The 72,089-nt window shown below is 45.3% G+C and overlaps 3 protein-coding genes across 3 annotated transcripts in view; 2 read left to right on the top strand and 1 right to left on the bottom strand.

The window, feature by feature from the left end:
- The window catches only part of LOC142558467 (uncharacterized), an 8,077-nt gene extending 4,496 nt beyond the window's left edge, over positions 1-3,581 (top strand). The window contains exons 4-5 of the mRNA XM_075670598.1: positions 1,823-1,992; positions 3,052-3,581. Of these exons, the coding sequence (XP_075526713.1) occupies positions 1,823-1,992; positions 3,052-3,488 (607 nt within the window). The 3' untranslated portion in view covers positions 3,489-3,581. The remainder of the gene's footprint in view (positions 1-1,822; positions 1,993-3,051) is intronic.
- Positions 3,582-17,617: 14,036 nt separating this feature from the next.
- Positions 17,618-27,065, top strand: LOC142558465 (uncharacterized). Its single transcript, XM_075670597.1, has 5 exons — positions 17,618-17,803; positions 17,936-18,035; positions 21,539-21,731; positions 25,059-25,228; positions 26,534-27,065. Exons 1-5 carry the CDS (start codon positions 17,618-17,620, stop codon positions 26,968-26,970), a joined length of 1,086 nt encoding a protein of 361 aa, XP_075526712.1. The 3' UTR covers positions 26,971-27,065.
- Positions 27,066-30,560: 3,495 nt separating this feature from the next.
- On the bottom strand, positions 30,561-37,335 carry LOC142558108 (glutathione S-transferase Mu 4-like). The gene is made up of 3 exons (XM_075670268.1): positions 37,005-37,335; positions 33,361-33,628; positions 30,561-31,163 (listed from the first exon to the last, which is right to left on the bottom strand). The coding sequence occupies exons 2-3, from the start codon at positions 33,624-33,626 to the stop codon at positions 30,767-30,769; spliced, it is 663 nt and encodes a 220-aa protein (XP_075526383.1). The 5' UTR covers positions 33,627-33,628; positions 37,005-37,335; the 3' UTR covers positions 30,561-30,766.
- Between the last annotated feature and the right edge of the window lie 34,754 nt (positions 37,336-72,089).

Raw genomic sequence — 72,089 nt, 5'->3', positions numbered from 1 at the left:
TCGCAGAAAGACAGGCTGAATAAATCCAGAATAAAACAGTCGCATATCAGAAATATTGTGTTCCATAAGGATCGACCAACATTAAAGCAATTAATACAAGTATGCATTAGAGCACTTGTAATATCATATTAGACACATGACACGACATGTTTTTCACGTGCCTATAATTAGTTTGATCTCGAATGAGGAGCCGGGCATGCATCGTGCTTGACTCTTTAATTCCTTAGACAGTTCGAAACGTGTCGAAACACGCCAAGCTCACATTATTTGCTGCAACTGCATGTCACCATGTGATTCATGATGAACAGTTGAACACTGCATGCTTCAATAGGTCACTACAAACCCACAAGGCCAACCGCACGTCTTTGACCCAGCCAGTGCGTAAATAACGAAGAAATTTGTGCCATACAGAAGACTCTTTGACGTTTACAGGAGGTTTGCACGAATTACTTAATACCGTGCTTAGGCGAACAGCGTAAACGGCGCCAGTTACACCACGTGGTACAATAAACTTGGCGAAGTTGACAAATTGCTGCGGTGGAAAAACTATCGCCACCAAAGCTTTAGCATAATTAAGGGAAATGCAACGCTCGCTTACGCTGCTTCTTCATGCGAACCAACAACTCTCACTACTCGGTTCGCCGATAAAGCAGTAAACTCCGGCAGCACATAACGTTATGAAGTTTAGCAAATCGTAACAGCCCGAGACACCGAGAAACAACATACTAAGGAACGAACAAACAAAAAAGAACGGCGAAAAGGAAGCAATGCCAGGAGCAAGGAATGCTATTACCTTTCCCGCATTTAATTTGCTTCTCGGTAACTTTACATTCAGATAAAGTTAGAAGGACCAACGCAACTGTAATATCAAAAGACCGAACTCATATCCTTCACAAATACCGCAGGATGATCTGTCCGATGACTTCAAGAAATCCGCTAGCAGCGCCACTTGCGAAAACTCTGCATTACCCTGCAAATGAGCACGCTTTCCCAAAAACATGCCATTGTACTCCGAGTACAGGCACCGCTGATGACTGAGCTAGTCAGGTAACGGGCGCTTGCAAGTTCAATCGTGGAAACCTAATGTTGCTCATGGACACAAGCGTTCTTCTTCTATGCAAACCCCGTACGCGCGGACTCGGTCGCGCAGGCGTCACCACGCTTATATAGATGCATACCTTGAAATGTTGGCACTTGTTTATGCCACTGCTCCAATAAAGTAGTTTCGCAGGTGAAGCAAGGCTCCATGAGAAGGTCAAAGAGTCTGACGGTCTCGTACTGTTGGCTCAGCTGGAACGTTAAACATGTCAGCCTGGACGAGGCCCATGATGCTGTGAATTTTCAGCTGTCCTACGTAAATATGTATATACCTACAAAAAGAGAAACTACTCTTTCACATATTTTGCTTCAAAGCAGTTCGATTCACGTAAATATCATCTTCGGTCCAGATAGAATATAGGCAAAGCAGTTATATCTGGAACCTATGTGAAAGAAGACTAGGAGTGCAACACCGGCAAGAAGGTCGAACGAAGGAAGATCCCATGCATAATCTGTCCACATAGGTTAAACTGCGTAACTTGAGCATTTTTGTAACTATGTTTCACTTACTCAATAGAATGTATGTGCAACAAAACTAATAAGTCAATCACTCAATCAACCTATCCATCCGTAGATTTCGTCAACACATAATACCGACAGAGGACCCCTCTGTAGGCCAGCTGAACCTAAGAGTGTACTGTTTAGATAATATATTGAGTGTTACATTTAAGCAATGTTTTATTACTTGCGTTGCTTGTTCAAGCGAATGAAAAAATTGGCCCAGGTGGTGTTGTAAAGGTGGCTCAAAGAAAACCACAAGCAATGCCGACACATTGCCAGCGAACCCCATTCATGGCAAGGCTGTCGACTGGAAATCCAACTTCAGCATATCCGATATGGCTCGTCTAAACATCCACGGCCATCGACATGAAGGCGGCTACATCTACCCGAGAGGTGAGCACTATAACGGTCACTACGAAAGTTAATTAACTCCCCAGAATCCACTCACTCAATATTTACCTTGACGTAAAAGGTTTTTCGGAATGGCCTTCGTCTGGGAGACTGTTTCATAATAGCGATGAACGTTTTAACTGGGCAATCGTGGCTCAACCGCGGTACTTACCTAAAATATTCAAACAAAAGAGAAACCTTTAGCAAGAACTGAGTCGTTTACAAAGATAAAACAGTAAATGTCTATACTTCTGTAACCTCAGAATCCAGCCTCATTTTCTAGAGGAGGCATCGATTCCTACACACGCTGAATCTCGTTCCACAGAACTGCCACTATGTAAATGAAATAGTTCGGTGAAATTGGGTTAGATTTTAGAGGTGAAAATGATGTGGCACAAATGTTCCTGAGCGCCGCCTCTGCCTTCGGTTGAGCTGCTGTGTCGACATTATTTCGTCTCGTTTTTCTAACCACGCTATTCTTAGTCAGTAAGGGATACCAACTCCCCCTGCATTTTGTACTTCTTGCCAATGTTGCCGTATATTACTGATAAGAGCTTTCCACGAAATTTTAGTAAGCGAGACATCCCAATCTCACTCCTCACAAGTTTAACCAAGTGTCACTTTTGTATAGACGGAACGTCCATCATCGTAGGCTCTTCGGTGGAGCAGCTTGTTTCCGCCGCGGCGCAGCGCATTTATTAATTATTCAAAAGACTAGCGCAAAACAGCAGGGACAAAGACAGAGAAGACGACAGGACGTTAGCGCTCGGCCTGTCGTCTTCTCTGTCTTTGTCCCTGCTATTTTGCGCTAGTCTTTTAAATAATGATGACACGCCACCTAGCCCAGCTTTCTGCCTTGATCGCATTCATTCGCGTCCCAGATCGGTTCCATCGCGCAAGTCGAACATATTAGCAAAAATGCTACATTTAATATATTGAAGCTATGTGGAGCGAGATGAAGAGAGTAGTTCGACCGCTGTTCAACACTCCACAGGAAATAGTTGCAACATGAATAAAGTCCTCATATCTTTTTTTTCTCCTCTCTCTTCCATTTGACCCCAGGAATAGCAGCCGCCCAGTTGTCGAAGGAAGATGCGGCGGCCGCGGTGATTCAGCGCTGGGCGCGCACGGAGTTCAAGCGCTGGCTTCTAGACCGTCCGTCGTCTCGGTCCAGCACCGACACTCCGCCGCCGAACAGCCAGCGCTGGATCGACGAAGACTACGGCGCCGTTGTCAGCACGCTGCTCGAAGATTCCAGTGTGAGCGTCGACGCACTGGGGCCTCCAGAAGGCGAGCATTGCCCCGCCAACGAGCGTCCCCCCGAGAAACGCCTCTCGGAAAGGAAATACGAAGGTGGCGATGACGCAGACTCGCGTCCAGATATTCGGTGCCGCAGGGGGCTCTCGCTTTCCTCGGCGAAGCTCTCCAAGGCTGTACTGAGGCTGAAGTCACCCGCAGTCCAGCACACTGCAAAGGGCCCGGCATCCACGCCACCTTGAACTTAGTGGCCGCGTGGTAGAAATTTTAAGGTCTTTCTACTGGTCGATTAAGGGGCCACAGAGGAACAAAATTCTGACAACTAAAATATGACCTATTAGTTAAAACGGAACACTTCTCCTCTTTTTGTGCGTATGTGTGAGCGTATGTGTGCGTGCGTGCATGCGCGCGTATAAGGAGGTTCGCAGGGGGTGGTTACTTTGCCTCATACACTGAAGTACATTCTGATTTTCTACCCTTGTTTGAAGAAAGTTCAACACGCTGCAAAATGGAAACTGGTTCCTGGTGCATCGAGAAAAGAATGGTCGTGAAGAAATGCTGCCAAAGAGTGCAATTGTTGTCCTGACGGTGGCAAACCCTCTTGTCGATATGGCTTCAGCCTGAGGTTTTCCTTGTTGAGCCCGTGTTTATCGTGCAGCCTCATTCCTCGTGTGCGCTGGCATCCTTTCTTGCATAATTCGAGATGTCTGCTCTAGTGTCTATTAACTCATTCATGCCTGATGCGACTGTGTAGCGTACGAGCCAGCTTGTAGAAGGTATTCCGGTTTTGTTTTTCAGGCTGAATAAGTTTATATGTGGCGGGCACACCTCTTGGACACGGGAACTGATAGCTGGTTCGTTATATGCGCTAATGATATTGTTGCAGGAAGAAAGGCCCTTGAGTGTAAAATGTAATATATTTACAACTGGTGCATATGGCGTTTTGGCAACCTCCAGACTCAGTCTTCCTCTAGTCTAAATCAACTTCTTCCTTCCCTTCACCGTAACATCACCCTCCCGGCGGGGTAGCTCCGTCCCAGTGCGAGTTATAGAGCCTCACTTAATGGGGGGACATAGGGCTTGAGGCTGGCGAGGTGGAAGGAAGGAAGGAAATCAACTTTATTCAGGTCCTGCAGGCCACGAGAGCTTTGGGCTCTCATGCAGTGGGCGTAGAGGCATTGACGTCTTTAGACAACATCGCTGGTGACGTTGGGAGGCACTAAAGGCTGAACGACTGGGGCGATCTCATATGTTACGTCGGACAGCTGGCGTAAGATCTGGTACGGACCAGAATAACGGGAAAGTAGCTTTTCCGACAAGCCGACGCGACGTGAAGCCGTTCAGAGAAGGACAAGGGAACCAGGTAAAAAATTGTGGTCTCGCTGCCGAAGGTCGTAGCGCCGCTTTTGAGAAGCTTGCGAGACTGTGAGGCGATGACGGGCGACATCTCGGGCCTGCGCGGCTAAGTCAATAGCATCGCGAGCGTAACCAGTGCTGGGTGATTGTACTGAGGAAGGTAGCAACGTGTCAGAGGGCAAGGTGGGGTCGCGGCCATACAAAAGGTAAAATGGTGAAAATCCGGCAGTGTCGTGACGGGACGAGTTGTAGGTGGTGGTGGTGGTGGTGGTGATGTTGAAGCAGGCGGGGTTAGCCTGGCATACATAGCCGGATGTAGGGATGTAGGGATGTAGGGTAAAGCGACATCCCAGTCGCGGTGATCGTCGGAAACCTACATGGCCAGCTTTCCAGTTAGTGTGCGGTTGAGTCGCTCGGTGAGGCCGTTCGTTTGAGGGTGGTACGCGGTAGCAATCTGGTGTTCTGTAGAACAGGAGCGGAGCAGATCATCGACGACCTTCGATAGAAAGTAGCGGCCGCGATCGGTCAGCAACAGGAGGGGCGCCATGGTGCAGGATGACGCCGTATAGTAAGAAGTCGGCGACATCTGTAGTGCAGCTGGTTGGCAGCGCTTGTGCGATGGCATATCTCGTGGCATAATCGGTCACTACAGCAATCCATTTGTTTCCTTTGATAGAAATTGGAAAGGGGCCAAGGAGGTCGAGGCCCACACGGAAGAAGGGCTCTGTAGGGATGTAAGTTGGTTGAAGCAAACCAGCGGGAGGCATCGCAGGTGTCTCCCGTCGCTGACACAGGTCGCAAGAAGCGACATAACGGCGCACAGAGCGATGAATGCCGGGCCAGAAGAAGCGGCGCCGCAGGCGGTCGTAAGTACGAGTGATGCCCAGATGTCCAGCAGCAGGAGTTACGTGAAGTTGCTGGAGCACGGCGAGTCGAAGGTGCTTGCGAACGACTAGGAGGAGCTCCGGGCTATCAGGATGAACTGTACGACGGTATGTATCGCGTAAGGTGAACATCTGGAGGGACGTGTCATTGGGCGAGGAGCTTAGGCGTTCCATAAGTGTTCGAAGAACAGGATCTTTGCGCTGCTCGTCGCCAATATGGAGGAAGCCGTAACAATATATTATAAACTCTGGCTCTTAGAAACGGGTTTGTCGCAACTGGGTCTCAATCAAGTGAGAGGGCACCTGTGTATATATCGTGTGCTGGGATCCTCGTGGTTAGAGTGGATCCTCGTGGTTCCTCAAGCGAGGCGTTCGAAACACCATGCAGCACCTGCCACCGCGCCTTATAACAGGCATGACATCACCCCTGTCGCGATTAACTCAGCTTGCCTGCTTATCGGAGACAGCAAGGGCGCGTGAACACGGGCTCGTCTGAGGATCTGGAACAAAACTCAAAGCCCCTTTCTGAAGGAAAGATGATCAAACAAGGTTATGGGGTTTTACGTGCCAAAACCACTTTCTGATTATGAGGCTTGCGTAGTGGAGGACACCGGAAATTTTGACCACCTGGGTTTTTCAACGTGCACCTGAATCTAAGTACACGGGTGTTTTCGCATCCATAAGTACTTCGTTTAGCGCAAAACAACGGACACAAGAAAAGGCTACAGGACAAGGCGTGTCCGTTGTTTTGCGCTAAACGAAGTATTTATGGATCCGCACCAACTAGCCCGCCAACACATTATGGTGTTTTCGCATTTCGATCCCATCGAAATGCGGTCACTGTGACCGGGATTCGATCCCGCGACCTCGTGCTCAGCAGCCCAACACCATAAGAAAGATGGTTTAACTCCCCGCTACCCAGACGAACTGTACATATCTGTATTGCATTAACGCGCGTCTCGCGATGCATTCCCGGCCCTCATCATGAGTAGGCCGCGGGTGCAGCGCACGGCAGAAGAAACTGCCGTTGGCGAACGAAAGTGCAGAGTCGTCCGAGAAAGCGTCAGGGAGGCGTGCAATCAACGGCTACACGATCTCAAATAAAGGCTATGCAAGTTAACGAAATGTGTGTTCATTCAACTTCAACGTTAAAAAATACAATCCTAAACAAGCAATCAAATCACATATGCATAGTATCGTGTCGCTCAGCAGTTCTTGGGTTCGTTGCGTGGTCGATGGCTTTTGAGTTTGACTTTGACTCAGTTTGCATTGGGGAAAAGCTTCACGTTCAACCATCTTTCTTTAAGAAATGGGCTTCGATTTTTTAAAGATGTATACCTTGAAGTTGTCACACGATTTTTTGCGACTGCTCCAATACAATGTTTTGTAGGCAAAGCAAACTTCCATGGGCAGTTTGCAGATATCAAAATGTCTAAAGGACTCGTACCGTAGCTTTCAAGCAATTCAATCAATCAGTCAACCAACCAGTCTTTAATGTATGTCTACAGATGACTACACTAAGGAGGGGCTGTGAAAAAAAAATCTTACTATGCAGCTGATTCACTGGCCTAAGAATGTACTCTTCAAATAATATATCGAGCGTTACATGAAGGTATTGCTTTATGACTCGGATTGGCTGACTCAGCAAAATCAAAACTCTCTTGTCCAGGTGTTGTAAAAGGGGCGCTAAGAGCGACATTTCGCCAGCGAACTGTGGCCAAGCCACGGCTGTCGACTCGAAATCCAAATTCAGCATGTCCGATGTGGCTCGTCTAAACATCCACGGTTTCATTTCATTTCATTTCATTTATTTTACCCTCAAGGTACATAGTACATTATAGAGGGGAGGGGCTAACAAAATACAAAGTAAACATCGGTAAAAGTAACTCAAAAAAAGATAAATAACGGCAGTAACAATTCCAAATTTTGAGTTGACATCCGATGATAATAAGCAGAGGTACAAAAGATAAATACAAATGTGATGTACACAATGGTAAAGGGATTAAAAAAAAACATAATATGTACAGTAGATTTACAAAATGCATTGTTAACTTTTTGATCATGATGCTGATGAAAACTGATGAAAACGCTGCAATAAAGAAAGGTACATACACATAGGCAAGACAAATGGTAAGTATATTACAAAAGTTCGTTTTCAAGTGCGTTTCTAAACATAAGTGGATTAATTATACCTGTTAATGAAGGGGATAAGCTGTTCCAGTCTTTGCTAGTCTTTGGCAAGAATGAATTTGCGCCCATGATAGTATTGAAATGAGATATGCTAACTTTCTGATTATGATCACGGCGAGAAGAAATGAAGGGTGCTGGCCTGATCCAAAGAGTGTGTAAAAAGGTGTTATGATAATAGATTTTGTGAAAAAGAGAAATGCGTGAGTGTTTTCGGCGGTCGGATAAGAGAGGCAGGTTTAATAAACATTTCATGTGTGTTACGCTTGCTGTCCGATTGAAGTTATTTAAAATGAAACGGGCTGAACGGTTTTGTATAGCTTCCAGCGTATGTATTAGTGTTGAATGCCAGAGATCACATATTGATGAAGCATACTCAAGTTGCGTGCGAACGTAAGTGGTATATAGTAACTGTTTTAATGAGGATGGTGCACGAGAAAAATTTCGGCGCAGGTATCCTAAAGTACGGTTAGCTTTGGACACTATGATATCAATATGCGTTTTCCAAGACAAATTGTTAGTTATGGTCACTCCTAAATAACGATACGAGGTGACACATTCAAGTGATATATTAGTGAGAGAATCATTTGGAGAACTAGAGTTAGTACGAGAAAACCTCATAGTTTTGCACTTTTTAATGTTAAGTTGCATTTTCCACGTGCTGCACCAATCAGTTATTTTATTTAAGTCGGTTTGTAGAGCTGTTACATCGCAGTTATTGGAAATTTTGCGGTATATCACACAATCGTCTGCAAATAAACATATCTTTGATGAAATATTAATAGGTAAGTCATTAATGTATATAAGAAACAAAAGTGGGCCTAGGACAGATCCTTGAGGGACGCCTGAGCCGACAGGGACTAGAGAGGAAGTACATTCATTAGCAGAAACAAACTGAACGCGCGATGTAAGAAAGCTACAAATCCACTTAAGTAGTGTAGGGTCCATGTTTAAAATGCTTATTTTGTGTAAGAGTAGAGCGTGACACACCTTGTCAAATGCCTTAGCGAAGTCCAAAAAAATACAGTCCGTCGTGAAGCCTGCGTCAAGGTTAGAGCGTAAATCGTTTGTAAATGTGACAAGCTGTGTTTCGCAAGAGAAGTGTTTTCTAAACCCATGTTGGTGAGGAGTAAAGAAATTATTGTCGTCAAGGAAGTTAATGAGATGCGTGTAGATTACATGCTCCATAATTTTACAAGGTACTGAGGTAAGAGAAATTGGTCTATAATTAAATGGATTATGAGTGTCACCCGATTTGTGTATGGGAATGATTTTTCCTGTTTTCCAATCTAGCGGAAGCATGCCAGAGTCATATGATTGCGAGAATAGATATTGCAATATGATAGACGAATATTCAACTGTGCTAATTAAGAATTTGGTGGTGATTTCATCGACACCGCAGGAGGAAGTAATTTTCAAATTTTCGATTATTTTCTTAATTCCTGTTGCATCAAATATAATAGGGTCCATAGGAGGAAAGTTACAGTCCTGTAGGACGGGACATTCGTTGTTAGGTGCGGGAGAGGAAAATGATTGCACAAACGCGCTGTTCAAGACGTCTGCGCAAAGATAGCTGGACACCTGACTACCAGATTGTGTTAATGCAATCTTATTTCCACGTTTGCATTTTACTATGCTCCAAAAGCGCTTTGGATTGGTTTTTAGTAATAATGGCAGGGTTTTGCTAAAAAATGTGTGCTTAGTATTTTTAGCTGTAATTGAGTAGTTAGAGGCAGCGTTTTTATATGCAAGCCAATGTGCAGGCTTTTTCGTCCGTTTAGCGGTGCGAAAAAGGCGTCTCTTCCTATTTGAGAGCATATTAAGAAACCTGTTAAACCAGGGGGCTTGATTATGAGAATAAACGCGCTGGAGTGGAACATGCTGATGGACTAATTCTAAAATTTTATTCTTGAACATACACCAATTTCTTTCAACTGATCGTTCAAAAAACTGCGGTAAGAAGTCGTCAAGAAATGAACATAGGCTTGAGTTTATGGCAGAAAAATTGGCTCTTTTGAAGTTTCTAATTGTCTTTAGTTGTTTGCATTGATACTGCTGGGGGAATGTAAGCGTGAAGTGCAAAATGTCGTGATCACTGAGACCAGGCAAGTGAGTTATCAATGAGACGTTGTCGGGTGAATATGTGAGCACCAGATCAAGTAGTGAGGATGAGTGCCGAGTTATTCGCGTTGGTGAGGTGACCATTTGTGAAAAACCGAAGTCAGAGCAAAGTGTAATGAACTCATTACGTTCAGTAGATGAGGGCTCAGAAAACGGACTGTGGGACCATACGATGTTTGGAAAATTAAAATCGCCCATTAGATATATTGGCACTCCAGGATAGCGTATTGTTATCTGGTTCAAGTTGTCATACAAGTCATTGCAAAAGGACAAAGGACTTGAGGGTGATCGGTAACAAACCCCTATTAGTAGTTTTTTAAATTTTATTGTAAGGCAGCACCGGACGATTTCTAAATCTGAAACAATCGGCACACAAAAGCCCTCAAATCGGTCACTGATTGCAAGAAGTACACCACCGCCTACTTTCCCAGTGCGATCGCTCCGAAAAACTGCGTATTTATTTCTGCAAAAAAACAACTCAGAGTTGGCTACCCTAGATGACAGCCAGGTTTCAGTTAACGCAATGATGTCAGCGTCACAGTCATCAATAATGGCACACAGTTCGTCCCTCTTGGGCAGAAGACTACGCATGTTCGAAAAAAGCACTGAGCAAGAACACAGCTGAGAACCGCCTCCCCGTTCGTTCCCCTATGTTTCTTTTAATGGGAATTCGCGTCCAGAGCGAAGAGTACGAGGGCTGATGTCGTTCTGTGTGCTATCGAAAGCTGCTATTTCAGTTACAGTATTATGAGCTTCATTGTAAACATACGTTTTTCCACCGATAATCAATTTATTGTAGTGCAACTTGAATGACATTTTTGTGTTTTTTTCCAAATTCGATCAGCTTCTTGCGGCAGTGTCTTGTTGCTGGGCAGTAATCTTCGCTTACGGATATTCTTTTTATCCTTCAAAACTTGGCGCTTGGAAAGGACTAAGTCCTTACATTTGTATGTTTCAAATTTTACTATTAGTGGCCGTGCTTTCCCTGTGGCAAATCGCCCGATTCTGTGCGCTCTGGCTATGTTGTTACTTGAAATATCCACATTTAATGTATCAGCGAAAATTTTCAGTATTTTTTCTTCAGACTTGGGATAGGTTTCATCAGCGGAGTCAGGCACATCGTAGAACAGCAAGTTATTCCGGCGAGCGCGGTCTTCGGCGTCGTTTAGTCTTGAGTGGAGTGTGCGCGTGTGCTTTTCGACGCGGACTAAGGAATCCCGCACATCGTCGAGATCTGTCTGCTTTTGCTCAATTGCAAAAGTTTGCTGTTCAACTTTTTCTAATCTGGCTTTTATATCTGATACCACCTGACAAACTGATTCCTGCTTTTCCTTTAGGTCTGATATTGACGTAGCCATAGATTTCTGTAGGGTTTCCATTCTTATAGATCGCTCGTCTAGGTCCTTAAGAGTTTTCAAAATTTCTTCCACAGCATTCGAAGATAGCACTTTTTGCAAACCTGTAGTGGGACCGGGATTACTCTCAACGTCACCACATAACAACAAAAGCAAAGCATAAAAAGGATCAACCAAGGCTTTTGGGCATGGAAGCACGACAAGGCACAGGTCATCAGATCGACATGAAGGCGGTTACATCTACCCGGGAGGTGAGCACTATAATGGTCACTACGAAAGTTGATTACCTCCCCAGAAGCCACTCAAGCAAGATTTATTTTGACGCAGAAGGTTTCACGGAATGGCCTTCGTCTGGGAGACCGTGATTCGTTATAACGATCAGCCCATTCATTGGGCAACCGTTGCTCCGATGGTCAAGCTCAAACGAAGCGCTCATGCAAATTTCTCTAAGCAAAACAAATCTTTAAGCAAGATAAAAACTCAGTCATTTACGATGATAGAACAAGAACACCCTAGGGCTATAGCCTCAAACACCAGCCTCATGTTCCTGTCTGAGGCTTGCACCCCCCCCCCCTACTTTGAAGCTCGTTGTACATAACTGCCACGCAGCATATGAAAAAAACTTTGGTTGAGGTGGCGCCACTGTGCATGGGTTAAATAGCTGGGTGTTTCCTGTATATCAAGTTGTTGAAGTTAGCGCATTGTGGTGTCGTCTCCCTTCGGTCCTTGTTCGCTGGCGCTAAATGTGCTTTCCAAGTTAGTTTACCAACACGCCTAACAAATTGCAATCCTGAAAAACTTAGGTTAATAAGTTACACTTAATAGATGGAAACGATGTAGAGCAAATGTTCTAAAGCCCTGTCACTATCTTCGGTTGAGCTATTTCCCACCGTGGTGTCCACATTCTTTCGTCTGTCTTTTGAATGGCGCTATTCTTCGTCAGGGTTGAATACCAACTCGCCCTGCATTTGGTACTTCATGCCACTGTTACCGGATATCGCTGATAAGACCGTTCCACATAAATTTCATCAAGCGGGACACCCTAATCTCGTTATACTCAGATTCAACCAAGTAGAGCTTTCGTGAGTGCAGTGTCCACCAGCGCCGGCTTTTCGGTGGAGCAGCTTGTTTCTGCTCCTGTGTAGCGCGTTTAATCGCGATCCAGATAGGTTCCACCGCGTGAATGGAACATACTTGCAAAAAATGTTGCACTTAAAATATGGATGCTATGTGGAGCGAGATTAAGAGTCTAGTTCGCCCACCAGTGCTCCCCGCTAACACTGCGGAGCCGGGCTAAAATGCTCGTACTTTCAACAAAGCGGATCGGCAACTGGATGCCGCACGCCAAGCAAACCTGCCACGTGGTCATCGACCCACAAAACGAGAGTCTTTCGCTGCTGCGAACCGCAAGTTCACGAAGCGATTTACTAACAACCCATTCGGTTTGGCTTGAGCGGTTCGCGAATGCTTGTGATTTATGGCGGCATTGCGCATTGCCCCGGCGCGTGCAATGCAGTGTCTCCGGGGTATGTTTTCCCGGTCGCGATTGTGTGGCGATTGTCCAGGATTCCTGGGCAGTGGTAGGGTGCCGCAGACAGCTACTTCCAACTTAATTCTTCAAGTACAGTAAACATGCAACAGCTTCTGTGAAGACGCGTTTCACTTTCGTGTTCTACCGATTCCTTTGAAAGAGTGATCAACCATAATTTTTCATCACAGGAATAGAAGCTACCAAGTTGTCGAGGCATGATGCGGCGGCCGCGGTGATTCAGCGCTGGGCCCGCACCGAGCTCAAGCGTTGGCGTCTACACCGCACGTCGTCTCGGTCCAGCATCGACACTCCGCCGCCGAACCGCCAGCGCTGGATCGACCATGACTACGGCGCCGTATTCAGCACGGTGCTCGAAGATTCCAATGTGAGCGCCGACGCACTGGGAGGCGAGCGTTCCTCTGGCAACGAGCGTCCCTCCGAGAAATGCCCCTCGGAAACGAAATCCGAAAGCGCCGATGACGCAGAATCGCGTCCAACTATACGATGCCGAAAGAGGCCCTCGCTTTCCTCTGCGAAGCTTTCCAAGGCTGTCCTGAGGCTGAAGTCACCCGAAGTCCAGCGTACTGCAATGGAGTTCAGTAACGTGGAAAGTTGGGCTAGTTGGTGAGTGATCATAGTACCTTGCTGGTGAAGCAGCGCACAAACACGGACACAGTGGAGACAAGCAGGAATAGACGACACTCGCTGCTAGCGAGTGTCGTCTATTCCTGCTTGTCTCCACTGTGTCCGTGTTTGTGGGCTACTTCACCAGCAAGGTACTATGAGTACTGCAATGGGCCCGCCATCCACGCCACCTTGAACTCAGTGGCCGTATATAGTAGAGCTTTTCGGTCTTATGACTGGGTCGGTAAAGGGGCCTCAGAAGACCAATATTCTAACAACTAGAATGTGCCTTGTCAGTTAAAACGGAACGCTTGTCCTCGTTTTGTGCTGTATGTGTGCATGCGTGTGTGCGCGTGCGTGCGTGCGTCAGTGCTGTGCGTATAAGAAGGTTAGCAGGAGATGATTACTTTGCCTTATGCACTGAAGTACATTCTGATTTTCTACCGTTGCTTTGAAGAAAGTACACGCTGCAAAATCGAAACCAAAGAATGGTTTCACCGGAGGATTGGGAAAAGAATGGGCAAGAATAAATGCTGCCAAAGAGTGCAGTTCTTGTCCTGACGGAGGCAAGCCCCCTTGTCGATATGCCTTCAGCCTGAAGCTTCGCTTGTTCAGCCAACGTTGATCATGCTGCCTCTAGGGTGCCTCGATGCGCGCGCCCTCTCGAAGGGTGGAGTCATTCGGTGAAGGGGTCAGTGCCGCCTTCCGACCGCCGGCCGCCATTGCGCTCCCCACATTTCGTTCTGGTCGGTCGAGAGAGACACGTCAACGGCGTCTTCTGGTCCGAAATGCCCGGGTGTTGCGTGCTCCAGTGCATGAACCACTCATGGAATGACTGGAAGAAGCACTGACTTCAGTGAGTACAGCATTTTGCACCATATTGGTGGCTTTCTTGTGAAAGGAATTTTGAAAAAAAAATGCGAGCAGTGCAGGGCTGCAGTGTTGGGCTCGACGAGCCATGAGCATGCATATTTAACTGCCCTAAAGAGTATGTTCATGATGGTAAGAACTTATGTTATCCGAGCGGTGAAGTTATGAGCTTGCTCACATCCTGCGAACAGCACTTTAAAGGAATTACGTCCTGGACTGACAACCTGTTCACCCTGAAATCTACCCGCCGTGGTTGCTCAGTGGCTATGGTGTTGGGCTGCTGAGCATGGAGGTCGCGGGATCGAATGCCGGCCACGGCGGCCGCATTTCGATGGGGGCCAAATGCGAAAACACCCGTGTACTTAGATTTCGGTGCACGTTAAAGAACCCCAGGTGGTCAAAATTTCCGGAGTCCCCCACTACGGCGTGCCTCCTAATGAGAAAGTGGTTTTGGCACGTAAAACCCCATAATGTAACCCTGAAGTCTCCTCTAAAAGCTGTGACAGAATATTTAATCAAGAGGGCTCAGTGCAGTCTAGAGGCAGGCCAGCGACACAAGGATTCTCTGGAAAACATGCTGATATCAAGTAATGCAAGAGTAAGGCTACGCAATCACCTGCGCCAGCTCGAAGCTTCGAGAATTAGTGGGCATGGAAGCAAGACATGCGCTGCAGTTAATTTGCAGTGAGTTGTAGCGCTTGTTGTTTTTGGAATACTTAATATTCCCGGCCAAATAAACAAGCTATCACATCGAAAATTGCTATCTATTGAATGCACTTTTTCTCAGTGTTGAGAAGCCGTATGGCCACTTCATTTTAGCAGCATCGATGACCGGTTTACAGCAATTACCAGTTGACAATATATTCGTGCAGAAACTATGATAAGCAGGGCTTTATAGTCAATTACTACGTGAGAGTCATGACTTAATGCTATATAAGCCACATGTAAGGCACCAAATAATCTGGTATGCATTCAATATTTTGTTTGCCCTCATCTGCATATTTACAGTAAGGTAAAAGAATTCAAAACGAAATAAGAATTCCTATGGAAGCACTGCTAAACAGAATACGGCCACAAAATAAAACGTTCAATGAAAGCGCATGCTATATACTCAAGCTAAACAAAAGATGCGCTAGAAATGGCTCATTTCGTAGTATTAGCGTGTAATATCCCCAGAACAAATATAAATTACGTTTCGAACTAATAAAAGCGGCCCGGCTGTATAGGCTGCGTAGTTATCGCGCTCGACTGCTGATCCTGAGGACGTGGGAGCCACCCAGCCGCGGCAGCCTAGTTTCTATAGAGATTAAACGCATGGTGCTGTGTACTAGTTCGGTATCGGTGCATGTATATAAAACCTCAGGTCGTCGAAATTTCCGATGCCCTTTACCACGGATCCATCACACCCGATGCTACGAAATCGCAAAGAAAGGCCGTGGATGTGATATTGATTGAAATATGCGACGTTAAAAAATTCGCAAATGTCAGGACAGGTAACACAGACACAAATGAAAAGCTGCCACATTCACTGCAGTTTCCGTGACCCCGAAGCAATAATTTAACATTGGTAGAACATCACTTACACTTTGCCTCGTTTCAACCACAGAGTGGTTATTTGACTGTTACGATAATTGCTTTCTACTCAGCGTTGCAGCATTCAGCCCGTAAATGGGCTAACTGATGACTGATTCGAAAACAAGATTTGGAATTAGGGTGTGCGATGACAATTATTCTTTTGTCCCGTGGCGGCAAGCGGTTTGTTAAACAAATTCGGGTTTCAGCTGGCAGCCAAATGGTCTTTACGCGTTGGTTAAAGGCATGAAACTAACACACAGACAGCGAAAAACGGCAGGACTCGTGCCTGCGTATGTTTCGTGCCTTTAACTAAGGTGAACAGTCACCAGCTAGCCCAACAAGACGTTCGATTGAGGTCTGCGTGGCTGGTGTGGACGGCAGTTTTCTGCTGCCAGCAAGTCCAGTTGGAAATTCCGCTTTAAAAATAAAGATGAGAGAATTTTAAATTGATACATTCACACTGCTGATGCGAAAATTTCGGGTTCTCGACATATCAATAAAGCAGCACGCGCTATCAAAGCGAACTGCACATGCAGCTGCGCGACACCCGTTGACTGCCTACGGAGCGGGCATCATAATGGCGGATGCCGTAGCAGACGACGCGGTTGGCTTCACCCTCCACGGCGGCTGAGGGGAGCGCGCGCATCGAGGCACCCTAGCTGCCTCATGTTTTATGCGTGCTGGCGGCCTTTCTTGCACAGTTCTAGATGCCTGCTCTAGTGACTTTTACTCTGTACCCTCCTTTCATGACTGATGTGGCTGAGTGAATGTGGCAGCTTTTCATTTGTGTCTGTGTTACCTGTCTAGACATTTGCGAATTTTTTAACGTCGCATATCTCAATCAATATCTCTGGCACCTTTTCGGTGCGCAGAGGTTTAGCCGGTTTGTTAAATGCGCGATATTATGAACTGTCTCATAAATTGATGTATCTCAACTCTGTCTTAATTAAGCGCGAGGGCACCTGTGTAGATATCCTATACTATAATCCTCGTGCTTTAGGGCTTAGTGGGACAACGGATAAGTCGTGGCAAATCACGACTTAGCAACTTCAAAAAATGTTTTTACGCACAAGCGTAGCTGACCAGTTCGTGATATGGACGGTCTATGTATGAAGTCAAGAAGCAAGCTAATGAAGAAGGCGCCTGTGCCTCCATGCCGGCTATGCTTGTCCGCAAATGCGCGCTGACAACATTACAGGTAATTTGAATAGTGAGCGACTGTTTACAACTGGGCCTTCTACTCCGGTGGCTGCTGCGTATGGCGCGGCAGCGTGAGCCCTGTGTTGAGCACGATCTGCGACGCGGACAGTGTAGGCGTCTAAACGCACCAAGGGCCGATAGCGTTGTCTTCGCTATAACACCCACGCGCTTGCGCGTCACCTGCGTTCACGAAGTGAAACGTCACTGTAAATTATTTCCTTACCCCTGTTCGAATAATAATTTACTGCATAATACCATCTCCCACTCAATTCCTAGCTTATCCACCTTGAATGAGTAAAGAGCAAGGCGCCATAAACCAGGACTGAAGAAGAGCAAGAACGACAGGACCGGGCGCCTTCACAACTAAGTTTATTTCCGCAATAAGCCTGCCTTATGGAGGTCAACCAAAGCGAATTGTGTTGTTCTTCAGTACTGGTCTACGGTGCCTTGCTCTTTACTCATTCAGGCATGGACCAGCTAGCCCAAGCAAGAGCTTTACTTATCCACCTTACTTGGTACGTGCCATAAATGTGGATCATAATCATCATCATCATCATCACCATCCCCGAGCTCGAGCCAGGTGCCACGCGAAGAACATTCGGTCATCTCGGCATTATTTGACGAGCCGGCACTTGGCAGGCACAGCCGCCGAGTTCTACGTACCTTAAATGGCGCTTCGCATCCTCGCCGGCTTGTGCGTTTTCGGTGTGGGATGGTACGCGGTGGACAAAGTGGCGCCCGGGTGGCTCCCGCAAATCGACGTTGCCAGCAGGATCACTATACCATTCCGCGATTCAGGAGCCTCTGCAATCGCGGACAAGGAGGGGAAGGACACAAAGGACACTGCCGTCGAGGCAAGTCGACATTTTAAAACCGCGAACGCTGTCCAATAGGAAGCGAACGCGAGACTTTTCGGGAAAGGCGTTCAGTGATGACTCGCGTGTAATACGTGCCCGGCTACCGACGTTCACAAAAGTTATCCGCAGGGCGCCGGCGGTGGTGAATCCGGCTCAGCGACTCAAGGTCACGAGGCACCCGCCGGTGATCTTGGAGCCGGATCTTTCGACTACATTGATGTCATCACCGGTAAGCGTTTACTATCTGACCGGTCTCAGTATAAGGGAAAAATAATTGCAAGCGCATCTTACTTTCAATAAAGGGAGAGATTGCAAAATGCAAAATATGTAGTTTTCTGTTGCACATAAGAAGAAAATTATTATACTTCCCGCGTATACTCAGGACAAAAGTGTTTCTTCGGCCTTCTAAGGACTATGTAAGGGATCACGCTATTTTGTGTTTTGCTTTGTTTCTTATCCTTAAATGCACTGAACTATTTAAAACAGCACTCATTTTTATCCAGGATTCTTCACCGAAGTCCAATTCAAATAACTAGCAGATTTGCCGGGCGAATATGCTGTATAAAACATCTCTCGGGCGTAAAATATAGAAATAATATTGGCAGGAGGTGAAGAATGGCTCTGTTGAAATCTTAGTCACAGCTTTGACCGCGATCTTAGAGATACAGCTGATATAGACTATAGTTAACGCGTACCGAGTCTAATGGAGATCAGGTGTTGCTTTTCGTTATAATGAAACATGAAAACTAGGTGGCTGCTATGGACATCAATGACAATATTCGACTTCTATTATGCTTTCGCTTATTCGTTGAAATAGTTTGCTCCAGTTGTTCTTATAAGTATTCAGTAACAAGTGAATTGCTTTACAAGACAGCACACTGTATTTGGAGAGACCACCTTTCCGAACAGAATGCTTTTTTTTTTTTGTGGCTAACGCTCTTGTTTTAAAACAACTTCTCACTCTGCATTTCTTACCATTTACCAAACTTAAGCTTTGTTCTGCCTGCTTTTGCTCCCAAGCACACACTGCAGTCTGAAGGCCAATTCACTCTTTTCATTCTTATTTTGCGCACAAGCGTGACAGGCCAGCTCATGTAATCGGCGATGTTTGTCTGAAGCTGTGAAGCAAGCTAATGAAGAACGCGCCTGGGCCTCCGTGCTGGCACCGGTTTGTCTGAAAATTTATTCTGCACATTTCATTAGCACTACGGGCAGCGACATCGCAGAAATTTGAGGATAAAAATCGTCAAGTGTCCTTCATACTCTTCAAACTCTGACATAAAGGCTGACATGCATATGCCTGAAATTGCGCTACTGAAGCGTTTGCTATTGTTAGATCACAAAAAAACTTTATAAAGAACCAACTCCGCTTACTATTCGACAATACCTTGAGCATGCCTACGGGAGAGGTTACCTGCGGAAGAATATTGGACTCTGTTATGGGGGGTGCTCCCCCTTACCAGCGTGTTTTACCCGTACGCGAAAGCCAACCGGTGCTTCATGCGCCACTTCCTCAAGCAACGCGTTCGGAACACCATGCAGCACCCGACACCGTCTCTGATCACAGACGCTGCGACCAGAGGAGCAGCGTCTCAATGACATCGTCTCAAAACGCTAGCTGTCACTATGGAGGAATGCGAAAACGCTCCCCTTACCCCCGTGGTACCATGCGGTACTGAACGGTACTACCCTGCCAGCGGTACCGCCATACTGTCCCACGGCGCGTTTGTACGTGGTCACTGAAGTGACACTACAGGCAATTATTAGGTAAAGCTAAAGTGATAGATTAGTGCTCGAGCATCTCTAAGGCGTGAATATTATCGCGAACAGAGCCTCAATAATCGGAAAATTGAGGTAAATGCAGGACATGATTAGAGAGTCCCTCGGGACACTCAAGTATCTGTCTGATGACGAAAGCACTCCCCAGTTATGACTCATTCACACCGGTGACTTGAGAAGGTCGCGCATCCATTTGCGACTCGCGGTCAACAAGCTACTGAAGGAGACTGATGTTTACACCGGCAAGCCCGGCTGAACGCGACCTGCAAGTCGCAATCCCGAAGATTATCGTTCTCAACGAGAACTCTCGGAATCTATGGTGGCGTGCACTTTCTATTTGCCGCGACGGGGGAGGCGGCCGGATGTAGTAACATGAAAGATCACTTCCGGTGCGCCGCTGATTGGTTTATCAGTTTTGCGACCACGGTAGCGCGACTGAAAAAAATCGACTAGCGAGCGACTGGCGCAATATGGTCGCTTTTCGAGAAAAGCGACCATTTGCGACTATTTGCGACTGGTCGCTTTGCGACCAACTTGGTCGTGCGACCACTGTCAGTCACCGGTGTGAATGAGCCGTTAAATTCTATCACTAGTACTCCCGCATTGGTTGCAAAAAACATTATTGTATTGTATTACAAGACGCAATAACATGCTACTTGTCCAGTTCTATTTCATTTTCAGAAAAAAAATTGAATTTGCCCTTGGCGTCGACACGGGGGGTCGAATGGTTTAGCTTTCGATCGGCTCCGCGCCGCCCACGCTTTCACGATTCAGCAGTTTCGTTGTCACGTAGAGCTGCGCTGGTTTTGCTGGCTCGCGAAACTCGCCCAAACTGCATGTAGCGGAGCTTTCAACTTCCATGTGGTATGCCCTTGCACCAATAAACACTAAACATTCATTCATTCATTCATTCCATATGACATCGCGGGATGGCTGAACGGTCTGCGCCCATTGACCGAAAAGCAGCTGCAGCGACTAATCCACCGCTCTGTCTTGGCTCGATACCGCCGTCAGTCGGGCGCAATTTTGCTCACCGATAGCAGTAAAGGGCGGTGATGTACCATGTAACGTCACCACTCCCCCGGTGTGGTGGCGGGAGATTCGAATTGCGAAAAAGCTATTCAGACCCTTCAGATGCAATTTTCTCGTAAACTAAGTCTTTTCTTGGCACGAAACAAGCTTTGCGAAGTTTCTGGAATGGTATTTAAACAGTCATAGTTGCCTTTAGTGTCCCTTTAACTTGGAGGCGATCTTTGGGGGCCCAGTCTAGGTGGGCCGACGGCTCGTAGCTTTCCGTGCGCTTGGTTCTCACCGCTCAGTTTGCGTTGAAGTAATAGAACGAACATCACTTCGCTCGCTGCTGCTGCCACGATTGCTCAGGCCAGCGTTTTGACGGTGAGTGTTCGCGGTCATCGAGTCTGACGTGTTCACGTTTGCCTGTGCGCGCTTAATTACACCATGCCGAGTAACTTAAATAGTAAGCGAATGTTTACAATAGGGCCTTCTACTCCTGGTAGCTGCTGCGTAAGGCGCGGCCGCGCGAGCCCTGTCTTCATACGATCTGTGATGCGGTCAGTGTAGGCGTCTAGGCGCATCGAGAACCGGTAGTGTGTGTTCTATAACACCCATATGCTTGCGCGTCATCTGCGTTCACGAAGTGAAACGTCGCTGCAACTTTTTATTGAAGCATCTAAAAGTATCTTAGTTTATTTGCCTTGCGACATTGCCTTTTGCAACACCCTCGTGAAATTCCAAAGGGCCAAAACAATACGCAAGGTAATAGTACTCTGAAATATTTCTGGCGCAAGTTAATGTTATTGATATACAAACGGTTTTTTTCAGTATACTATTAATTGTCATTTACATGGCTTATATATATTCGAAGTACATATGAACGTTCCGAAATTGGAAGAGTCTCGTTGGCGCCCTGTTTTCTTTACGCTTCATTTCCAGTGGCAGTGCGCGCTTGGCTAAGGGCACTAGCTATTCTACCAGGGCACATGTTCGACGCACTGGTCTCCATTGACTTGGAACGTCATCTCCGAGCCGCCCTGACAGCTGTGCAAGACGTGGAGTGGGTGTCAGGCGTTGGCTTCGACAAGGCATGCCTCCTGCTGTCCTCCATACCGTGCTTCGTCATTGCAGCGTACGTTTCCTCCGTGCTTCTTTTTCACGATCACGAAACACAATAGATTTGTTACCTATCATTGATTGATTGATTGATTGATTGATTGATTGATTGATTGATTGATTGATTGATATCGCTTTCCCGCATATCGGCTAAGATCAAAGTGTAGATAGATAGATAGATAGATAGATAGATAGATAGATAGATAGATAGATAGATAGATAGATAGATAGATAGATAGATAGATAGATAGATAGATAGATAGATAGATAGATAGATAGATAGATAGATAGATAGATAGATAGATAGATAGATAGATAGATAGATAGATAGATAGATAGATAGCGAAGTGTGGCGCGACTGCCTCGCTAATCCGGAGATCGCTAGAGACAGCGCGTGGCTTACGCGCGGGCGCAATTCACAGAAGCGGCCGCAAACAGACATCCGCTAAAACAGCGCTTTGGTTTCATATATAGTATCGTTGGACGCGCTTGCCGAACGTCATCGGTGAACAGACGACGCACGCTACGCTGGCGCGATCTAGTAGCCATCGTCGCCGCAGAGCGGCAGTACGCATTTCTTCTCACGCTTTTACCATTCCTTCTTATTCCGCTTCGCGCCCCATGTTTTCACTGTATAGCCTCCTCCTCCATTCTCCTCCTCACGTTCTCTTCACTTTTCATCTCCCACTCGCGCTTTCATCCTTCGCGCTACTCGTTCGCTCGGTTACGCCGACGACGGCACCGAGTCACACCGACGCTCAGCACAGGAACGCTTAAGCTTAGCGCTTAACGAGTTGCGCTCTAAAATGCAGTCGCGTTAGCACTTTAGAGTGCAGTGAAGTTCTGTCTGTCGCCGCGCATCGCATTCTCAACAAAACGTAAAAAAATTATGAAATATAATAGCAACAACGTTTTACGAAGGCTGGATATCTGAGCCACCTGCGGCGGGGCTTGAAGTGATGGTGCTTCGCAGCGCAATTGACTTGCTGCGGGCGTATAGATTATTCTGGGAGCTGAAATTTTTTGTACAGTCAAAGTTAGCTGGGGTATTTTTAATGTGGTCTATGTAATCTTCCTGTGCCAGTTCAATCCGGTACTACGTGTAAAACAATATAAACATTGTTATATGTTGGATGTCTTGCTAACTGTAGAGGAGTCTTGAATGATGGCAAACTTGCAATACACGCATGTAAAGTTTAAACGTTTTCACTATGGGCATTCTCAAGCCTTCGTATGTAAAGCGTGGCGCTCTCAAGGAAAGTTATTGCGCGTAAAATAAACACCACCTCAATTGTTACAACCAGGCTTGTGACACAGGGCTTGGTACAATAAATGTGATTCCCATCAGAGGCGTTTTACCGAGCCGCCTACAGCAATGAAGTCCCTAATAATATTTGGTGAAATAAACATGGATAGAACAACCACTGTAAGACACAAATGTGGGAACTAGGTTGTAACATATACGTGCATGCTGATTTATTAGTTTCATAACACCTACATCTAATTGAGTGCAGGATTACGGACTACATCTGCGGCGAAAATCAGTGACGATGTAGATAACATTTTCACGAGGAGCCACTTTGGATGGAAGTGGAGTATCACGTATTGAATGGATTGTTCTTGGCCAATCTATAAATCTTTATAGTCAATCTAGACAATATATGCGGTATATATATATATATTTTCATTTATATATCTATAAATGAAAATTGTCATGAATTGTAATTGTATAAATGGAACACTTGTAATAGCATAACTGATACATGACAAAAAATATCTTTACCTGTTTTTAATTATTTTGCTCTCGAATAAGGAGCTGGGTGCGCATTGTTCCTGACTCTTTAATTCATTAGACAAGTTCGAAACGTGGCGACATTCGCCACATTCACATCTTTGCAGCAACTGCCTGTCAGCATGTCATTCGTGAAGAACCGTTCTGCATGCTTCAATAGGTCACGGGAAAACTACAAGGTCATCAATTAGGCTTTGAGCCATCCAGTGCGCAAGTAAAGAAGACATTTAATGCAAGCGCAGAAAACTAGCTAGCAGGAGGTTCGACCGAATTTCTGAATGCCACGCTGAGGTAAAAAATTTATGCGGCGCCAGTTAGAACGAGTGGTACAATATACTCGGTGTAGTACGTTCGTGAATTTCTACGGGAGAAAAATTCTGGCGACTACTGTTTTAGTATGCCTCCATTAAAAGAAATACAATTCTTTCTTACGCGGCCTGTTCGTGCGAACCAACATCGCTCATTATTAGTTCTCAAACAAAGCACTAAACTGCGGTAGTGCATAACGTCGTTAAATGTAGTAAACCATAACAACCGAAGATTAAGAGAAAACAAATTGTGCAAATAGCGAAGCTTAGAACGACAGAAAGCTTAGTTAGTTGGTAAGGATTCATTATGCAGGAAAGGTGAGGCGTGCAGACAGGACACAAGAGAAGTGGACAACACGAACGCACAAAGAGGCGTTCGTGTTGTCCACTTCTCTTGTGTCCTGTCTGCACGCCTCACCTTTCCTGCATAATGAATAGCGAAATAACAACGTCCGAAGCACGCGCTATTTTCTCCGAGCGCAGGCACCGCTTATGAGCACCTAGTCCCGTGACCGACACTTGCAAATAAAATCATTGACAGATGGCGGAGCTCATGGAGACAAGGTTTCTTGTTCTAGAGAAACCCGCTATGGGCTGAAGTGGTGACGCTGCATGAAGAATCACGGTACAGACATGATTTTATTGACGTATATCGTGAAATTTTCGCACTGGTTAGTGCCACTGCTTGAATACTGTAGTTTTGTAGATGAAGCAAGCATCCATGGAAATATGAAAGGTCAAACGGCCTCATAATGTAGGCTTATCTGTAACAGAAATCAATCATTCAATCAATCAATCTTTAGTTTCCGGTAAAGATAAATACAAAAAGAGGAGTCTGTAAAAAAGTATGAGGACCCATTCCACCCTGGGAAGTTCGTTGGACAGCGAAGCTGTGGGTGGACCACCACCTACAATATTGCGACGAGACAAACAGTAAATATTGGCAGAAGCTCATCTTATTATCGTGATACACACTGTGATATAGTGTGATTTATGGGGCTACGAGCCATTGCACTTTTTTCCTAGCTTAGGGAGGTGTGAGCCATTGGTCGCACTTCTTTGTCCGCGGACGCGATTGTGCCGTTGGGAGGTGGCGGTAAACAGCTTTGCTGTAAAATCTGACTGGGCAGCTGCTTAGCTGACCTGAGGGTGTACTCTTCAAATACTATATCGAGCGTTGCACTAAAGTATTGTTTCATGGCTCTGTTTGGGTGACTTATCAAAACCAAAGCCCTTTATCCAGGTGGTGTTGTAAAAGGGGCTCTAAAAATACCCCAAGCGACTCCGACACATCGCCAGCGAACTCCGGCCAAGCCACGCCTGTCGACTGGAAATCCAAGTTCAGCATGTCCGATATGGCGCGTCAAAAAATTCACAGTTATCGACATGAAGGTGGCTACATCTACCCGGGAGGTGAGCACTATAACGGTCACTACGAAAGTTGATTACCTCCCCAGAATCCACACACGCAACATTTATCTTGACACAGAAGGTTTTTCGGAATGGCCTTCGTCTGGGAGACCGCGATCCGCGGTAACGATCAGCCCGTTCACTGAGCAACCGTTGCTCCGATGGTCAAGCTCAAACGAAAGACTCACTTAAAATGTTCATGCAAAACAGATATCTTTATGAAAATAAAAGCTCAATCATTCAAAATGATGCAACTTAGGGCTGTAGCCTCCAACTCCAGCCTCATGTTCCACTCTGAGGCTTGCATTCTTACACTTTCAATCTCGTTCCACATAACTGCCACAAGGTAATGAAAAACTTCAGCATATAACTTACATATTATAAACAACATCTATGCCTATCAAATGTTCTAGAGCGCCGCCACTACCTTCGGTTGAGCCATTTCCCACTGCTGCGTCGACAATATTTCATCTTTGTTTTGAATCGCGCTATTCTTCGTCAGTTTGGAATACCAACTCGCCCTGCGTACATTTTGCGAATGTTACCGTATAACACTGATAAGACCGTTTCACATGAATTTCATCAAGCGAGACACGCTAATCTCGTTTAACACGAGTTCAACCAAGTGGAACTTCCGTAAATGCAGTGTCGATCAGCGTCATCTTTCCTGTAAAGCATCTTGTTTCTGCTGCTGTGCAGCTCTTTTATTCGCGATCTAAATAGGTTCCACTGCGTGAATGCAACATACGTGGAAAAAAAATGTTGCATCTCAAGTATAGCATCCACATGTCTATACTAAGTGGAGGGACATTATAGTGTAGTTCGCCCACCACTGCTCATCACTAACACTGCGGAGCCGGGATGAAATGCTTGTACTTTCATAAAAGCGGGTCAGAAGTTGGACGCCACTCGCCAAGCAAACCTGCAACATGGTCACCGACCTGTAATTCAAGAGTTTCGCTGCAGCGGACAGCGAGTTCACGAAGCGATTTACTAGCAACCCGTTCGGTTTGGTTTGTGTGGTTTGCGAATGCTCATGATTTATGGCGGATCTGCGCAATGCCTCGTCGCGTACCATGCAACGTCTCCGGGTTATGTTTCCCGGTCCCGAGTCGTTCGGCAAATTTCGCTTGTGTGGCAATCGTCGAGGATCCATGTGCAGTTATCGAGTGCCGCTGACGGCTACTTGCCACTTAATTCTTCAAGTACAGTAAGCATGCAAGAGCTTCTGTGAAGACGCGCTTCACTTGCGTGTTCTACAAATTCCTATGAATGAGGTATCCACCGTGCTTTTTCGATTCATCACAGGATTAGAAGCCACCCAGTTGTCGAGGGAAGATGCGGCGGCGGCGGCGATTCAGCGCTGGGCGCGCACTGAGTTCAAGCGCCGGCGTCTGCAGCGCACGTCGTCTCGGTCCAGCGTCGACACTCCGCCGCCGAACAGCCAGCGCTGGATCGACCGAGACTACGGCGCCGTGTTCAGCACGGTGCTCGAAGATTCCAGTGTGAGCGCCGACGCACTGGGGCCTCCAGGAGGCCAGCGTTCCTCCGGCAGCGAGCGTCCCTCCGAGAAACGCCCCTCGGAAACGAAATCCCAAAGCGCCGATGACGCAGAATCGCGTCCAGATATTCGCTGCCGAAAGGGGCTCTCGCTTTCTTCTGCGAAGTTGTCCAAGGCTGTGCTGAGGCTGAAGTCGCCCGAAGTCCAGCGCTCTTTAAACCTCCGGGCAACCGCGCCACCTTGAACATAGTGGCCTCACGGTATAGAGCTTTTAGGTGTTTTAGCTATTGGATAAAGGGGCCGCCGCACATCAATCACATCAATATTCTTAGAACAAAAACGTGCCTTGTCAGTTAAAAAGGAACGCTTGTCCTGTTATTTTGTGCGTGCGTGCGTGCGTGTGCGTGCGTGCGTGCGTGCGTGTGTGCGTGTGTGTGTGTGTGTGTGTGTGTGTGTGTGTGTGTGTGTGTGTGTGGTGTGTGTGTGTGTGTGCGTGTGCGTGTGTGTGTGTGTGTGTGTGTGTGTGTGTGTGTGTGTGTGTGTGTGTGTGTGTGTGTGTGTGTGTGTGTGTGTGTGTGTGTTGTATCCTTGCTTTGAATAAAGTTCAACACACTACAAAATCTAAACAAAGAGTGCGTTGACAGGAAGGTCGAGAAAGGAGTGGGCGTGACAAATGCTGCCAAAGGATGTATTTCTTGTCCTGACGAAGGCAAGTCCTCTTGTCGATAGGGCTTCAGCCTGAGGTTTTCCTTTATCAGCCAGTGTTCATCATGCAGTCTCCCGTTTTATTTATGCTGGCGGGCTTTCTTTCGCAATTGAGAGTAGAAATAATCGAGAGGCAGACATAGACAAAAAGGCAGGAAGGCGGCTGGACTCGAGCCGCCTTCCTGTGTCTTAGTTTGTCTGCCTCTCGATTTTTTCTACTCTCAAGTTTGCTGGCATTCTCCTAGTATAACTATGTACCCACTAGCCCTACAAGCCACACTCATGTGTGCTATACTGTCTGCTATCCTATACCCTCCTTTCATGGACGGTGGGTCTGTGTAGCATAAGCCGACTTCTACTATATATTCCGGTTCTGGTTCATATTCTGCATAATTTTATATGTGACGGGCACACCTTTACGGTACAAAATCGTTTAGCTGGTTCGTTATATGCGCGAATGTCATATGAACTCTTGTTCTTCATCATCATCATCAGTAGCAGCACCAGTAGCCTGGTTACGCCCACTGCAGGGCAAAAGCCTCTCCCATACTTCTCCAACAACCCCGGTCATGTACTAATTGTGGCCATGTCGTCCCTGCAAACTTCTTAATCTCATCCGGCCACCTAACTTTCTGCCGCCCCCTGCTACGCTTCCCTTCCCTTGGAATCCAGTCCGTAACCCTTAATGACCATCGGTTATCTTCCCTCCTCATTACATGTCCTGCCCATGCCCCCCATTTCTTTTTCTTGATTTCAACTAAGATGTTATTAACTCGCGTTTGTTCCCTCACCCAATCTGCTCTTATCTTATCCCTTAACGTTACGCTCATTATTCTTCTTTCCATAGCTCGTTGCGTCGTCCTCAATTTAAGTAGAACCCTTTTCGTAAGCCTCCAGGTTTCTACCCCGTAGGTGAGTACTAGTAAGACACAGCTATTATACACTTTTCTCTTGAGGGATAATGGCAACCTGCTGTTCATGATCTGAGAATGCCTGCCAAACGCACCCCAGCCCATTCTTATTCTTCTGATTATTTCCGTCTCATGATCCGGATCCGCCGTCACTACCTGCCCTAAGTAAATGCATTCCCTTACCACTTCTAGTGCCTCGCTACTTATTGTAAATAGCTGTTCTCTTCCGAAACTATTAAACATTACTTTAGTTTTCTGCAGATTAATTTTTAGACCCACTCTTCTGCTTTGCCTCTCCAGGTCAGTGAGCATGCATTGCAATTGGTCCCGTGAGTTACTAAGCAAGGCAATATCATCATTGAATCGCAAGTTACTAAGGTATTCTCCATTAACTTTTATCCCCAATTCTTCCCAATCCAGGTGTCTGAATACCTCCTGTAAACACGCTGTGAATAGCATTGGAGAGAAAAGGTGACTTCGCACTCCGGTTGCGAGCTCCACGGACCGCGTACGACAGCAAAACTTGGCGGAGATGTTTACAACAGCGTATGCTACCCGCGGACTATGTTACTTCACCAAGCCCTAGGGGTGGTTCACTGCCCCGTGAAGGGGCCCACATACGCAGTTTCGCTTGTCATCCTTCTTCACAGAGTGGAAGGGCAGTGGTATTTTTTGTAACTTTGATTGGGAGAATTTAAAATTCGTTGCAAATTGCGATTCTGCAACTGAAAAAACGAAAATATTTTTTGCGAACTTCGGTGTACGTGATGTCTCTCTTAATGTTAATTTTCGCGATGATAGACAAAATTCACATTTGCTTAAAATTTGCGTTCGTAAATCACGAAACAAGGTTTATGCTGATGTAGATCTTCCACAATGGTTTTACGCTTTATGAAGCCTGGTGAGGTATTTTGGAACTAAATTCGGCGTTCCCCTTTACAAGGCGCGAGATATCTACGGGGTGGCAGCGTTTGTCATTTCGAAACTCCTGGTCCAAATAAGTCCGGTCTTCGCACGAACACCCCATTTCTCGAAGTGTTTGAATTGCTTGGGGATGGCAAACCACATCAGTCAGTCAATCAATCAGTCAATTTATCGATCACATAATAAATAATATATCGGTTGATGGATCCATAAATGTGTATCGTGCAAGCACTCCCTCCTCTTATATGTATTACAAAACTAAGAGGTTTCCTATGAGAAAAAAAAAACGCACACAGAAATCTTCAAGGCTCATCTATACCCAAGCAGAAGTACCATAGCATAGGCGCCTGAGTTCACGAAGCTTCTGGCGTTACTTTAAATGAGGCACGCGAGAAAGAGCGCGACTATTGGGTGGTGGCTAAGTGAACAGTTGAAGATTTTGAATCTCCCACATTTTGGCATTGGCATTCGCGAGTTTCGTGATTTCGGAATGTAGATGCCGGACTCGTCTACGTTAACATTGATCTGAGGGACAGATCAATGTCACTTCATTGCTGAAGCACTGATAACTACAGTGTGAACGTTGAAGACCGCTTACGTGGCACTCGTCAGCGGGTGACGTCCAAGTGGCGGTGCCCCGCTGCCCCTGCCCTCTTCCATGCAGCACAGCCTGTTCTGTACGCTCGTGAGCTCAGCTTGGAACCATATTTATCTATGCAAGACACCGTCGCAGAAAGTTACAGTTCCAGGTAGTCATGTGTAGAACGATGTTGCGCATAAGTGTTATAGATATGTGGAATGCATTTCCGCACCTTTGTTATGATGTGTGTTTAAAGCATAAAAAATCCAATTAATAATACACAGATCCATACCATTTGTGATATGATGTGGAAAACCGTTCCACCCATTTGAGCGCGAAATAATTGTAAAGATATGCTACTTAGAGGTGGGACCAGGGTTCTCTCCACGATGGGCCCGCTGTGCCGGCTCACCGTACACCTTTGTGATTGACCGCGGTTCGAACTTTATGACCGTACCGCAGTTAGCGAAACTTTCCATTAACGCAATGCGTGTCGTCATGAGGAGGAGGTTTTAGGTCAGTGGCAGCGCCGTACTTATTAATTTCCACTTATCAAATCTATAACTGCATACTTACCTATGGAAGCACGCTGTATCACATGCGGCATCGCTCATACCTTTTTTTCCTCCCTGTGTGGCAATCTTGCAGAAAAGTGTGACTTCCGTGCAATACAGTTAAATTAAGAAACGTTTTATATCGCACAAGGGAATGGATTCGCTATATTTTCATGTTGCTCAACCCGCTGCTTCCTTAGAATATGACATTCCACATACCGTCTTAATACACACCCTCTACAACATTTATTAGTGTTTTCCGTCAGGCGTAACATGCTTTCTTTGCTAAGTGTGTTTTCTCGTGAAACAGGATGCCGACATTTCGTTCAAACGAAGAAATAGGCTCAAAACGAGAAGAGAATTGCGCTACTCCTTTTCGAAGCCCCACTGAAACATCGGTCCTAGCATGGGATACTTATTGTACTTGTCCGAGGCGAAGTACTCGTCGATGTTGGGCAGCTCTTCGAAGCGCTTCGTGTAGGCCGTCAGCACCGGAAAGCCCTCGAACGCGCCCGCGTTCAGCTCGCAGTTCCAGTCGAGCGCCTCGTACAGCAGAAAGTCCACGTACGTGATGCGGTCTCCAATGACCCACTCTTTCTCCTGCAGCTGCTCGTCCCATGGTTGCAGCAGACTCTCCATCTTTTCTTCGTACTTGGGCCGAGTCTCCTCGTAATTTGGCGAAGCGATGGCCATCATTAGTCCCCAGAGTAGGTCGCGAGCCTGCTGCTCAAGCATGTCCAGCTCCAGTGTTTCCTCCTCGTCCCTGGAAAAAGGTGATAAAGGTGATATCACCCTGGATAGAGGTGATAAAATGCAAAAGCAATGACGTTTAAAACAAGAGCAGGTTCGCATTGACGAAACTCTATTTTGTTCTAAAAAAGCAAGCAAAAAGAGATTTAAAGGAAGAACCTGTATCGGTTCACTCAGATACAAAGAAAACGACCATTCGAAGCTCTTTTCTGGAATCTTGCTCTTTCCTTAACTTTTCCCAATAATCCTGTCTCTCGAGGCTTCAACCACAAGGCATTATTTCCCTTGCCGTGTGCAATTTCATTTGTAACGCAAAATGATTTTTTGCGTTAATATGACACTAACCTATATCTCTGATTGAAATTCCTAAGTGCGAGTGAATTAACTTTATGGCAGAAACCAAGCTTCTAATGGCTAAGGGTGGGCGACCACTCTTTTCTAGGTAGCCGTGACCATGTGTTCATAGCGTAGACCTGTTTACCAGCCGTGGCTGGTCCTCATCTCTTTGACTTGTCAGCTGGGCCTCTCACTGGCCTTCTATTGGTGCTTGAATAGGCCTTGTCCGTGGGTTCTTTTTTGCTTTCCCAGACCATGTGCTCAAGCGTGTTTGGAATACTAAAGAATTGACAGTCTCTTGTAAATGTTGAGGGGTACATCGCGTGCAGTAGAGTGCCGGGTAGGTAATCTGAAGTCGAAGTAGTATGACGGCTTCTTCTTCTCCGTTAAGCTTCCGTGTAGCGGTGGATATTCCCGTCTGCTGTTCTTCTAATGTTCTCGAATGCTGTAGTAGTTGCTCTGTATCAAATTCCTTGGTAAATTCATAGTCTTATAACTTCGGTTTACGTTCTCTTCTTATTCTTTCTTTTTTCCTAACTTGTTTTTGCATCTTCGCAATTCTTTTAAATTTCTTTTTCTGTAATGTAGTGACTGCTAAACGCGGCTGCTTCTCCATCTTCTGTTCTGCATGAAGTAAACATTTATAACAGAATTGTGCCTTCAGTCTCCCGAGTAATATAAGTTACCGCTATTTTCCCAGTCTTTTCTGGTCACTCGGCCCTGCCCACTCCTAGTGGCCATCATCATTCAAGTAAAGATGCTGCGTGCCCTGCACAAACAGCGGTAGCCTTCTTGAAGAAAATGGCCAGGATGTCGATAAGAAAAAAGATAACAAAGACGACGGCACAATAACAATGTCCATGAAAGAGCACGATAACTGTGCTGTTGGTTATTCTAAGGATATGAGGGTGACGGCGCGATGACAGTTTTGATGACTGTAAGACGGCTCGCAGTTTCATTTTCGAACGCATCACAAGCAACGCATGTTGTTTCTTTTTTTTTTAACTTGTCCGTGCATCACCAATGCTGAGGAAAAAGGAGGTAGAGGGGGCGGGCGCATGCTCTGTTGTTGTGTAGCGTTTTTTTTTTTTTTCATAGGCCGCATTTCCTCATCTTGGAGCGGAGGTGAGCGCTGCCTCCTTGCCTACGTAGTCGGTTGGGCGCTTACAACTTTCCTCGGCGATCCTACTGTGGAGAGCTATTTTGGAAAGGCCCTTCTAGTTCGGAGTGCTTCCTTTGACAAAAACAGAAAGTGCACAATTCATCGCTAGCTTCGGGAATTGTTGGGCACCGCTAGTAACCTGCTGTGACTACTTCAAGGCCAGGGTGTTTGTCTCTCTTCACTACCAGAGTTCGATTGCAGTGCGCGAAATAGCGAAAACTGCAGGTCTGAACTTTGCTGCGCGAATTGACAAGATGGCAAATTTTACAGCTGTTAGCCGTTTATGTGAGAGTTTGCCCCTGTGTACTGAAACTTTCAGTGGAACGTAGTTGAGTTGCCGATTGCGATGAAACCAGATCACGTCTTTGCAACAGCCCGTTTTTTTGCAATGACAAGGTGTGCGTATAACATGGAGTATTTTTTTTAAAAGGGCGAATCCGACAACCAGCTGTCAGGCATCTTTGGTTGAACAACGAGGGGGAAAAGGTGTGTTCTTGCTGGGAAACTTTAGTGAAAAGGACGCATGAATTGGTAAGATAAAGAATAGGAAATAATGCATATCTCGTGCTGGGACAGGGACTGGGAGGACTGGCCGAGCGATTTCGCAGAAGGAAATTTCTGGACATGCCAAATGACGAATGGGGCCGCTCACTGAAAGGGACCAGGGAGAGAGCGATCAACTCGACTTTCGCACGTTTACATTATCCCGTACCTTCCGGCGAGGTCGTGCTTTCGCGCCAGGTAGCGTACGATGGCGAGGCTCTGCGTCATCTTGACGTCATCGTCGAAGTAGTAGGGCAGGTTCGGAAACCTGAGGCCCAGCGTCGGCTTCTCGGCCAGCCACTCCTCGCGGTCGTAGTCGGGCTCCGGGCCGAACTTGTACCGCTTGTCTTCGAACTCGACGCCCTGGTAGACCAGCAGGTTACGAATGGGCTGCGCCAGTCCCCGAACGTCCCAGTAGCCGACTATGGGCGTCATCGCTGCGTCGAAGGCATAAGACACGAACACGCGTCATTCGCAGTGAGCTATTTCGTTTAAAAGATATATATATATATATATATATATATATATATATATATATATAGAGAGAGAGAGAGAGAGAGAGAGAGAGAGAGAGAGAGAGAGGACGAAAGACGGGGACATTAACCGGAGGAAGTCGAACAGGCGGCTGACTTACCGCGCTGTATCAGCGGCTGGGCCGTTATGCTCCTGATACACCAACACACACAAACAAAAAAAGACATACTGCTTTGCACGATCAAGGGACATCTTAATCATTTTTTTATCGAAAAATTGAAAGAAGAGAAATTGATTCATTATAAATGCGAAAGCGAATGACGCCAGGGTATTTTAAGAGTGTAATGCTTGGTGTTTGTCGCTAACAAATGTACAGCGTTTTTCTTCAATCCATCTATTTCCTGCTATGCGTTTGCGATTTTCGTGTATATTGTCCCACTCCCACAATGCTCCCATGTAAAGGAGCCTGTGAGTTATTTGAATAAATAAATAAAAGAAATAAAGTGTGCGGCATTGCAGTGATATGACCACTAATATAATTCTGTTCATTAGTGCATGCTCTATTTAGCTATTTGCTCTTCGCTGTGTGAGCCACTTAAACCAATGACGCTGATCTCTTGGAAATTCTGGAATATTCACCGAAATATGACACAGTAATTCAAACAAAGCTTTTTTTTATCCCTGTAAGCAGAAATTGCTTCGCAGGGTAGCATTACAAGCTAAAGACGGTCAGTATTAAAAAGAATCACCAAAATCAAAAACGGAATCTCGAACGGGAAGGCTTCTTATAATGCGATGACGAGCGGGGGTAGCATATAAGAATATCAAGAGTAAACTGCTGGACACAAAATAATGAACACAGAAACATAAAATACCTACAATTGAGAAGAAATAAATCACCCAGAACTCCTGCTTCGCAGCGTTTCATTGTAAAAAAAAACAACGCCCTGGTCCTTTCTGTAAACTTGTGACACAAGTAATCGAGTTAGCCAGACCTCGTTTGTGATATAACATTTGCTATAAGCTTACATTGTAATTTCACTCGCCCATCGCTACTGAAAAGCGTCGCAATGCAATTCAATTGTAATGTATATAAATTTTCTTTGTACATTTTATGCTAGCCAAATATGTGTCCATTGCTAGCATCCTCCCTGAAAACAACGCCGGAAAGCGAGGAGCACGAGCGATGACCACCATCGATCGCAGCCAAGTTCGCTTATCTTAATAAGGAATTTACATCAACGTTTCTGGGGAACTGCACCATAAGTCCTTATTCTCTGCGGCAGATAAATAAACTGCATTATAGAATTGTATACCAGAACGTTTCAACAAAGACTGCGCGCTAATCGGCGTTAGTGTCACAGGGCTCCACACTGAGAGAGCACTTCGATCAAGTGAATATACACGACAGAAATAGTGTGGCATTTGAGAACAGTCATTCGTTCTTTAACAAATGTTGCGGCTTGGAACCTGTAAATCATCGTCTTTTTCTTTCTCTTCTTTTTTCTTCTTTGTTTCTTCAACCTATTATTATGTCCACTGCAGAAAGAAGACCTCTCTCAGTGATCTCCAAGCACCCCTGTCTTGCGCTAGCTGATTCAAACATGTGCTTACAAAACTGCTTATTTCATCACCCCAGCTAATTTTCTGCCTCCTCGACTGAGCTTCTCTTGCCATTAAGTAACCGAAAAATATTGGGTGCCTAATCAAAATGTTCACAAAGTTTTGCTTTGTTTCCTTTTTCAAAAGGTGGAACGCGAAGTAACGCCGGTAACATTGCAGAAAGAAAAAATGGAGCGATGACATCGCGATAATAAAAGAAGGTCTTCGACACTGAATTGTCATAGTAAAATCGCCGTTCTCAAAAAAAAAAAAAGAAGAAGAAAGGAAGCTGCCTTCTACTCCTGGTGCCGTTATTAAATTTCAATGAATGGTGACGCAACAGCCTGGAACTGAGTAAGATACCACGGGCGTGGCAAGTAGTAAAACTAACATGTGAAAATACTCCTTAAAGCGCCAAATAAGGCAATTAATGTGACTAATTCAACTTTCATTGCATCTTCTGCCTAGGCCACTTGTTATGACCTCATGATACCGTAATTAACACCGCATCATTTATGTCTTCCCTCTACCCGGTTTTCTTGAATGGCGTAGACTATCGCTCACTTTGAATGTATCATTTCTTCACAACAGCAGCTCGAAAAGCATAAGTAGGCCTGACACGTTGTCTACCGTCAGTACCGGAAGAATACGGCCTTTTGATAATTGGCTTTAGCACGCGCCGGGGTCACGCATTCTCTATGACGTTGTGCTGTCGAGCACCAAGTAGAGGGTTCGATTCCCGCCTTAGGCGGCTGCATTTCGACGATTGCGATGCAGAAAACGTTCGTGTATTTATATTTAGATGCACGTCAAAAACCCACAGGTAGTCAAAATAATCGAGAGCCCTCCCGTGTGACGCCTCTCTCTTAGGTGTTGCTTTGGGTCGCTGAACCCTATATTTGGTGCCTGGGTCGTCACCGCGGTTTTCAGTAGGCTGGTTTGAACAGTACTATTTTGCCTGATTGCACCAGTGAATATGGCTTCGCGAACACTTGAATGGCGCGCGATCATTTTGCGTCGCGATCGCAGTGTAGGCCATTTCCTCTTTTGCCACAATGCACTTCACCGCTTTGAAGGCCCGAGTTAGCCGATTTGACTTGACTTTGCTAAAAAGAATTCGCTGCTTGAAATAACAAAATATGCTCGATAAAAAAAAAGACGCAAACTGAAAAATGCCCCTCCTAATGTGAAATTACGGTGTTATTTTACATTTATTAGACCAAAGTTAGAGTATGCATGTATATCATGGGATCCTTACACTAAGTCAAATATCGCGCGTCTTGAAAAAACGCGGAGAAAGGCAGTTAGGTTTATATTGCATAAATTCGCAAGACTAGACTCTCGCTCCAAAATTATGACAGAAAATTCCGTACCCACTCTTGAATCACGCCGAAAGCTGCTAAGGCTCGAATTCCGTTCCCTTCTTCTCAACAACAGACTTGAAATTAAACCATCGAATTACATAACGCTGCTATAACACGGCACACAAGACAGCATCATCCGGGCTCACTAACACCCTATTATGCTCGAACGGACACGTTTAAATTTTCTTTTTTTCCCAGAACAATATCAGACTGGAACGACAGTTTACAGACACAGTGTGACTAAAAATTGTATAAATTTGTATTTGGTTGTTCTTAATTTGTTCTCTTTTGTTTGTATGCACTCTATTGCCCCTCTGCTTGGACCGAAAGGTCTGCAGTATGTACTAAATAAAAAAATAAAATAAAAACTTACCGGATGAGAACTGTTACTCCTTTTACTCGACTCTTGGCTAATAAACACGTGATGGGAAAAGAAAGGAATAAGACGTCTGCGGTGACCGAAGAACAGGGCTCTGCTGAAGAACGCCTATGGCGCGCCGCCAGCCAATCCGACAAGTGCTTGGAGCGAGCCGGTACTCCGAACGGCCCAACCGTGATACGCGATCAGAGCCCGACGGTTGCTCGGAATAAATTCGAACACAAAAACAAAAATAGTGTCCTGTTCGATCCACTTGGATCGAAGTCAGTAAAGAAAGAAGGAGTAAACGAATAAGTCAGCAAGTCGAATGTAATAAATTTGCACCAGGAGAAATGAAGGGACAGGCAGTCCTGTCGCGTTTGTTCTCATGGCAACGGCGCCGTGACTGGTAGGACGTGTTGGCCACAATCAATCGGAATCTCGCACGTGCTGTTGCTAAGCTTGAGTACCGTGCGTGCGCTTTGTACACTGGCGCCAACTCTTCGTATTGATTCGACTCACGAGAAGCGTTTCCTTATTATCTTTTGTAATTAAACCTTTCAGCAGAGAACTTGATATTCAAACATGGAGATGACAGGTGTAACTGCTCGAAAGAAACAGGCTTCAACCAGTGACCGGTGCTGTTTAAGCTGTATACTTTTGTACCACAAGTAACCAAGAAAAATGTGGTGAGAGCGTGTATGCTAGAGCCTGAGTCGATTAGGCGCTAAGTTTCCGAAATGTCAAATTCATAAAGAAATAAGCAAAAGAAAGGCGGGCAATTTCTTAGTTGAGACACGTAGGCTCCCACTCCAAAAATAAGTGGGATAAAACAAATTAAATCAAACAACCATGCAGCGGTATTCAAGGCACAGCGCTGGGTGGTAAAGCACAGCGCTTTAGTTTCCAATGCACGAGATGAGACTGACAACAAACGGCTGGCGTTTGTCGGCAACCAATCCAAATATCTGTTGATTTCATCGAACACTTTCTATTTAAGCGCTTTACCTCGACGCTTTGTTCCCTTCTTATTTTGTTCGTCATGTTTGCTGGTTTGATTGCTTGATTTTTCTTGTTGTGTTGTTCGTGTTTGTGTTCGTTTGATGCACAATTAATTAAGTAATTAATTAATTATATATTAACTATTCGCTGATTGATCGTTTCTCTGTCTGCTCGTTTGTTTGTTTGTTTGTTTGTTTGTTTGTTTGTTTGTTTGTTTGTTTGTTTGTTTGTTTGTTTGTTTGCCGGCAAATTTTTACATGTATTGTTTGGGTGTGCGAGAAGGATTGGGCAGCAACACACACGATACCAAATTCTTTACACACGTGATAATAATTAAGTTGCTAAGTAATTGTTTTTTGTATTTTGGTTTTTCATCACCAAATGCATATTATACAAAAGTGCGATAGATTATTGATCATTGCTTCATTGAGAGTTGAGACGCAATGCTTTTTTGTGTGGGTTCTATAGTGTACGTTGAGACCAGATTCCGAAATTAGCATAATAAGTACCCCGTATCCTCTTGTAAATAGATGGCGTTCTTGCCTGACAAGTTAGTGATCACTTGCTTATGTATTGGCTTATTAAATCTGCCTATCAGAATGCAAAAAAACAGCCATTTGGAAACGTAGAAAAGGGCAACATCAAAATAAACTTACACTCGATGAAGTCATCAAACATGTCGCCAGACTATATAATAAGTTTTTGTGCTGAATCGTAACTGCGTCCCGTTATTGTGAAAGCTACGAAATCTCGTAAAACCATACATAGCTCATTATTGCCGAATGCTATTCAAGAAAGAATATTGCAAAGAAGTTCTAACAGGCAGCCCTAAGGATTGAGGGTTATTCTGCAAACATACTATAGACACAAGACCAATACGTTTCTGCGTAATGTTAAGCGCGAATGTCTGGGCAATGATCTTTCATATGGAGCCTACCTACGACTCTTATAAGCCTAAATCCATGTGGAATAAAATTAACAAGCTTCTTAATGGTACCAGCGCTAATGAAAATGCATGGCGGTGGAGAACACATAAATACCTAAGATAGTGACTGGATTCGTAGCCGTCACCGTAGTACAAATTGTAGTGCGAATTATTGCATACGTAATTCGGAGTTTGTGCATTCGGATCCTACCTGCAGCAAGTTGTCCTTTCGTCCACGTTCACTTTTCCTTTTCCTCATTATTTTCTAAAGACCAATTCAAACCACAGGTTATTTCCCTATCTTTTCCTTGGTGTCATTGTGTGCTGGAGGGGGGGGGGGGGGGGGTGTTGTAACGAATAAAAATTCGAGCCCCTCAGTTTCTCTTCTCGAATCAACATACTAGTACAACACACTTAATTTCGTAGTATGAAGTTTTTCATCATCATCATCATCATCATCATCATCATCATCATCATCATCATCATCATCATCATCAGTCTGGTTTCGCCCACTGCAAGGTAAAGGCCTCTCCCATACTTCTCCAACTACCCCGGTCGTGTGCTAATTGTGGCCATGTTGTCCCTGCAAACTTCTTAATCTCATCCGCCCACATAACTTTCTGCCGTCCCCTACTACGCTTCCCTTCCCTTGGAATCCAGTCCTTAACCCTTAATGACCATCGGTTATCTTCCCTCCTCATTACATGTCCGGCCCATGCTCCATTTCTTTTTCTTGATTTCAACTAAGCTGTCATTTACACGCGTTTGTTCCCTCACCCAATCTGCTCTTTTCTTATCCCTTAACGTTACACCTATCATTCTTCTTTCCATAGTTCATTGCGTCGTCCTCAATTTAAGTAGAACCCTTTTCGTAAGCCTACAGGTTTCTGCCCCATACGTGAGTACTGGTAAGACACAGCTGTTATACACTTTTCTCCTGAAGGACAATGGCAACCTGCTGTTCATGATCTGAGAATGCCTGCCAAACGCTTTTACCGTGTTTTACCGTGTTTACCAGTTTTTACCGTGTCCCAATTTAGCGGGATGTAACCCCAGTCACGGCGGCTGCATTTCGACGGGGGTGATATGCGAAAACACCCATCTACTTAGATTTAGGTGCATGTTAAAGAACCCCAGGTAGTCCAAATTTCCGGCGTTCTTCGCTGCGACGTGCCTCATGATCAGAAAGTTGTTTTGGCACGTAAAACCCCATAATTTAATACGTTTATTAATTAGTGTCCCAGTTAACTTGGACCAAGATTTTTGTAAAAACCCAAGGTCTCTAGAGAAATCGTACTGACTGCATAGTAGCCGTAGTCGTGTGTACTTAAAGCCAGTATTTTTTTCATCACGAAGTATTAATTAACAAATTGTTTTCAATTACCGAACATTTTAATTATCGCTTGAATCGCAAACTTATCAAAGACGACGTTGCAGGGCACCTCAAATAACCTCCGAATCAAGCATTTGTTTCGTGCTCAACTTTGCCTCGTTTATTTTTAAAAACAAAAAGCGCGTGAGACATCCAAAATACGAAATATATTCGCACTCCCAAGCGAATAGACACGGATACATGGCTTTACTAATGGCGGCAGCTTGATGCAGAGCTTCACGCTATGTGGTGGTCGCGGCATCATGAGAACCTTGGAGGAAGGGAAATGTAGAAGGGAGTGTTACGTCACGCAACCAGCCTTGGCAAGCGAAGGCTCAGTGAAGCCACAGGGGTGGCCGAACACGTGAACTCCTGGGTCGAAATCACTGAGCAAGAATTGGAGATTTCCTCACACGTGTTTTGTTCCCAGTAGCTATGCCAGTAGTTTTTATTTGGTGCGCGCTTGTTCAGCGGCCCTGCCGAGGCTCCGCCTGAAAAACGGGAAAACTAAAACCCACCGAGCACTTTGACGTGCAATCACGGGTTGGGCCACCACTGGCCCAACATACTTCGGCTTCAATCGCGTTGCGGTATTCTCCCTCCTCTTGTTTCCTTCCTCCGTGATGAGAACGCGCCGCTGACGCATTGATAAGTGCAGTGAAGCCGTGTGGAGGGATTTCGAAGACGCGAAACCATGAGTGCGCACTATAGGGAGTGTAATTTTGCGCACCCATCTTGTTCTGCAGATAGGTGCGCCCGGAACGTATGTTCCTTTTGTTCCCTTTAGCAACAGAAACAAACCTTGCCGAGACTATGTCCATCTAATGCGTTTTGGCGATGTGTACGACAAGCATACGCTGTTGTCGATTGCGTAAATCATTTTTGCTTCACATGTCAGTGCGTAGAAAATAACGGGAGATCTCAACGATACCACGTCAGCGGCTAGCTCTTGAAGAAGACAGTCATGCCTTTCACGAATGATCAGAAGGGTATATGATCCTACCTCTGGGGGCGGCGCACAGCGACAAGAGGAAGACAGCCAAGCTGTTCCGGATGTGGCATTGTGGAGGACGCCCTAGTCCATCAACAATATTTAGAACGTACGAAGTCCTTTGCGAGACGGGTGGCCTCACAAGAAAGCCACACAGGATTGCGACGGTAGTTCAAGAAGCGGAAAGGGATGTTTCGGCGTTCTTTGCTGCTAAACCTCACGGTAGTCTGTGCGACGCCAGTGCGGAGGCCAGAACCTCAAGGTTGTCAGCGTGGAGGATATAAAAAAAGTCACTTGCACCTGTACCACGTACATCTCCGTCAAAAACTTGAAAACCGAGATTTTGAAAACAGACTTGTCTTTGCCACTTGGATTTTCTCGAAATGTGAAGATAAACCGAACTTTCTCACTCGCGTGCTTTGGACGGATGAGGCTAAGTTCTCCAGAAACGTACAAGTTAATCTTGACAACGTGCACTACTGGTGTGATAGGAATCACCACTGGCTGGCACAAGCACGACACCAATACCAGTGGTCGTTTAATGTGTGGTGCAGTATTTTTGATGGCAACATTATCGGACCCGTTTTTTTTACAACACACTAACGACGCAACGCTACGTCAATGACAGCCTCGAGGTCCCCGTGAACGACTTCTGTTGCAACGTTCCACTTACACACTTTGGGAACATCTTGTTTGAACACGATGGTGCTCCTGCGAGTAGTAGTAATCAGTCTTGAGCGTGGGTCGAAAAGCTTTTTCCTGGACAGTGGATTGACCGGCACGGACCTGTACCCTGGCCTGCAAGGTCGCCGGACATGGCACCGCTGGACTTCTTCTTGTGGGACTACGTGAAAGATCGCGTGTATAGCAGCGAAACTACCACACCAGACGCCTCAAAGGCAGAAATAAGCAGAATCTGCTGTGAGATTCCAACGTCGTTGGTAAAAGCTGCAGCAACACAAGTGTTGGAAAGAAGCAAGCGCTCTATTTCTTCAGGCGGTGACCTATTTGAGCACGTGCTATAAGTGACAGTGGAACATAACTGCTCAAAACTGGTATAAAAGGCGGCTGTTTAAACGCACTTTAGTGATGTCGCCGTATCCTTACCTAAAAAAGTTTGCAACAAAGATAGAAATGGGCAAAAATTGCTTTGTTTAGCCTCTTCTCCAGAGTGCAAGAGACAGAAAGTGTAAATGGCTAACCAGTTGCGCCTCTGGATGTTTCTTTTTGGGCGAGTGAAATGCCTTACGTGCTTTTGGTTTATTATTTTTTTTAAGTAAACTGCTGAGTAGCTTTTTTCTGTTCTTCCGAGAGCTGCCTTTCTTTCCTTTCTTCGTGCTTTTTTGTGCACTGTTCATTTTTAGCATTGGTTGAATTAGTTTTGTAGCTTTGTTTCATGATACACGAAGGCTAAAGCTATGCCGAGTGCCTCATGATCAAGCACAACATTCTTCCGACCACTGATGCTGACGCTTAGTGCACCACGCAGTGAGGTCATGAAACCTCTCGATCCATCCTACATGACGAAGCCTCATACGATGCGGCGATAAACGAATGCAGCCGTATATCTTTCAAAGGTTGCTTGGAGGCGTCTGTGTAGAGGCGCGCGAGCGCGCGTCTATTTTATATTTGGCGTATTTCGCGGGCTTTTCTTTTTTCTTGGAAAACACAACCAGGCACAAAGCGTAATTTTTTTCCGCATATTTTTTTTTTATTTCTGAAGTAATATTACTTGATGAGATGAATTCTGTTCTTGATATAGCGGAATGGCGACACAGCATTGAATTTGTTTTCAACTTAGTCGTCTGCTTGACCGAGGTAACAAGTGGAGATGAAAAGGTTGCCATCATTTTGCAGACGACTACCAGAAGAAAACACATTATTTATTACGCCTAAAGGCTTAGTTCACCGAACAACACAAGGTAATCTTATCGTATAGTTTTTGCCAGTTCTCGAATGTATAATGAAATGGAATGGTTCTGTGATCTCAAACGCATGCTCGTCCTTTGGCTTCCGAGTTATATGAACTCGTTATTTAATAGGTGAATTTGTGTCACGAGGTCTGTTGGTGATAAAAATAAAAAAACGATAAACAAAACCATCCTGGAATGACACGTGACCACATGGTTGGCACTTGTTACATTTTCCTTTATTTCTACGTTTCTCCGCGCTTATTGACTTCGCTGTGCTTCCAACTTAGCTGTCTCGTTTTGGGTGTAAATGGCGGCGTCTGTGACTTTTTTGAAAGCATCCTGTCCTTGTAAGTTTGTGAATACTTAGACGACCGCAATGATACTCTTCATTCCACGGTGGACAACATAATGGAGTGCAACGAATAGCCGCGTTCCTCCTGGTGACTACTGTTCCAGGATTGGTCTGCTACACTGTCCGGCAGAGCCCTTAATTGTAAGTACTGCCGTGAGGCAAAAAAAGGCGCCTTTGTTGTCATCCGTCCGTTCGAATCCGGATGGCGTGGTGCATAGGATGTGTTTCAGAGAAGGCGATTGCTGCAGAGCCTAATTATCGGTGTCTGTGGAACTGAGCGCCCAGAAATCGTCCGCTGAGCTACGATGGTTGCCATAGTGGGTGGCTTCTAAATAATTTTGTACCTCCAGAAGTTTAACATGTACTCAATACGCGGTACATAGGCGTCTTTGAATTCTGATTCCATATTACACACGTTTTAGTGACAGTGAACAACCAGGCAGTAGCAAAGCTGTAAAGAATTTAGCGCTTTATCTGGCGAACTTGCGCGCAGGAACATAGTTCCCACTTAAAGCAAAACGAACGCAGCGGCCACATTCTTTGATGGCCGAAATCTGCTCTACAGGTCAGACGCTACTTCTAACGTATGACTCGTACACATTCTAGCGTAATCGCTGGTGCTCGCATGCGTTCTAGAATGTACTAAACTCTCACAAACATTCTTAATGTTGCGCGAGCGCTTACCGCACGGTATGTTAGCGGCATTCTAGCGGCAAGGGCTACTGCTGAAGCGAACATCGCAGCAGGATACATGCGAACCAGAAGTTGCCTTGCGCGCCCGTGCGTACTGTCGCCGATTCTCCCACCTCTCACCGCCACAAGGCCGCTGACAGGCCGCGTGACCGACACTCGCGTTGTATGAAAAAAAAAATTGCCAAACCTTCCCGTACCGTAAAAAGGGGGGTAAGCGAAGCTTGTCCTGCGTGCACCTGACCTTCGTCGTGATGTAGTAACACACAGGCAACGGTGCCGGATTGCTTCGGCCTCCCGCTCCCTCAGCTCGGGATCTTCTCGTTTCTGTCGGATTGCCTGCGCTCTGGCGGCTTCTTCGTGTTTTTGAGGAGAGGGAAAATACGCTCAGTTCTGCAGCCCATATAGGAGCACGGCGGCTCTAAAGCCGCGTTTATAGTCCGACGTTATCGACGCGCGGGCGAGCGTCGCTCGACGCAGCGCGCGTCGGAACGCGTTGGTCGTGTCCAATTATGTTGGCTGCGCCAGTGCGTCGGACCATCTGTCAACCCACAGACGCTTTTGTTCTAGTCAACGTGACGTAAGTACGTGTTCGCGCGCTCACGCTACATCGGACCACATTTTGCCATTAACGGCTGGATCGGCGCGCCGATGGCGAGACCTTTCCCGGGCGAGTTCTCGCCGCCGCTCGTCGACTATCCGAGACTGAAATGAACGGAAACGAAGCCAGCGCAGCACGTGCAACACCCTTTCCTGCCATTTCCCTACCAGGCGGAAGCGAAACGACTCTGATTGGTTGCGCGCGTGGCATGAGCGCGCGCCTATGCAGCTGCAATCCTTGCTAATGACTCACGCTTCGGCGCCGGCGCAGCTGTCAACTCATAAAACCGCCCTTTCCAGTAGGTGCTCTGCTCTGGCAGCAACTGGGTTCTTGCGTGACCAGACCGCCATTGACACTTGTGAGCCAGTGCAAGCGTCGCTTGGAAAATTTCAAGGGTGTACAACACTATTCGAGTCATGCATGCAATCTCCGATTACACAAGCTACGGCCAGCAACTGAGACAACCGTTAGCAATGGCCACAGCCTTCGTGAAAGGTCCGATACAGAGAGGCTGCTGCGGCACTGAGCGATAACGTTCATTATTTGTTAACCGGTGAAAAACGGTCCACGGGAAAAAAAAGATAAACAAGTACGCGTCCCAATGTGAATGCGCCGGCATGGCGGCGGGGAATCGAACACTTGACCCTGTCAGCCTGGCTATGTGTTCTCCGACTAGTTTCAGCAACGACGCCGGATGGTTGAAAAAAGACGCGTCTGACGATGCGCCGAAAAACACCGTGAATTCACTGCACGGTACCCTTTCGTGTGCGTGTGCGTGCGTGTGTGCTGTGTTTCGTGAGTTCCTCACGTACGCGTAATAGCGTCAGTAAATATTCCTTTGGTCACGAAACTGTCGTCTACCTCGATCCCTTCCACCTGGGCCATGTCTGCTAAATTTCAGGAAATGTAAGATGCTTGTAGCGGCGCCACTATAGCTTCCAGAGCCGGTGAAGAAGACAGCTCACGTGCAGGTAACGCGAGATTATAACACGTTGGCGCACTCCACCTGAGCGGCCTCGATTTAAAATCCTACAGTTTTGCCGCGGGCGGAATTGTTAGATTAGAAAGAACAAGTGGTGGAACAGGGAAACAAAACAAGGTGTAGAAGAGCGTAAGCATGGTTCTATAGGGGTCATCGAGAAGCCAGAAGGTTGAGATTACACGAAGTGTTTCTTAGGTGGAACAAATACCGAGAAAGGAAAAAGGTCACGTGTGAGCTCCTGTAAGAGAAAAATTATATAGACAAGTGGACGTTTGTTGCATACAACTTTCGCGAAAGAGACAAATGCACGCCTAAAAGATTCTGGAACCCTGTAAGAGCGTTTTGATGCGCAACCGAAAATTTGCAAACGGCTGTAAGGGATAAAGATGGTGACATCTTCGAAGGAGTCGTCACGCTGTCGTATATTACGGATGTTATTAAGGATAACAGGCACGAAAGAAAGCGTAGTTCATACTCAAACAGTTTCAGCAAAAACCTGTGACATCAAAATTTAGGATAGAAAATTTCGCTCAAAAAAAAAAACCAGCCGAAGAAAATTGTCCTAATAACGAGGCCGCACGACCTGATTAAATCTCAATACAGCTACTCAAACGCATCCGTGCAAAAAGCAACGCACTGCTAACTAATGCCATGGAGAAAGCGATTAAAACGAAAAAGTTAAGATCCGTTTAGATGGCGTGAAAGCAAAATGAACCTAATCTGCAAAGGCGAAGGTGACAGGCCAGTTACAGTTACAGTAACGTCGGCGATATATAGAACGGCAGCAGTGCAAGCTGTAAAAATCTACAGACGAAGTGCGCGGAGAAAATGTATGTACTGGGGAAACTACAGAATGAGTTCAGCGCAGGCAGACGCTTAGAAGATATGGTTATACTAACTCAGTTCATAGAAACTTTAGTAGCTCGGAATAGACCTTTAGAGATCGCATTTCTAAATATTAAGGGAACCTACGACAACATAGACAGGAAATTTTTATAGGACATTCTGTAGCACGAAGGTGTATATGACGATTTTGTGGAGCTGCTGAGGGAGATATATAGACAGCCGAGTACAAATTGTATAGCGAGGCTGAAAATGATAATCAAGGGGCGGAAATCCACCAAGGACTGAAGCACGAATGTCCTTTGTCTCCGTTGTTGTTCACGCTTTATGCTGAGGGTATAGAATCACGACAGAAAGACCGTGAATTAGGTTTTTACAAATGGTGCAACAGGAGGTCCACTGATGTTTGCGGTTGACATAGTGCTACCAGCGGACAATCAAAGAGGTTTACAGACAGTTGCGAATATGTGTGGCAACGTAGCGACAAATCTGAGCCATAAGTTTAGCACTTAGAAATCGGGAATTATGATCTTCAATGAAGAGACTTCTAATCACGCGGTGTCAACAGGAAGTCACACCTATAGTCAAGCAATATAAATACCTCGGCGTATGCATAAACGAGGGAAACAATTACTCTAGCACCCGCCAAGATAGCCGGAAAATAAAGGGGAAGTGGAATGCAACAATAATGAGACATAGAACACCCTGGGGCAGCATTAAATGTGAGGTTGTACGTGGAATCGGGAAAGTAATAATGGTGTCAGCGCAAAAGTTCGCAAATCATATTCTGTGTCTTAAATCGGATATCTTATCCGGGTTGGAAGTTAACCATACATTGGTAGGCGGCTTGGCTTTGAGAGCCCACTGTAAAATCGCGAATGAGGAAGTGCCAGGTGACATCCATGGGTTGGGCCTCTTTTGACGTCAGAGAAGCACGTAGCAAAGTCAGTTTTGAAGAAATACTCGGGAACATGGGTCAAAATAAATGAGCAGCTGAAGTCCACAAATATCTGTACCTGAAAAGCGTGGACACAGAATGGAGGAAGAGGTCGAGAAAGTTGGTAACCAAGTATAGGGCAATTTAAAGCGTAAATAGACAACGAGGAGCCATGAAATAATGGGAGCGATACAGACAGTGAATTGGATGGAAAGAAGGGAAACTGACAAGACCGTGGAGACTGAAAAGAATGACAAGAAAAAAATTACAAGGAAAAATCTGTACGATAGCACAAAGGGCAGTGCCTTGCTATTTAAAGATCAAGCTGGTTGTCTAAGTCAAAACACTTGCGGGAGGAAATATTTGTAACAAAATGAAGCATGTGTATGCGTCAGGAAAAATCCAGAAACAGCACATCCTAATGCAATTCGAAGGAATTTATCCAATGAATTTACCCAATGCCGCAGGTGACGTCCGCGTTCCAGAAGCGCTTGGGTTTAAAGTTGAAGAAAGCATCAACCGGCCATATGTCAAGATAATCAAGAGCAGCTTAGAGTAATGGTGGGGAAAAAACCAGGGATGAGATTGATACTACCGGATCCGTTACAGGCGTAGCAAGGTAGATAGAAAAGCTTTGAGGAAGAGAAAAAAAGAGGATGATGAAGTTGTATACAAAAATGCTAGAATGAAAAGCAGACCCGAATAAATCAAGCAGGCTAGGCGACTATTTGTCACCGCGCCGTTTCAAAGGGGATGCCAATAAGTCATCATCATCGGGCATTGGAGCCGACGCCCGACAGACGCCGCAGTCATTTTTCGTGCCTACGCCCGCGTTGGTGCAAAGGTCGAGTGCCACTATCGCCGTGTGAATATTGTCGGTGCAATGTGGAGATCACCGTCCTGTTTCTGAACGGTGCTAAAACATTTAAAATCGGACAATTTCGCAACTACGACGCCCTGTTTCATTTCCGTGTTCACCTCTATTTGGAAAAATTGGTAGAAACCGGCTGCAGAGCCACTGCCCGTCGCCCCTTTTTTGTAATTACGCGTAAAATGCCCGCGTTTCTAGTTTGAAGCGCTGGCGTTTCAGTTTTTGCACGGTAATTAACCAAGATATTTTCTAACTAGCAAAACTAATAACCTGCCTAAGTAATGTATTCCGGCAAAAATAAAGCTGACTTACTAACAAAGCTAAGTAACCTAACGTAATTAATCAACTAATAACTTGCTTGTTAAGCTAGCTAATCATATCTTATCACTTATCGCTTATCTAACTTGACGATACTGTGAATGGAGGCAGCCGATCGAAATATTTTGAGCGAGGAATGTTACTGTAGGAAGAAGGGGGGTGGTGGAGGCACGGTAATCACACAACGGTGCCGCGTATAATATAAGCACAAGCGCATCGCACGTTAATGTAGTTTGTCTAAAGTTTCCGTTGTAGGTTCACTCTGCAAACAAGATCAAACAAATGTGACAGAGGGCCCTTTATTGGCGAAAGCTTTGCATCTACCACGGCAGACTGAGCCTGACGATGATTATTATTTCTTGGCATCCCCTTTGAAAGGGAGCAGTGGCAAAGGGTCACGTAACCTGCTTGATCCCCTCTTCTTACGCCAGCCTCACTGGTGCCACCTGCTGTCACTGTATGAAACTTTCGGAGCAGCTTCTTGATCAGAAGGAAAGTATAGAAGAACCCTGGTAGTATACTTGCATACCGTGTCATAGTGACCAGGTTTTTGACAAGAACTTGTACTAGTATGAAATTTCGCTGTTGTGCCGCAGTGGAATGCACATCTGCTTATACCCTTTAATGCTCAATGAACTGATACTTGTATCGAAAATTAAATATCCCGATTTTTGAATAGGCCTCGGACGATGCAAATATCCGCCATATAAACTACAGATTGTTCTAAAGTTAAGAAGTGGCAATTTTTCAGGGAGTCTGTCTACCTAGGACCCTCCAGCTGGCTCCAGTTTTACTCGATATTTCATCTCTATTACATAGATAACCTTTACTTTGAATCAATATAAAAATGTGCATACTCCGACCCTGAATACATATTGTGTTTCTTTTATTTAAATGTATAAAAACGATATCTTTCAGAGCGGTGCATGAACTAGCTATTCCTCGAAGTCGCCTCCAAATATGGCTGGATCTATGAAGTATGAACCAAACCATCAAGCCCGGCCTTCACGGTTGCGCCCTGAAAGCAAATTAACAGTAGGAGCAGTGTAATTATTTGATTACAGACGTGTTCTAAACAACAGCAATGCTGCATTGCTCTTGCAATTGAACGTAGGCAGAATTCAATTACGTTGAGGCTCCCATACAACATACATTGTTCAGTCGTTTTGAAACCGAATAGCCTTCTTTCGCTCCTTCACCCGTTTTCGTGGTCTTTGGTGGTCACACGTTCTCCCTCGACGTTTGATGGTTAAATCGCCTCTATTTAAAAAAATACTGGCCTCTGGTCCCCGACTTAGATTGCACAAAAGAAAGCTTTATTATGCAAGGTGATGGCGCTTTGATCTATGTTCAGCGAACCAAATGATAAATGGATAATTTATTGACAGGAGGGCTCGATTGCGCACGATTGAATAATACCACTAAAAATGATAGTCTAATAAAGGTGGCGGATATAAAATATAATAAAAATTTTTTCCCCAATCCGTGCCGTGAAGGGGGTAGGGCAGCGAAGCTGTAAGCGACAGCTAAAACGATCACCCTTTGCTACGTACTTTGAAAGGATTCACATGGCGACATTCACGTGTACTTCACCTATTCACTAGCCTAAGAAGTTTCTACGGCCTGCGACATGGCTTCCGCCACTACTTCTTGCACCTACGAGTGCACTAGGAAGAAGAGAAATGCATATAACCACACTTTCGCCGCACCTCGTATGTACGCTGCTCTTAAGCAGTCCACACAATCCGTGGCCATCCCATAGCACTGTCACAACACAAGTCAGTTGCAGTTGCCGGGAAGCGGGAACTGCACCCTACGTAACCGCAATCTTTACCGGGAAACGCTTGCGGTGAACGCTATGCGCGAAGGCGACCTTTCTGGTTCTTTTTATTTCTAATCATTTTGTTTCGTTGCCCCGCACGCCGGCGCCGCCGCTGCCGCGTATGCGCTAAAACCCCTTAAACTTCGTAAAGTAGCGACACTCTCCTCCTACTCTCCTCCTCCGCCTTCACTCCTCCTCGTTTATCCTCTCTTTCAACCCCCTCCTCGACCGTGGTGCCGCCTACACTGCTCGAGCTTAGCAACGACGCCAACATGCGCTCCTCGCCACGCCGTCGTCGCTTCTCGAGCAAAAATGGCGCTGATGCACGGCGCGAAGGCCCACGTGATGCTATTAGGGCAATAGCGACGCGGCGTCTGCCTCGTCCAGAGCGCGCGAGGAGGAGGCGGCATTCTTCAAAGCGTGGCAGCACTTTACGAAGCTTAAAGCATCGAGTTTCCTACGTAATTTCTGTAGGAAACTCTATGGCTTAAAGGGCTTAGTATGCGCGGAGCCGAGAGCCATCTGTTGGTGCTGCAATGAACCCAGCGGCGAACGCCGCCCACGCGGCCCACGCGTCGCGCATCGTCCGAGTTTTGCCTAGCGACATAAAAGACCCACTGGGAGGTAGCGCTATACTGCTTTCGCTGTGAAAAAGCGGGAGTGGAAAGAGGGATGGGGGAACCGGGCATGGCGGTATCAAATCGTTCATATTATTCCAGTCTCCTTTGCGAACTCGTCGAGCGCTGTGGGTGACGTTCGCGGGCCTCTGCTTGCGGAGATGTGCATTCGCCCAGCGCCGGTATTGGGCCAGTGGGGTTAACTACATTTGACGGCTTCTGTGAAATTCAGAGCACTACTCTGCTAAATGCCTTACACTTGGTATCGCTGTTGTCTCGCACGCGGGGTCCATAAGCGCGCCGACGCAAGGAGCGCGTTCAGTCGCACAGCCGAGTTGCGGGTCGCGTTCGTTCGCGAACGCCAGCTATAGCATCTGGGACAATGCACGTAACCAACTAGCCCGCCTTACCTCCGTATTCAGAAATGCAACTTAACTTGAAGCTCACGCTCGACTTGATATAAATGACGCCTGGTGCGAACGCACTGAAGACGCTCATTGCGTTTCTTTTGGTGCGTTGACGACAGGCGTCGTTTAAATCAAGTCAAGCATGAGCTTCAAATTAAGATGCATATCTTAATATGGGGCTTAGTGTCTTGAAAGCCCCTGGGATGCACGTGCTATCGCACGGGAGCTTTGTGGCCTCGACAGGATTCGATCAAGGGGGACCAGGGGAGGGGGTGGGGGGAGAAAAGTTTTCCTCCCTCCGTTGTTTATATGCTCTGGTGGGTGGCTGCGGCGCGTCGCGTACCTCCGTAAATAGACAGTTTTAGTTACACGTACGTAGATGCTTTGCGTACGTAGAGCTTCTACGTGTGAGCAGTGCGCATGCGTAGAACGTAACGGGCGCGCGCGCGTCTCACGGACGTACGTGAGATTCAATTCTTTGCGTGCGTTTCTTGCGCACGTAGGCAGCTTCGCGCGGGAGTTCCGCGAGATCACGAACAAGCGATAGCGGGCCGCGCGCGCGCAAACGGCTCGCATCGAGACACGGCGATAGGATTGCATTGGCTACCGCCGTTTTCACATTTCCCGATAGATGGAGCTACGGGGTCCCTCTTGGTGTGCGTCGCGTACGTGTAGCTAAAAGCGTTTCAGATGGCGTGCACGTAAGGTACGTAGGCTTTTCACGTTTGCGTACGTGAAACCTCTACGTACGTGTAACTAAAACTGTCTAATATCTCCGTCACCTTGCCGTGGCCGTTGCGAAGCACGGTAGAAGCCGGTATCTGTTGCGCGTCTCCTGTCGAGACGTGCCGTCTCGTCTTGCCTGTTCACCATTGCTGAGACCGACTTCCACGGACAATGTGGGAGATCTGCGTGGTTTTAAAGCGAGTGGTCGGAAGAGAAAGGCGCTCACGTGCGCAGCCGTTGTCATCACGTGGCCGTCATACCGCTGTCGTCACGCCGTATTGGCGATGTTGCCGTCGTCGTCTTCGTTGTCGTCATATGTATCCACATTGTCACGCCGCTGTCATCGTCATGATGTCACCGCCTTCTACTAAATCATGCCAACAATAATCAATGCCGCGATTACAAACGCTGTTATCAAATTCAGGTGCATACTTCGGAAGTATTGCTTGTGTGTCCATTGCCCTCTAGGGAAGGGCGGATACATATTTTTGCAGCTCTAAACCATTTAACGTCGGCGGACTGCGTAATCCATTAGCTCATTTTGACACGCATGCTCTCTCTCTCTCTCAGCTTGATTTCCAATCCCTAGTTCTGCTAGCCCAGTACAGGGTAGCCAACCAGAAAGTCACACATGGCTAACCTTGATACCTCACCTCTCTCGCTCGACAATCACAATCAACGGTTTCCTCAAAAATTCTTTATTTAAGAACTTGTGAACAACGCTACCATATTAAAACAGAAACGTCGTTGCCTTTATTAGTAATTTAGCTGGTGCATCAGGACGCATCTTTGCGAGTGTTAAGACAGCATCTATGTTCCCGGATAAACGGGCTGCCGCAAGGCTTTTGACTTGATCGGTCTCGTTTCATAATGAACGGACACTGTGCTTGACCAGAAATTCACGCTTAGTATAACCTCTATAGCCGTTTTTTATTCTTTTTTTCTTTTTCTGGCAGGCGTAAAGCTCTACAGAAAGGAGCAGGCCCACTGTATACTCACTAGCGCCCATATTGAGTGCGACTGTTCCCCCACACTTGGCCAAAATCCATAGTTGCTTAGATGGAAATGGTAAACGCCGCCGTTTAGACGCATCTTCTAACGTTCATTCTACCGACTTGGAAATGCCGGGATGTGGGTGTGAGAGGCTTTATCTGGAATGCAGCTTGACCTAAACTGTCATGGCTACACGGGTGAGCTTTCTTAAAGTAAATTCTTCAAAAGAACACGTTTTCTCTCACACTTACTACATCTTTCGATAAAGCTTACTCATGCACTCTACAGGAGCGAGCGAGGTAAACAAGAACAGACGCCGGTAACTGTACCGCAGCGCATACATATACTGTCGTCCATCCTCCGACTTTGGCATCCCGCCGGTATATTTGTACGTTTCGTCTAACTGTACTAGCGGCGTCAGATAATACGCGAACAGCGGTAACCGTGCCCGAAGCATAACTGACGCTATATGCAGTAGGCGCCGTTGGTGAATGATCTTCATTCACAGGCGCGCGAACATCCGCTGTGACTTGTGCACTTTGCGAGGATGCTCGGCTCGTATACTGCGATATTTTCACTTCTGTCTTTCGTTCTCTTTTATTTGTAAGTGAGGAAAAGAACAAAATTTGGAAAATGCGTAAGCTTCGAATTTAAGAGTGGAATGCGATAGCATTCGAAGATCCCTCACTGCTTCTCACGCTTGCCGGCAACTGCTGCTTATGTAACCGCAACGTTTACCGGGAAACGCTGGCGGAGAACGCAACGCACGAAGGCGAGCTTTCTGGTAGAAACGCGGCCTCTTGCGTGGGCCCATCACGGAGGTAGTGCAAAGCCGCGCCCAAAAAAATTACACCATATTTAGTTTGCTGTTATTGTTTCGCACTTTTGGTATGAAAGTCTTAGATTGAACATAAAAGGCATGCGCTGTCTGTGCTTTGTTAGGTTAAATGTGTTTGTGGGCTGTCGTTCTCAAATTTCTGTTGAATAACTTTGTCAAGAATGTAAGACAAAGCATGAGCAACATAAGTGATGGAATGGTGCGGCACTATAACCTGTATGTACCGCATGCCATATATAGCAAGGCGTGGCATATACATATGGCTAAATAAATACGCGAATTTTCACTCACGGGGACGCCGGCTCTGGACGCCGACGCCGATACCGACACCAGATTTTCTGCATCCCGGGGCCCGTAACGATATCACGTTATATATATATACATATATATATATATATATAAATATATATATATATATATATATATATATATATATATATATATATATATATGGCAAGCATGACCGCACCGTGTGGTCAAACCTGATGTGCGTCTGTCAATAGTGTTGACTGCTCGACGTCGCGTCGCTTCAGTTGTGCTTCGGGCATGATGCTCCGCTTTTCGCGTTCCATTTGACGCCTATAGCACATCCTAGCAAGAAGTCGTGTTGATTAATCACAAGCGTTTTTTTTTCTTTTGCGTGTAATATTAAAAAGAAAAAAAAACTCGTACAGCCAACCTTGGGTTGATATCTCGAAGCGTTAGATTTGTAAATGTCCCTCAGCATAGCATGTCATATGGTAACCTACCCATAAGCACATGTATTCACGTGTTCTAAATTTACGCAGGTAATAGTTTTTGTTTTATTTTTGTTTTTACAAGAAAGGTTTCCTTAATTGTCCGCACTTTCTCCTCCTTGTTTTCGTTCTTCTGTCATACTATCTTCTCATATACCAGTTCAATTCTGCACTGTTGATATTGCTGTTCTCCTCCTTCAATACTGTCTTTACACTCAGTTCTTCACACTGAGGACTGAGAGAAAACCACTACAGAGCGCCCCTGTTATACGCGTTAGAACGCGTGTCTATTTCATTGGTAGAACCGTCTGTGACGCATGCTGTGACTGTTGGAACGCGTCCCTTTACTTCGTATTTCTTCATTACCAGCTATGAGATGCGCGCGCCAAGTTTTGTATAAACGAATTGCTGCTATGCCACACGCCTCACGCGTTTGCTTTGCGACGGCCCTGTCGCGCGCAGTAAGCGGTGCATATAAATGCGAAGCATTTCTTGGTGAACATTTGCCACTTTGACAGTATCTATCTATCTATCTATCGAGCCACCTACGTCTTGAAGCTCTCATGGTCGTTTCGTTAACTTAGTATGTACCAAAATTGACATATTATGACGAACATAAATTACAGGCATGAATGTCATCCCATGCGTGTCAGGTAGGTCATGCATAGCCGCCTACGTCTTTACATATGTACCAAAATTGGCGTAGTATGACAAGAGCGTTTATGACGAACATAAACGACAGATCGTGACATGAATGTCATGACATGCGTGTCATGTAGGTCATGAAACAGCCGCCTACGTCTTGGTGCTCTCATGGCCGTTTCGTTAACGTGGTTAACTGCTTCGCATATCATCGATTCCCACAGTGCGTGGGATCTGCCGGCAGTTTTTTATGAGGCGACGTGTCAAGTTTTTTAAGCCATCATTTACGAGCCCGTAAAGATGTACCAAAGATATTGTGAACATTGAAATATAATCATAACGCACTTTGTTATTGTGCAAATATAACGCACATATTTAGAAACTATGCAAATAGTTTTTACAAAACAAGGTATTTGCTTCTCAAATCTGAACTCGAACCTTGTAACCATTGTTTCAATTTCTGACACGCACAAATTATACTAAACTAACAATCTGATCATTAAAGACGAACCATTCTGTGTTTTCTTTAAATGCAAAAGAAATCTATTCACGTAATGTTTCTGGTTTCTCGTGTAGGCATTATATTGGTCCCCTATTCGCAGAAAGCTCTTTCGCTAGAAATTTTCGGGAGAAGCAATTCCAGTAGCTCCTGATGCTGAGTATATAATTTATGAAGGTGGTCAGCCAATGCGCAAGAGCGCTAACGTACAAGGAGCATTGTGAATTCGACCCCTCTTTCTTCAGTCTCTGTCCAGACATGGACAACCTCCCTTCTTTTGAGCAAGTATCAACGAGCCTATGCTTGTGTTTTAATAGACAACGAACTTCCGCGTTACAATATCTGCAACATCATCATCATCATCATCATCATCATCAGCCTGGTTACGCCCACTGCAGAACAAAGGCCTCTCCCATACTTCTCCAACAACCCCGATCATGTACTAATTGTGGCCATGTCGTCCCTGCAAACTTCTTAATCTCATCCGCCCACCTAACTTTCTGCCGCCCCCTGCTACGCTTCCCTTCTCTTGGAATCCAGTCCGTAACCCTTAATGACCGTCGGTTTTCTTCCCTCCTCATTACATCTCCTGCCCATGGCCCATTTCTTTTTCTTGATTTCAACTAAGATGTCATTAACACGCGTTTGCTCCCTCACCCAATCTGCTCTTTTCTTACCCCTTAACGTTACGCCTATCATTCTTCTTTCCATAGCTCGTTGCGTCGTCCTCAATTTGAGTAGAACCCTTTTCGTAAGACTCCAGGTTTCTGCCCCGTAGGTGAGTACTGGTAAGGCACAGCTATTGTGAAATTAAGCTGAAATTAATTAACCTAGCTTTGTGAAATTCCACAATTTGTTGAAGCCCTCACGAGCCAGAACGCGCTTTCCAGCGGGCTGCATAATCAATGCCTGCTGGAAACTATGGGTTTGGTGGCGCCACCTAGGCGATGTTTTCCTAAACTGAAAACGCGCAGTGAGAACGGCGCCCGAGAAATGGCGCTACCATGGCGTTGTCGGGACTCGCATATAAAAACTCGCGGTTTAATTTAATACGTTACTTGAGGCTGTCGAAGTAAAAAGAAAAGTAAAATGTAAAATGAAGAGATGAGTAAATGGGAGCTTTTCAACGACCGCCTACAGCCGCATCCATAAACTTGTTTGCACGCAAGTTCTCTTTGCTGTTGTTAGTCTGCGCAAATACTATGTTCCCTACCGCCATTGGATGACGTCGCTCATAAGAACAGTTCTCGCGCAAGAACTTTTCGATGAGTGCGAGCCATATTCGGGCACCCTGTGGCACCAGTGCACCATGATATGGGATACCGGATGGATATCTGTGGCGTCGAAGTCGGGCAATGCGGGATGCTTCGTACAAAAAAAAAAAAAATATGTAGTAATAAAATCGCCGAAGGAGATAAAGAGATCCGTCGTGTCGGTAGTGACCGCGAGGTATTAACCGCAACGTATGAACCATGAAAGAGAAATTATTGGACTGTGAGGCGCGGGACATGAACATCCATTACATGAGAGACGAGAACTAGCAACGAGCAGAGCGTATTAAAAAGCCTAAAGGAAACCGTCGATATATGACGGTAATGACTATAATTTGCGACAGTTGATGGCACTTCAGGTACAGGTTATTAATTCCACATTTGATGAAATGCGCTGGGCAGGTAAAAGAAACCGGAATCGTGTTGGGAGGAGGAGTAAAGCTGCGACGAAACGTCGTAGAAGAGACAAGCGAATATAAATGGGGAAAAGAAATAATCCACCAAGGCAATTTTAAGCAAAGAGGAAAATACAGTATTTGTAAGAATAATGTTCAAGTTATCGTTCAAGAAGATTGTTCAAGTTCTTGGCGCTCTGTGGTCGGCAGAGATTTCGCGGGAACGCTAAGCAGGCTCCGAGGAAGTTTCTGAACGCCTCTAAAGTCTCTGGAAACGTTAGAAATAGTGCATGAGCGTATAAAAGAGGGCCAGGTTAGACAAGCAAAAGTGGCGATGCAATTTCTTTCTCTCTTGAACCCTGCCTGTGTGTTCCCGACGTGGATGCAATTTTATTTCTATCGTTCTGTACATATTATCTTACCCCACGTACTATTTTACGTAGTGCTCGTTCTATTTCAGCAGTGACGATACAACAGCACAACGAAGTGTAGTCCACGAAGAAAATCATGTGGAGCAAAAATGTAATGAATGAAATGGTACTTAAGTAGCGCATAAAATAGTTACTAAGAAAAAGAACTTGCGAATAAGGAGAAAAGCATATCTAATATAACGTAGCTTAAGAGACATGGTGCTTGTTTGATGAGCCACGAAAAGTGTATATGCGGCAAACTAAAAAAAAAAAAACGTCGGTAGAGTTGTACATAGGCATATTGCATTTCAATGTTTGCCCGTCAAATTGCGTTACGGAAATTCACTGTCGCCTGCTTCCTGCCAATACGCGGGGAAGAAACCGCGCGAACACGCGACATCGGCTAAAGGAAACACTAGAGACATCGCTGACTACCAAGTGACCTCATACTGTGGAAACAACTATATGTGTACACAGAAGTCAACAAACGCGAAAAAGTAGCAACAGAGCTGATTTAATCTCTAAGATATTAAACGGGTTTTTTTTTCCCTTTCTTTTTAATGGAACGCTCACTTGGTAGTCAGCGTTGCGTCAATTCAATTTCAATTCAATTTATTCGCACTTTTACGCACACTGACACACAGTGTATCCATTTTCATACAGTTTACAAATACCATAGTCATAATCTATTACCAGGTTCATCAGCTGCCATGCATACGGAAATTTGGCGACATACCCAATAAATCAATTCAAAGTTATGCCCTCTCCACTCCACACCCAGTCCTAATTGATATGTAAGCAGAAACAAGTGGGAATAGCAAGGGGGAATATGTACAAGCCAAAACAATTCACTTTGAGAATAGTAAGGCTAGTAACATCAAAAAGATTTCACAAGAAATACACAAAAGCACACGTCGTGCTTCAAGAAAAAGAACTAATTTTGTGTTCCGTGCCTTTTAGATGCCATTCTGTATTTGTGCCGTCCCTTGGAATATGTTAAGTAAATGACACATATATGTGCCGTCTGCTTTTTGCATCCGCTAATAGAACGTTTGAAACATTACATAATGCATTATCGTTTTAGTAAATATTTAGACCTACGATTTGAAGTATTTTCTGTTACCTGCTGGCCGCTAATACCTCACTGTTGCCTCTAAACAAGACACACGCTTCCAAATCTCGCGGTTAGTCATATAAAATCGGTGCACTGGTTGAGAGACCAATTCAGAAAAGTTTTCTATAACATTAGTGTTCCCTTCACAATGTCGAGATGGAACACGTTCGTCATATTCCTGATCATGTCTGTGTCCGCCTTTCTAACACTATATATTGCCGTGACATCGACAAATCGCGTTGCAGCTTCGGTGATTGTTGTATTCATCGAATATCATTTTTATTCTCTGTAGCAGTGTTGCCATTGAGCTAAAATTGCTTTCTTTTTTCTACGTAGTCTTCTCCTTTTTTTGTTCATTGTTGCGTTTAATTTCCGTTTTTCTTCAACTTTGAATGCAATTGTTGCTCCCTTGCTTTTATTGTCGATCTTGTCAAGTTATTGGGTTCATTCGCTTCTTTCTGCACTAATAGATGTTTTACTTTGTTAGGTGCCAATGTATTTTGATCTTTATGCATGTATTTTCTGCACTGCCCCCTTTACAGAATGCCGCACGTAAGGTACTTATAAATAAATATAAATAATGATTAAGGCTGCCTGTGCTTTGCGTTGCCTTTAGTAAACGTGCTCTTAAACTAGCGGAAAGTTTAGTAAATTAGGCATCGCCAAATCAAGTACCCAATGCACTTAAATCTTCTAGCTGAGAAACATGCATCCTTAGACATGTTATGGACGATTGAAAGTATGCAGCAAAGTGCATTGAAAAGGAGTTTGTACGTGCCAGATGTCGCTGCCTTCCGTGTTTTGTTCCACATACATTTCGCGATGCAGAGAGGCTCTAGATTAACCCCTACAGAGGGCACTGTTGTCAGATCTCGTACACAGACATTCTGTTCTAGAAGTGTATTAAGCTAAGATATCTTTTTCAGCTATAGTTGAGTTTAATTTAGAGTGCTTTAGCTTGACTGCAGCTTGGTGTTCAATATATGATGTTCCAAGAAGTTGGGACAAGGAATAGGATTGCACAGTGACAAATTACAACGTATAGCTGCTTTATTGCATTGTCATTTTGACGCAATTTGATTAAAGTATTGTTCTATGCGTAGTGAGCAATCAGCAGACTTTTGCAGTGCACAGCACAGTCAGAATTTGCTATAGGCCTGAATTGTAAGAACAAAACCTTGTTAGTGCTCATACGTACGGGAATTACTGTCTTGTGAGTATGTCAAGCAAAAACGTTATACATATATATATATATATATATATATATATATATATATATATATATATATATATATATATATATATATATATATATATATATATATATATATATAATGTGTGTGTGTGTGTGTGTGTGTGTGTGTGTGGTTGTGGGTTGTGGCTTCGGTTCCCACCTGCGGCAACTTGTTTTTCCTCCACTTTAATTTCCATTGATTTATCGTTTCTTTATTTTCATTTATCAAGCACAAGTAATTTCCCCTATGTTGTCCTTGGTGTCAGTGTTTGTTGGCATCTTATGATATGACTAATAAAAACCGGGCCCCTCGGCTAACCCCCTTAGTTCTCGTATATATATATATATATATATATATATATATATATATAGAGAGAGAGAGAGAGAGAGAGAGAGAGGTTACATAGGGACGGCGCTCGAAGAGCAACAGCACACATTTTCGTTGTGCAGAATAAAAAGAGTTGTGATATGACAGTTGCCGTGTCGGTTGCATTTTCGTGAAATAAATTTCCACAGAAAATGAGTGGAGGAGATAACGCTTACGCCAAAGAAGGCGAGAATCATTGTGTAACAGTTGGTCATCGTTTGAAAGTGAGTTTCCTTTCACACTTATAGCGCAACGGGTAAAAGTGTTCCTTAGATAAGAAAAGTACATTAATAATTATATTAATACGAAGCCCTACGTATGTAGTGAGTGAAATGGGAACCTGATACTCTTCAGAGGAAGCTTTAGCTCGGGTGCTCCTATCTGAATACATATAAACGGAGAATTCGTTTTTTTTGGCAACCACTGAACCAAATTTGACGAGGTTTGTTGCACTTAAAAGAAAAACGTAAGATCTAGTGACTGTTGGTTTCTATTTCTTTTATTTAGTTTGTGAATGTTTTATTAAAAATTGGTGAAAATCGAAAATTTTCAAAAAACGATACTATCAAGTTTACAACTCTGTAACTCATCAAGGAAAAATTATAATACAATTCTGTGAGATACACCTAATAGTACGTCCAAAGCGGACAAATTTTTATGTTACACATGAATCTCAAAAAATTTAACAAGATGGAAACACAGCTTTTGCAGAACCCTTGTAAACAACGTAACAAATTCACGTAAGATGTCAAAAGACATATCGAATTTGTCCGCTTTCAATGATCTAATGGATGCTGTTTACAGAACCGCGATATCTGTTCTTGATGCAGAGCTATGAATATTTAAACTTCCTGCTTCTATTCTTTTCGAACTTCCGAATTCTTAAACATAATTGTAACGATATTCACCCCCTAAATCGATATTCTACTTCCAACAGTCACTAGAATATAACTTTCTCTCTCAAATGCAATAAATTTCATTAAAATATGTCCAGGGGATATCTCAGAAAAAACGTTTTTGCGTTTTACATTTATTTGAATGTGCCGCGTCAGAGTAAGGCCCGTAAAGCTGGCATAAAGCTGGCACCAAGTACTCTCGAGAGAACAGACTTCTTGGTTAACGTACCATGCAGCAAGTTCCTGTGTGCATTGAAAGCCACAATTAAGGTAAACGTTTTGCGGGGATTTGTGTTTAGAAAAAATATAAATTTTCCGACGAGTTGATTGCCCGGCACGAGGAGAGTGGTGGCATCTGTCGTACGCAAAAGCAACTACTATCGCGTTGTTTTGAATGAATTTTTTTTTCCCCTCAATGGGTAGGTTATATTTGCCATTCAGAGATGGCGCTGCAATCCTTAATTTTGCAAGGTACCGACTAGTCACTGAGCTGCACCGCTACGTCGGTAGAGTTTTGACGTGACTTCGTGGATAGCTGCGATATTTGCGAAGCTTGGTCTTAAATTTGCGCGCTTTGTTTTTCGTTTGGTAAGATTTCATCGTTGCTTCAGTAATTTTTATTTCGAGAATCGACAAAACCTGCGAACAGCTTTATATATATATATATATATATATATATATATATATATATATATATATATATATATATATATATATATATATATAGCGCGCTTCTTCAGCCCAGAGTCACGCAATTTCGCACTTTGCTTCTTCCTTGCCCTTCCCTTCTGTCATCCTTCAATTCCTCGGTGTGAATGTGCAGCTGCCGTACGTTACAATAAGGTCTCATCGAGTCCTCATCGAGTTTTTTTTTTTTTTTTCTAATCGCTTACCATCAAAACGACTGCCCTCGCTCGCTATTGTGTTTATTAACGCGCGTCTGTTCCTGAACTAGCAACATCTTGATATAAAGCGTACGTTAGCTGCACAGCCTCTTTGATAATTGATATGCCTCTGGAAGCATGCCTTTCAGAAATTCAAGACGTTCAGGCACCGGACACGGAATCTTGAGCGTGAAATCAAGTGTTCTGTAGGACTCGCGATTTCATTTATGAGACATTTTGCCCCTACACGCTTGACAAAATTTTCTTCGGAGAAAGCTTGAGAGAACACTTCAGAGTGGCTTGCAAGATAGCTATGTAGAGTGGCTTTTAAGTGTTTTCGGCATGGGCATTGCTCGCTCCGACCCTCAGTCGTCCGCCATTCAATAAGAACCTGCAAGGATTGACGAACACACATGAAACGCAGAAATGCTGATCAGACAAGTACGACACTATCTTGACCAAGATTTATATTTAAATCGCACAATTCCTTAAATTATGATGTCTCTGAGCAAACAGCGGAAGAATTTACTGAAGTATCGCGCATTGATGTCAGTTAATAAATGTAAGTTTACTTAAGCCTGTCTCTGCATAATGATCTGTACGTGAAACAAATGTAAACTATATATATATATATATATATATATATATATATATATATATATATATATATATATATATATATATATATATATATATATATATATATATATATATATATTGAATGACATAAAGCACAAAGTTCGAGAAAAAAAAAACTCTCAGTAGTCTCATTTCTCCTCAAGCTTGACAACGCAAGAAATTTCACGCAAACTTGTTGAATGGTTGCCTGGTCATGACACCATCTCTCCGTAGTGCGCGTAGATTAACAGAGTATTAGAAGCTGGTCCCGAGCTAAACCTTTACTTAAAGTGACGCAAAATTGAAACGTTAACCTACTTTACACTGATAAATATCTGTTTGAGAAACTCGCTCTTCTTTGAATTTTGTGCATTGATTATTAGAAGGAAATGTGAAACTAAATGTTTTTTTATTTCGCGCAAAAAACAACTGGTATACGTCAGTGTGACGTCACGTATTCGAATTAGATTTTTTTTTTTGTCGTTGTTGCTAAATGAAGTTCTTTGAAACTGGCTAACTCCGTGATTCTTTTAGAGTACAAAAGAGTCCCTTTGTCGATCAAAAAAAAAAAAAATAACTAGGCCTGTGCAAGCGGCCGCCAAAATTTATGACGCTACGGTGAGGAGAGGCGGGAAATTCATGGCGGCGACGCCACCTGTCTTGTGGTGGCGTCTTTTCTGGCATACCGAGCCTCTTCTGGTGGTAAGTCTCCTTTTTTTTCGGTAATTCAGTGGGGTAATTTACTAAGATAGCTCACATTAATTTTTTGTATTTGGTTTCCCTTTAACTTACTAGAAGAAAGCGGCTTTGCAACCAGGTAATCGTGGATGCGTTGGGCTCCGAAAAACGAAACCGCTATGCTCAACCGGTGCCTTCCACACCAGACGATCGACGACACCGTAATCTCATTTATTAAGATAGAAATGTTCCACATGCTACGGGTTCCGAGGGTCTCCAAAAAAAAAAAACGCGGAGTTCCTTTGGCCGCACGAAAAGCTACGAAGCAACGAAGCGGGCGCACCTCCACCGCTGCACTCAATCGCCTGTTGGCGCCGCGAGGCCAGCGTTCTGCATTGCGCTGTCAGCACACTCGGGGTGGGGCATGCTCACCATAATCGTATAAGCGTTCCTGCTGGGCTGACTTGTGCATATTCTGCATGGTCTGAGCAGTAAACTTCAAGCTGTAACGTTATCTCACACTTCGCGGGGCGGCGACTATGATGCTGATAGTTTCACGTCGGTCTCCTCTCGGGCGCCGTCGAAGTGCGATGCCTGCAGCGCCACTGCGACAGAGCTCATCAGGCCAACGCTGTGATTAACGTTGGCGAGGCGGCGCTGGCAGCTACACTCTAAACATTTTTACACCCTTAAGGGTGTTTTCTTGTCGCACTGTAACACCCTTATCTTTAGGGCCTTACAAACATTTATAGAGGACTACAGAGGTGCTCTAACGAGACGTGCGATGACAAAAGACGTAGTTGAAAACTATGTAATCATTCTGACAGCCTTGGGCGCATATAAATATCCGACAGGAGAGTTTCCTATCTCTCCCTGTGAAACTCTCTTGTCGGATATTTCTGTGCGCCCAAGGCTGTCAGAATGATTACACAGTTTTCAACTAAGTCTATTGTCATCGCACGTCTCGTTAGAGCTCCGCTGTTGTCCTCTATAAATTTTTAAGGCTCTCACGGTAAGGGTGCTACCGCGCGACAAAAAACACCCTTAAAACACCCTTAAGCGTGTAAAAATTTATTAGAGTGTACAAGTGCCTAGTAGCTGCTAGGGCACTGTTCCTTAGGCCCAGCAGGAAGTTGCCTTGGGTGCTGCGTCACGCCAAGATGTAGAACTCTCAGGACGCCGTACGCAAAGTTCAAGCTTAAACGTTAAAACCTAGCTGTCACTAACAATGGGTGCAGCTGTCGTTCTTTTTTTTTTTCTAAAGTGTCTGGTTTTTCTCAAAATCCACAGCTCGAAGTTTCAGGCATGTAGATTGCAAGAAATGTCGCCGGCGGCAGCGCGAAGCCCATCTATTTACTCCACCCTACGTGATTTTCGAACTCGCATCATTTGTTTCTGCAAAAGAACACCTCTCACCGTTGCTTGTACTGTATGTCATTCCATTCATCGGAAAATATCGCTAATCGACTCACGTGAACCCTCTCCGATATCCAAAGGGTTCCTTTCCCCTCAGCGGTGTGTGAATAAAATAAGGGAAACGGCAACAGTGGCCACAGTCAATAGAGTATTTTTGCGCTTTTACCATTACGAATATCATCTGCCATAGACTGCACGCACGTAGAATATACTGCACATGCGCAGTTAGCCAGCGTGGTACTGGCATTGGTAACGAAATAACTGTCAGTCTCTGCTAAAAGGCTTTAATGAAATTGACAGCGCGCTAAAGCAGTGCAACCAATTTATCTTTTTGCAAGCAAAGTGCTCGATTTCTCAAAGGTAGTAGATGAAGCCGGTTTGCTTCACGAAGCTGCGTGTTGCTTTTCGGAAAAAACAAGCATTTGCGTCAGTGTACCGATTCCCAGGAAAATAAAAGTGGCTGGCCGATGTGCTCGGAAACACCTTCCGAGTGGCATAACTACAGGGACGTTTCACCCCGACTTCCAAGCGAAGAAGTCGAGTTGCAAATTAAGACTGATAAACTGAGAGCGCCAGAAATTAACTGTCCAATACGAACAGTTGAGAAAGGGAGAGGAAGGCGGAGAGGGGAGGGCGAGAGAAAACAGATTGAGCTCGTTTAACGAAAGGTAATGAGCGAACTCGGTGGCCTCACCGAACAGAACCGACTGGCCTCGGAGGCGACTTTTCTCGGAGGTATAGAAGCCGGAATGAAAGGCAGAAATACAGGACAGAAAAGACGGTTCCTTCGCGAGAGAGAGCCGATTAGAAGAATGTGAAGCTAAAAGTAACTAACTGACGTTCTAAGAGATAGAGCCCCGCCCGTCTCACGAGCCTCCCGCATCGAACAGACATGAGAGAATGAGAGAGAGAGACCACCTTTATTTCCCCTTAATTGTTCCGCATTACCTGGCGTACCCGTGGGTTCGGGCGCACTGGTGGAATAAGAGCGACCATTTAGAGACGTCCTTCCCTCGTTCCACTGGGGGAAGGGGAGGGAGGGGGGATGCATTGGCGTACCGCTAATTTCGAGGGAAGAGTTCGCCGAACACGTCTCTAGAAACTTTGCCTTTCTCAGGGCAACCCCAGTCTGACTGCTTCCACCCCCCTCCCCCCCGGAGAAAGAGGGAAAGGATAGATGAGCGAACGAAAAGACCCGTAGCTCACGGAGCTATATGTGCGGCCCCTCCCCACTTTCCCGTCTTTTGCCCACACCTGGGGTCGTGTCTTCCCTGCCCCCGCTTGGTGCGTTTTATCATTCGTATTAACAGACAATTCCCTTCCAGCTTCTTCCGAGCGAAATAAAACTTTTCTCGCAAGTGGAACGGGATGGCCTCGGGGAGCGTCGCACCAGCCCACGATGCAGATGCAGCGAGGAAAAGCGCGCTAAAAAGAAGTAGTAATAACATAAATGCCCTGCCTTCTTGCTTTAGCTTTAGTTTCCCGCCGTTCTACTAATTATGAGAGCGTCATGGATGGAGAGGAGAGAAGGGGATCTGAACGAATAGCAGTTCTTTCTTTCGTAGCAAGCACTGCCTATAGGGAAGCTCGCTAGCAAGCCAAGCTGCCAGGGGCTTCAGCATTCATTGTTAATTCTCATTTCGCGGGATCTCTTTAATTCCGGCGTCTACAGAAGCGCTGCTGCTGCCGCCTTCCCCAATTCCCCCTTGGCTTCGTGGCTTCGGAATTCTCTTATTCTTCTTCGGTTTTTCGTCTTCCTGTCTTTAACTGCGAGGTTCTCGTTTGCGAGCCAGAATATGTGCCTGTGCATGGGTGTGTACGTGCGCATGTGTGTGTCGTTTACAAAAACGCTTTTTAGGTTGGCGCAGTCAGGGCACTATAGGTAAGTGGGGACGTTCTAAGCAATAACTTAGCACAGCAAAATGTGTTTAGTCATTTCTTTCCTACTTCTTTCTTCTTTTTTCTTTACGATACTCGTTGCTGCCTCATTATACACCGAACAAAAGTTGTGAGCTTTACTGCTGCTTTAATGCGCCTTAGTTTTAACCTCAGCAAAAATACAACTTGCTGCTTTTGCTCCACTAGTCACTGCCCCTGTTTCTGCTATTCTGTTTCTCACGCTTTCTTGCGCTATACTTCCCTCCCTCACTTCTGCACGTTCCTTTCGCCGCTCCTTATGTACGATGTTGGATAATTTCATAGGTTCACGTGACGTACCTTTGAGCGAGCTGATTGGTCATACCACGTTAAGAATAGTGCAGAGAATGCAAACCGTACTTGCGAGCACTCAATAGTGCAGATGTGTCCGCGGGCTAACATCAGTGTGACAGCGGCAGCGCGTCCATTTAGAGCGCCAGAACTAATGGATGTAAAACGTGGTTGAATGTGGAGCCATAGTTGGAATGGTTGCAGGCTCGTGACTGCAACTCTTTATTCACTCGAACCAGACTTATCATCGAGCACTCAAATCAGAAAGTACCTGGTCTTGCCGAAGCTTTCCGTGTAGAAAAGGAGTGTACTTGTGTGTCTGAACGTCCATTCTCTCTCTACTAAACTGTGAGATGGAGCAACTGTCTGACATATTCCGCCGTGCGTCCAAATGGCATGCGCTCGCAGATGTTGCCTCTCTTTATGCGTGTTTCTCTTACATTAAACTTCTCTTGGCAAATAGCGTTCTTACTTTCTCCTTCCCTTCGTCTCGCCATCGTTTTTCGCTGATTTGAGATTATGGTTGTTCTTGCGTCAGGAGCTTGCAACCCACAAGTCAGCGTACAGCCAAGCTCCCTGCCTTCCATAAGATATGGCGGCCATAGAGCGTGTACTCTCTGTATCAGTCTCCCTACTTACTGAGAGGTTCGCGCTTTCTTATTCTTCTTGAATTAACTGCCCGCTGCCACTCTCTGTAATTGCACATGATCCTCTTCATCGGTGGGGACACAACCCTGCCTATCCATAGCCTCACCACCCATCGTTTCTTGGCGGATTTTGCCGGAAAGAAGAAGACTTGTCTCGTTGTGGGAAATGCGGTTTACGCACTGGAAAATGTAGCACATGCGCTTACTATCGTTGTGCTTGAACTTCCTACCAGCGAAAGAGGTAAACAAAAGCCCGTGCCTGCACGGCAGATGTTGGCGCAAACCAGACTAGCCACGTGAAAACGTGGCTATACCGCGTTCTCGTCTGCTCCTCCTCGCCTTGTTGCTCTCGTGCACCGCGATGCGGCGCGACAGTCTACGGACATTGCGAATAGCGGGATGCTCTACCCGTCAGTTCACCGACACAGCTTGCGGCATAGTTGAAAGTGAATGAATTCTCAAATAGTATGAGAAGACTTGAAATGTGAAAGTCATCTCAAGTCCAACGCTGCAGTACCTTCGGGCAGCTAGGTGCATGAATGCTGTCCTACTGACTCTGACTGCTTTACATCAGTTCTCGAAATTTGTCACCATCACCACAGCACCACCTCACATTGAAAACACACGAAAGAAACGAAAGGAAACATGATGCGCAAGAATGAACTGGTTCAAATATGTTCAAACAGTAAAAATGTTGGACTGGTAAAAAACAGACAAAGAGATTAGCACAAGCCTTTGGCCAAACAGCTGCGAATAAAGATACCGTAAAGCGATGTGCTTGAACTAAATAAATCTCGTCTACGTAACAAGGGGAGTCTAGAGTACGAAGTCTGTCTAGGTACGTAGTTCGGATTCCCCATCATGCGCTATTATGTCTCATAGAATTAAGGATAAAAGCTCTATAAACGGGGATAAAGCGCCACAGACAAGCTGGCCGATGTGTGGATAGGCGGGTCTACGTTTGTACCAGACAGCCTCGTCATCCTTGGCATGTTAGTTTTAGTGGGTTAGTAGGGTGACACTACGTGGCGTCGTTGTCGTTGGCCGCTGTCTCTCAAGAAAGACACTGTAAAGAAAGTGAGCGCTGTCATTTCGCGTTTCCAGGCATTGGTGGTAGGAAAGACGGAGTTGGTAGGCGAGGGTAGAGAACACGGAATGTGGAGAGGAGGTGGGAGAAGAAAAATGAAAGAGAGGGGTCGGAGTCGGGGTGAGCAGTCTGAGGGAACAGGCCCCAGAACCATAAATGTAAACAGTATTCGTTGGTGGTTTATGAAGAATGGGTCGGCCGGTCGGTCGGTCAGCGCGGAGCAGCCGAGGGAAGAGGAGGCTAAAAGATTGGTGTGAGGTAGTTGAGGGTAGCTATGTGGCCTATCGTCGGTGCGGTGGGAAACGTTGAAGTCTAGATGATGGCCGCATGGTGTCTGTGGGGAAGCACGGGGTGCGGTGTCAAGAATACACGATGGATTGGCTTGGTCTTTATAGTCGTACAGGAAGAAAGTTGTGTACATCACAAAGTGAAAGTCAGAAGTTATTTCTAATCCGCACTATTCTTTGTATGTTGTGACACAGTTATAACTACCTCTTAAGTATACAACACGAGGGAGAATATATTTTAATAAGGCAATGAGCATACGAAAGGCTTAGCCTTATGGGATCCTCAGTCCAGGAATCTGTGGGCCCCGGCCGTCCGCTACCCCCTGTACTTACAATAACTTCTTTTCAAATTTCGACTTTAAATTAGCACATCTTTATACGGCCGCACCGCTCCCCTCTAACAAACCACCCAATAATAAGTAGGTCTTGCCCAGTTCCCCTTAGTGGGCCAACGCACACATTCGAGGAAATAGCAAGCGAGGGAAAGTAAGATGGCGGTCTTCACTGTAGGAAGAATGCTGGTGTTGCGGTAAATGCAGCCCCAAAGGAATTCCTGTTCAAGGTCTGTTGTCTCTTTTCTTTCTAACCACTTCGCCCCTCCCACAGGGTACCGTAAAAAAAACAGGGTGCAACCTAACCTTATCCGTTTCTCTATCTCTCGAAGCATGTAACTGTATCACCCAGCAAAGATGACTATACTTTTGAACGGAAAGTCTGTACTTCACCCTGGCATCCAATTGGCTGATCAAAAATTTCCGTATCTTAAGATTGCTTACTCTTGCAATTGTGCACGCAATAACCTATGCCGCTTTCGGCGCCACGATGTACAATATTTGTGCCCTATGGTGCAGCAGCCACCCTTCTAGAGAGTTAAGGACGATGTACTTAAGTTTATTCTCTTCTAATAAAATTATAGCAACAAGACGCCCTATACCAATGCAATCAAGAGACGCAAGAACAGGATGACAAATAATACAAAAATGACTTACCTCAGTCACTTGCTCTCTAAAAAAATATCGTGCTCCATTTTTTTTTACTTTCTGTTCCATTGCTAAATTTCTCACGTAAAGATATTTCTCACGATATTACTCACGTAAGAAAATTTCTCACGTAAAGAGAGGTACTTCATACACACGTGTAAGAACTGCTCTTTTTTTATCTTCTTGAAGTTCGCCGCTGACACGGATTTGGCAATTACAGTGAAATTTTTTCTAGCCGTGCGCAATACCACTGATTTGTTTTTGTAGAAATAGCGAACGCTGGTTGTTTTCATAAGGCAAGCGCGCCACGCAGTTCGTGACCGTCGATGGTCCTCATCAAGCTGCCGAGGTCACCGCTGCTCAGATTCGGTTCGGTAGCACACCCGTGGATACAATCCTACTCAGTGTCCTCCGTCACGTTAGGCGTCATGTTAGGCGTCACGTTAGGCGTCACGTTAGGCGTCACGTTAGGCGTCACGTTAAGCGTCACGTTAAGCGTCACGTTAAGCGTCACGTTAGGCGTCACTTTAAGCGTCACGTTAAGCGTCACGTTAAGCGTCACGTTATGCGTCACATGAGGCGTGAATGTGATGTCAAAGCTTTTACAGCGACGTCCGAGGACCGCGCAAGCCGCACGCTCAGACTTCTAGAGCATGCACACAAACTACGGCGCCACTCTCTTCACTCCTCGAATTCTCTTATCTCATTTTTTTTTCAAACTTTAGGCTACCAGATTGGAAGTGCGGCCCTTATTTTAGCACATACGGTATACTCTTCTAAAAGCAGCCTGAAGAGGAAGTGATCCGAGGCTTTCGTGCTCGGGTCTTTTCAAAGATTCGCAAACAAGCGCTCAAAATAAAAAAAGTGAAGAACAAATAGAACAGCCACGGCTACCGTCTCGGGCTTCCTCCTAATCTGATAGGCGAAGCCTATTTTGGAGTTGCATGACAATAGCTCCTAGAAAGCGTTGTTATTGATTGTGGATTAAAGCGCACTCATTGTGCGTCGGGCTTCTTTTACGCAGGCTCTAACGGCGTGATGCCATCAACAATGCCGGCTTAGCCACCCGCCTCGCGCCCTCAGCCTATTGCTTTTTTTTTCTACCTCGCTTTCTGCCGTGTTCCTTCATATTTGATTTTTTTTTCTCTCTAGACTATTTACAAGTAACACCGGATAATAGCCGCCTTTTGGCAGTGAATGTCTTCTCTCCGCAGCGTAGGTATTTGTTCGGGCAACCTCTCAAGCATTCATTTATTTTCTACATTATGCCTGCTCTTAGATTAGAATGAGCGAGTACAGCATTAGGGGAAAGTGAAAACAGACATTAAAGTTTATCGCGCGGACGCTTGATAGGTACGCAGGGGAACACTTCAGCTGTAATGACGGCGGCAACTTTTCCTGACGTGCGCACTGGCGCCATTCCAAAAACACGAATATTTCGCAGTTGGATACAATGTTTGAAAGCGTTATAAAACTTCTGTTATCGCGGCAAGATAGCCAAATCATGCGTGTTAAGCTTCCCGTCCTCCT

The sequence above is a fragment of the Dermacentor variabilis genome, chromosome 9 (genome assembly GCF_050947875.1).
Source record: "Dermacentor variabilis isolate Ectoservices chromosome 9, ASM5094787v1, whole genome shotgun sequence".
Lineage (NCBI taxonomy): Eukaryota > Metazoa > Arthropoda > Arachnida > Ixodida > Ixodidae > Dermacentor > Dermacentor variabilis.
Note: the sequence above shows the minus strand (reverse complement) of the source record. Positions and strands in the feature narration are given on the sequence as shown.

Bases quoted from the DNA above. Each gene is read 5' to 3' on its own strand.
- LOC142558465 (XM_075670597.1), top strand. From the start codon at position 17,618: ATGGCGCTTCGCATCCTCGCCGGCTTGTGCGTTTTCGGTGTGGGATGG. The intron at 21,732-25,058 runs GTACGTTTCCTC...CCCTTTATCCAG, and splicing joins CCGTGCTTCGTCATTGCAGC to GTGGTGTTGTAAAAGGGGCT. The intron at 25,229-26,533 runs GTGAGCACTATA...GATTCATCACAG, and splicing joins TGGCTACATCTACCCGGGAG to GATTAGAAGCCACCCAGTTG.
- LOC142558108 (XM_075670268.1), bottom strand. From the start codon at position 33,626: ATGACGCCCATAGTCGGCTACTGGGACGTTCGGGGACTGGCGCAGCCC. The intron at 31,164-33,360 runs GTACGGGATAAT...ACCTTTTTCCAG, and splicing joins AAGCACGACCTCGCCGGAAG to GGACGAGGAGGAAACACTGG.